Below are 67719 nucleotides of genomic sequence, written 5' to 3' on the forward strand. Positions count from 1 at the left end.
CAATCACAAAAATAAATATCTATACTCACAATAGTTAATCAGTTTTTGTAAGAGAGCTTGAAGAAGAAAACTGCAGAATAAATCCCGATTAGGGTTTTAGAGACGGAAGGTTCTCGAGATAGATATAAGCATATTTTTAGAGCGAGAATAAAAAATGAGACTTATATAATAATTTATTTATAAATTGTATATTTAATAAATTATAATAATTTTACTTTTTAGAAAAAAAATTATAAATTACTTAATAACCTGTTCAAATATAAACAATAAAAAATGTATTTTATAGTTTATTATTAATATAATATAAATAGTCGATATCAATTTTAAATATATATATTAAGGTATACTATAAGATTTCAATTTGATTAAAAGCATTCTTCTAATTGATTTTTAGAATTATAAAAAATATTTATTTTATTATGTAAAATAATTTTTAATTGAGTTAACAAAATGATTTTATTTGTGATTTTAAATAAAAATATTTGAATAGTCAGACATATTAAGTGTATCTCTCCTTCAGTACGTGTTACATGGACTATTTCCTGAACTGTCCTTATCCCTTCTCTCTTCATAAATATCTTTATGCTATTAGAAATAGTAAAGTCGGAATCTTATCGTGCGCACCCTTCTTCATTTTCATCAATCAATTTTGAGCTGTCATTTATTTTTAAATTAAAGCTATTTAATGTCACTTTATTATTATTATTTAATTTGTTAATATATATATATTTATTTATTTATTTAAAATTATACATCTCTTTCTCCTCAGTCCTTTTTTATCTTCGATTCTATCGCCCTCTCCCCAACCCCAATCGACCTCCTTCCTAAGTCCTAACCCTACTCCCAGACTTATAAATCCGACCCGACCCGACTTCACTTTCATTTGAACAGGGCCAGCCGTGGACAGTTTTAGGGTCATCCTCTTCAGTCTTCTCTCACATCTTACATTAAATATTTGCCTTTCAAACTTTAAACATAAGAACATATAATATACAATATTAACTTAATAATTTAAATTAAATTATTTTTATTAAATTATAATACATAATTATTATATTTTTCAATAATTTTTTTTTATCTATATTAATTTATGATATCCTTATAAGACCAATCATTAACTAAAAATAAATACAAATAAAATTCTTTATAATAGTTAAAAATCAATTTCATAAAATGTTAAAATAATAAAAATTATAATGTAACATAATTTGTTAATGTTAAATGTTTTAAACATTATTAATGAAAATATTTGGGTTATACTCGCACCAAAATAAACTAAACTTAAAAATATACATTTAATACTAGTGGTAAAATATTTAATAAAACATTTTTTTACTAATACTATAAAATATTTGTTAAGGATTCGTAAACAATGAATATTCTTGCTCGCATTTGCTCGAGTTATGCCACAAGTCCACATCGAATCTCCCTTGTATGTCTCCATGTGCAGCATACAGAATACTTCACAATCCTTATAGTTCCATACGTCTTGTCAGGTCATTTTCTTTATTTCTTTAACATTCACCAGGGATTTTAAAATCTTGAACCTACAACATAGTTTAAGAGACATAATAGTATTACACGGGACAATATAGTGTAACACTACTAACAACACAATGAAATACACGAGACATATAGTGTAATACACGGAAACACATAGTGTAGTACATAAGATAATATAGTATAATACACGGGACAACATAGTGTAAGACTAAGATTTACCTACAAGATTATTCTGATTGGAGGAAAGAAAACTCGATACCACGTAGATGACAAAATCATGCTTGAAATTGTCATATGTGGATAGGTTTTGTTTAATAATATTTGGCATGCATGTTGTTGAAGGAGCTCCTCTATTCGGTTGGCCCACCCATCTTGACCTCAATGCCCTCAGTATTTTGATATATTTTGGTGATTTGGAGTCTTCATATTTCCTTATTGACTCCTCGATTGCAATGTCAACTCGGGGGAGATTTAGAACGTTATAAACATCCTCTTCGTCTATTATTAGTCTCTCCCCGTTGCTTAATGGCAACCAACTCTTGTTAGGTTTTAAAGTCTTCAGGAGGTGAAGTGACAATTTCATGGGACATTTAGAGATGCTCAATGAGAGCATTGAGCCAAATTCTATATCCCTAACAACTTATTTCTATAGGTCTGTGAGATCTCTAATAAGATGGTATATTTCTTTTGGGTAGGTCCTTAACGAAAAAGCTATTAGGCTTCTTTTACCCTAAATCAAATTTCTTCTCGCAAGTTGTATTGTTTTTGATGGAGTTGTGATCTTGGATTTAGAAGCAGCCTTCACAAGCACTAGTAGGGGGTCAGAGCGAACAACATTCTTGTTGGTAATCTTCCTGTTATATACCACCCCACTAAATCTTCTGCAAAATAAAAAAGAAGACATAGTATTGTAATCAAAATATGACAATATAACTAAAAACACATGAAAACATAGTCTAACACACTAGACAACATAATATTAACAATTTAAGCTTAATATTTATCAATAAGGGACAACACAGTATATGACATAAATGCAATATCGACACATGACAACACATTAATGAAAACAGTACAACAACAATAAGTTCATGTTACCCTTCATCTATAAAACTTTCCTTTTACCTAAAGTTTTACTGTTCTTCTCTGTCATTATTGACATATTTACTATGACAATAACCAGATGCAAATTAGTAATAAAACACTTAGGATTTGTAGAAGGAAACGTTTTATAGATATAAGAAGAAGAAGTTGAATATTGTTTAAAGAAGAAGAAGTTGAATAACGTTTGAAGAAGAAGTTGAATAGAAGAAGCAGAGGAGCGGATACCATTTAAAGAGTAGTAAATGTTGAATAGAATAAGTAAATGTTTTAATTCTACTAACATAAAACCATTACATTAATATTTCGGATAATTTGGTTTCGTACAACATTTTGGTCTTGTATTTTAAGTTCATCTGATAAATGTTAAAATCAGATTGTAGAATCTTTGATAGGTATTGGATTCGTAGACAATGAATATTCATGCTCGCATTTGCTCGGGTTATGCCACAAGTCCACTTCGAATCTCCCTTGTATGTCTCCATGTGCATCATACAGAATACTCTACCATCCTTATAGTTCCATACGTCTTGCTAGGTCATTTTCTTTATTTCATCAATATTCACCGGGGATTTCAAAATCTTGAACTTGCAACATAGTTTACGAGACAAAATAATATTACACAGGACAATATAGTGTAACACTATTGACAACACAATGAAATCAACACATTGTAATACACAGGAACACATTTTGTAGTACACGGGACAATATAGTATAATACACGGGATAACATAGTGTAAGACTAATGTTTACTTGCAAGATTTATTCTAATTAGAGGAAAGAAAACTCGATACCACGTAGATGACAGAATCACGCTTGAAATTGTCTTATGCGGATAGGTTTTGTTTAATGATATTTGGCATGCATTTTGTTGAAGGAGATCCTCTATTCGGTTGCCCCACCCATCTTTACCTCCATGCCCTCAGTACTTTGATATATTCTGGTGATTCAGAGTTTTCATATTTCCCTATTGACTCCTCGATTGCAATGTCACATCGGGGGGGATTCAGAACGTTATACACATCCTCTTTGTCTATTCTTAGTCTCTCCCCGTTGCTTAATGACAACCAACTCTTGTTAGGTTTGAAAGTCTTTAGGAGGTGAAGTGACAATTTTGTGGGACATTTAGAGATGCTTAATGAGAGCATTGAGCCGAATTCTATATCCCTCACAACTTGTTTCTGTAGGTCCGTCAGTTCTCGACTAAGATGGTATAGTCCTTTTGGGTAGGTCCTTAACGAAAAAGCTATTAGGCTCCTTTTACCATGAATCAAATTTTTCTCGCAAGTTGTAGTGTTTTTGATGGAGTTGTGGTCTTGGATTTAGAAGTAGCCTTCGCAAGCACTAGTAGGGGGTCAGAGCGAGCAACATTTTTGTTGGTAATCTTCCTGTTATATACCACCCCACTAAATCTTATGCAAAATTAAAAAGAAGACACTAGTATTGTAATCGATATATGACAACATAACTAAAAACACATGACAACACAATCTAACACACAAGACAACATAATATTAACAGATTAAGTTTAATATTTATCAACAAGGGACAACACAATATATGACACAGATGCAACATCGTATACGACACATGACAACACATTAATGAAAACAGTACAACAACAATAAGTTTTTGTTACCTTTCATCTATATCTGAAGCTTTCCTTTTACCTAAAGTGTTACAGTTCTTCTCTGTCATTGTTGACATACTTACTGTGACAATAACAGATGCAAATTAGTAACAAAACACTTAGGGTTTGTAGAAGGAAACATTTTATAGATAGGAGAAGAAGAAGTTGAATATCGTTTAAAGAAGAAGAAGTTGAATAACGTTTGAAGAATAAAAGTTGAATAGAAGAAGCAGAGGAGCGGATACCGTTTGAAGTGTAACAAATACTTAGGATTAGGGTTTGAACGGATTCTGTTTGAAGAGTAGTAGATATTTAGAATTAGGGTTTGAGCGAATTTCGTTTGAATAGCAGAAGATACTTAGGGTTAGAGTTTGAGTAGAAATGAGAGGGAGTTTGAGCGGAGATAAATTGAAGAGGGGGAGGGTTTTAGCGGAAATGAGAGGGAGTTTGAAATGAGGGGGAATTATCTTACGTAGAAAAAGAAAGCAAAAATAATTATTTTTTTACCTATATGTCATGTCACGGGGATTCGTTGATGGATTCGTTCCCCATTTTGTATCAGGGTTTGTAGAAGGAAACGTTTTATAGATAGGAGAAGAAGAAGTTGAATATCGTTTAAAGAAAAAGAAGTTGAATAGCGTTTAAAGAATAAAAGTTGAATAGAAGAAGCAGAGGAGCAGATACCGTTTGAAGTGTAACAAATACTTAGGATTATGGTTTGAACGGATTCTGTTTGAAGAGTAGTAGATATTTAGAATTAGGGTTTGAGTGAATTTCGTTTGAATAGCAGAAGATACTTAGGGTTAGAGTTTGAGTAGAAATGAGAGGGAGTTTGAGCGGAGATAAATTGAAGAGGGGGAGGGTTTTAGCGGAAATGAGAGGGAGTTTGAAATGAGGGGGAATTATCTTACGTAGAAAAAGAAAGCAAAAATAATTATTTTTTTACCTATATGTCATGTCACGGGGATTCGTTGATGGATTCGTTCCCCATTTTGTATCAGGGTTTGTAGAAGGAAACGTTTTATAGATAGGAGAAGAAGAAGTTGAATATCGTTTAAAGAAAAAGAAGTTGAATAGCGTTTGAAGAATAAAAGTTGAATAGAAGAAGCAGAGGAGCAGATACCGTTTGAAGTGTAACAAATACTTAGGATTATGGTTTGAACGGATTCTGTTTGAAGAGTAGTAGATATTTAGAATTAGGGTTTGAGCGAATTTCGTTTGAATAGCAGAAGATACTTAGGGTTAGAGTTTGAGTAGAAATGAGAGGGAGTTTGAGCGGAGATAAATTGAAGAGGGGGAGGGTTTTAGCGGAAATGAGAGGGAGTTTGAAATGAGGGGGAATTATCTTACGTAGAAAAAGAAAGCAAAAAATAATTATTTTTTTACCTATATGTCATGTCACGGGGATTCGTTGATGGATTCGTTCCCCATTTTGTATCACCTAATAGTTTTATTAATAGATGTCTTTAATCAGACTGATATTATTTTAATATTATATGTTTAACTATAGATTATTATTAACGTAAATTGAGTATTATAAATGATTAGGGATGAATAGAATCAATTTAAATCTGAAATACTAATTTAAATTAGATATTTCGGTTTTTTGATTGAAATTCGATTGATTGGATTGAGTTAAGAGTAAGTTTTGGGCTCAAAAAAAAGAATTGTATTTTTTTTTGTTGACTTATGTCTATTTTAAAATTTTGTTAAAAAAAATGTTTATTTTTTTTTTGTGAGATATAAACCCAAACCAAATAAAAAGTCTTAAACCACTATATTACAAATTTTTATATTTAAAAATACAATATATATATATATATATATATATATATATATATATATATATATATATATATATATATATAATGGTTCATTTCTTTTGAATGTCTAAACTCCAAACTAAAAAAATCCAATAAACTGCCTAACATAAGTTTCACAACAAATTAATATTGAAATTGATTATTACAAGATCCAAACGATATATGATAGTATTTCTCAAGTTTATCAATACAACACATGAAATTATTTGTAACTAAAATCAAATACTAATATATATGACATTTACTTATCAACAAATAAGTTGATTCAATGTTAGCATTTCTTTTTCTTATAACACATGATTCAAGAAAATAATAGACTTATTTAAAAAAATGTGATTTCCAACAAACGAATAACTTGGACAAAGTTGAAGTTATTATAGATAGTTTTTATTAATAAAAAAATATCTTCAAGAAAAAAAAAAGTTAACGGAAAATATAATAATTATGTATTATAATTTAATTAAGATTATTAAGTCAATATTGTATATTATGTTCTGGAAGATGAGTAGCAAAGTTTTGCTACGGGTACAAATGAGAAAAAGTCAAAAAAAAGTGGTTCCACCCCACTTTTTTATGCAAAAAATAAATATTTAAAAATTTTAAAAAATAAACATTTAAACATTTAAAAATAAATATGACTATTTTTTCTAAAAAGTTAACATGTGCTTTTTTTTTTAATTTTTTTTTTAAAAAAATTACCGTTTTTTAAAATATGACCTTTTTTTTAAAATATGATCGTTATATTATTTTTTTTATACATATGATTATTTTTTTATTATTTAAATAAAATCTATAAATAAGGGTTAATACACTATCTAATTTATTTCATATTCCCTTTAAGAAATCTCGAAAAAATGGAAAATAATTAGTAACAAAATATGATTTTGTAGTCTATTTTTTCAAGTATTATTGTGATGATAATTTCCTAAATTATTTTTAAAAATTATTGATTTTTTTAATTTTTTAATATAATTTATAAATATTAGTTTTATTAATTTAAATAAATTAATATAATTAAATATAAAACAAGATTACTTGAATTAAAAAATATTGTATGAATTAGATGATGTGAATGGTGAGACCACAATTGTACTTGAGATGGTTGGGAAATAGAGGTATAAATTGAGAGTTATAATTTATTTGTGATGTGACACATATTTGTACCTATGTATGATTACAAGGATGGGATGCTCTTATGTTTAAAGTTTGTAAGACAAATATTTAATGTAAGATGTGAGGGAAGACTGAAGAGGATGGCCCTAAAGCTGCCCACAGCCGGCCCTGGTCAAATGAAAGTCAAGTCGGGTCGGGTCAGATTTAGGGTTTAGGACAAATGAATCGAAAATAAAAGTGAATGAGGAAAGAGAGCTGTATAATTTTAAATAAATAAATATATATATATATATATATATATAAATAAATAAATAAATGATGATGCGTAAAAAGAGGTGACATTAAATTGTTTAAATTTTAAAATAAATGACAGCTAAAAAAACTGATTGATGAAGGTGTGCCCAATAAGAGTCCGAATACCCACCCATCAAATGACTCTTTATGAGCTGGATTCCGAAGACCAAATATTTATTATATTTATTATATTGTGAAGTGATAAGGACAGGAGATAGAGGGGAGAAAAGATCAACGAATCTTTATAGCAATAAAAAACAAAAAAATATATAAATGAAGAGAGAGAATAAGGTTTAGGGACAGAGGAGAGAGAATACAAATGCATGCAAATTAATTATATATAACACATGTCACCATTTTATGACACATGTCACAACATGCAAGTCTACGTGTAACAAGTCATGACTATTCAAATATTTTTATTTAAAATCACAAATAAAATCATGTTGCTGACTCAATTAATTTTTTTTTATATAATAATTTTTTTGTTTATAATTCTTAATAATCAATAAGAAAAATAAAATAGACAATTAGGATCGGTAGTTACGGTATAGTTTAATTTTGTATTCATACATTATATTTTTAGAAAAATTTTAGTATTGAAAAATTCATACATTTAATTTTAGAAAAAAAAATATTACTTAAAAAAATAAGTTGAATTTCCTTAACAAAATAGAACTGATAAATGACAATTGTGATATTATCTAACTTCCTTCGATAATTATAACAATCTTTATTATATATATAAACAATTGTGATTAATAATATATTCATGATTAAATATGGACTTTACTTTTAATAATTAAATATAATCAATAATATATTCCTATATAATTGTTATAAAGTGATTTATAAGTTGTAATAATTAAACTTATTAATAGGAATGGTTTATTTTTAATTGTTTATTTGGACTATTAAGTAATTTATAATTTACTTTTCAAAATAAAAAAATAAAAATTAATTAAATAAAAATTATATAAACCCCATTTGCGCTTACATCTCTCGGTAAAAAGAAAACCCTAATCGATTATTATTTTCTTCATTCTTCCGCAATCTTCTTCCGCAGTCTTCTTCTTTGATCTCTATCCATTCTTTTTATTTTATTTTCTATTATCTTCTGAGTTAATCGGTTAATCGGTTGGGTTGTTGCGAGTATCACTATGGTGAGTATGATTATTGATTTTTTTTATTGTTATCAGACAATTTTTGCCTCTGGTTGATCTAGTTTACTTAGAGCGTTCAAATCTTCACTATTTTGATTTGATATATTTGCAGATAAGTGTATTTGAGTGCAAATCTCCTCTCAATAAGCTAAGCTTGTAAACTCTCTCAATAAGCTAAGCTTGGTCGGTTTTTCTGAATGCACGTGAAGTATCAGGTTTTCCATCCTTACCCTCATTTTACAGATCTTAAATTTTGTTTATTATTTTGATTTACTAAACTTTTGTTTGTGGTTGGTTTTACTTATTATTTATTTGACTAATTAATAAAGATTTTTTCAAAATAGTGTAATCACTTCATTTGATCATTTGAGAGATTATATATATTTTCAGATTCTATATACTTCTTTATCTGTCCCTTCCTTTAAACATATATGAAAAAACCCTAAATGAAAATCTATCTCTATATTCCATAGGCATAAGATTATTTAAAAAAATATTAGGTGAGAAATAAAATTATATATATATATATATATATATATATATGCTTATTTGAAGGCATTTAAAGGGATAAATAAATGGTTTTTTAAAATAAATTAAAATTAATATATATATATATATATATATATATTAATACAAATTTAATAATTAATATTATTTTTAAAATTAATATTATCATCTCACTAGTATTGTATTAAGTTTTTTTTAATTATTAGAAATTTTAATAGATACAATTTATTTTATGAACTAAGTAATTAGTAATATATATTTATTATTGGTATTATTTTTATGAATTTTACCTTTTCTAATTGAATATGCAACTAGTGATCTTGGATTTTCAGATTTTTTTTAAAAATATTGTTTGATATAAAATAGGTTATTTGAGATTTTTGTAGGACATAATTGAAGTGTTAGAATGATAATAAGATGATAGGAAAATTATTTTTGTAAGAACACAAAATATAATATAAGAAATCCAAAATTACTCATGATTAAACTATAGCCTATTATGCTGATTGTTCAAAGTCTAGTACATTTTATTTTATAAAGTGTACTCTTTTATTTGAAGGTAGGAAACAATCATAATACATCGTTTTACTTAATTTGGAGGTTATATTTTCAAATTTTTATCTCTCACACTCATTAACTTTAAGTTAATGAAAAAAGTAATCTGAAATTGACGTTAGAATTAGAAAGTCCAATATCAATTCTTAAGTTAAATAAAAATATTATAAGTTAGAATTTTTGTATGTTAGTGTAATTTTATAATTTTCAATTCCATTTTTTTAATTAGATATTTCTAAATTTTATTTTTTAATTTTTTCAAATAAAATAATTTATTATTTTATTATTTAAAACACAATTAAAGTTTTAAATCGATAATTTTTTAAAAAAAATTTAAGATGTTAAAATATGATGATCTAATTTTCTTTTTTGGGTTAGTAATTTAACATTTTGAATATATATATATATTTATATTTATATTGTTTTTGAATTTATAAAGTTAAAATATGGAACTAATATTTTTATTTTTAATATATAAAATTAACATGTTAAACCTATTTTAAAAAAATTGAAATCTTAAAAAATTGCTTGACCATTGCTATATTAATTAATTTTGTCAAACCAATATTTTAATAAAAATATATAATGTATTGTGTCAAACGAATATTTTAATAAAATAAATAATATATTTTAAAATAATATTATTATGTTTTTTTAAGACATATAATTTTTCCAAACATAATAATTGAATTGTATTTTAATGCAAATTTTAATTTTACCAATTCAAACATGAAAAACTAAAGACATCTCCAATTTTCTAGGCACAAGTTTATTTATTTTATTTTATTTTTGTTATTACCACTTGTTTATTTGCATTTAAAGTGGGAAGTAGATAATAATTAAAATTACTCGGATAATAAATATACCTTTTAAATTACCTTTAAAGTATATGATAGCTAGCAGATAAAATAATTAATATAATATATATTTATTTAAAGATATTAAATAAGTAATAGTTAAAATAAATTAAGATTAATATATATATTAATAAAAACAAATAATTAATATTAGAAAGTTTAAGAGGTAAAATTTATAATTAACAAAATCTCTCTAGTATTCTATTATAAGTTTCTAATTATGTAAAAGTTTAAGAGATAAAGTTTAGTTTTATCAATTTTGCATGAATCATGTTAGATCTTTGAAAAATATTATTGAATGAGAAAATAGGTAAAATGATAGAAAAATGTCTTTCAAAAAAAAAAAAAAAATTCAAAATAACTCTTGATCAAACAAGCTTCTTTGGAGTGTCCAAAGTTTTACAGTTTTACATAGAGTGTGTAACCATATAGTTGATCCGCGTGCTCATCAATCCTCTGTCTTTTATACAAACCCTATTCAAAACTTCGCCTTCCTCATTCATTCATTCATTCATTCTCTCACTCTCTCACAACACACACACACAAACACACACTTGCTGTTGCATGTCCATGGAAGGAAACTGTTCAACAAATATGTCTTCTTTGGAGAAGATATCATCCATTTCTAAACTCATAGCTTTGAAGAGAACCTTTATTAGCAAAGAACTTGATTCCTGCAATAATGCATGTAGGGAAGTTGAAGAGCATCTAGATTCATCGGTGAAGGCCATTAATGAAATGATCCTTGAGCTCAAGACAAAAGAAGATGCTTTGAATTTGAGAGCTATGTCGGTTATTGAAATTCAAGATGCGGTTGAGATGTTAAAGATCTCTTTGGTGACTCGATGCGCAGAACTTGACCGTAGGGAGGCAGAATTCTCTCGGTTTCAACAGGAGAAGATTGAGTATTATGACCGTAGCAAAAGAGAAATGGATCAGAAGGTGGCTGCTTATGATTCCTACTATAGGGAAGTGACAGCTTTCAATGTAAATCTTCATAAACAATTGGAGGATCTTCATGTAAAGCAAGGAAAACTTGAAGGAGATCAGAAACAACTTGAAGGAAGTCAGAATACATTGCTGCACCGGGAGAACCTATTCCAAGCTCGATGGAACGAGTTAGTGCAGAAGGAGAAACTGTTTGACGAACGCTGGATTGATATGGTACAGAAGGAGAAGGTGGTTGAAGGTTTGATGAGACAACATGGAAGGCTCGTCCAAGATTTGAATCTTCAGGAGAAAATACTTATCGATCGCTCCAAAAGCCTAGATTTAATCGAGAAACGTAACGAGGAGACGAGAAAGATAATGGAATTGAAAGGTCAAGCACTCGTTTCTAAAAAAAATAATATTGATCAAGAAGTGGTCACCTTTCAACAGGCTGTTCAAAATTTCAATTCCAGAAGGAAGGACTTTAAATTTGCTGTTGAAAAGTTTAACCGGCATGTCAAAGAGGTTAAATCTAAAAACGATGGTTTTGAGGAGAAGTTTAATGAGTTTGAGAAGATTCAACAATCATTGCAACTTAAAGAAGTGGAACTTGATGGGAAGGAAAAAGAAATTGAGCAGAAAAAAATGGGACTCGAGGTGAAGCTGAAAAAATTTGAGAAGACTCAACAATCGTTAGAAGTTAAACAAGTGGAAGTTGATCGGAAGGCAAAAGAGATTGAGCAGAAAGAAGTGGTACTTGAGGAGAAGTATAAAAAATTATGGGAACTAAAACAAGTGGAACTTGATGGGAAGGCAAAGGAAATTGAGCAGAATAGGGGATTATTAGAACAACGATTTAAGGAAATTGAAGTGGAAATGAATCATCTTCATAAACAAAAGAAGGATCTTGAGTTAAAAGAAGAACAGTTGATTAATGGTCCAGCTGCAGACAATATTCTAAGTTTACTGGAAACTGTTGCTGAGGATGATCGAGTCTTTGAACTGTGTGAGGTGCCATCTTTTGCAGTTATGATTCCTGGTATGCATTTGTACTATTTGATAATTGACAATATATGCATACTGGTTCTTTTTATTCTTGAACTTAACTATTCTCTTTTTTCTTTTCTTTTTTTGTGTATGGCAGGTTTCGTAGACAGATTGATCAAGAAAAACAAATATCTGGTAGCTGTCAAATTTATCTGCAAGCTAAATCTTGTTGTCAAGTTTCCACCCGTGCCACTTTTGAAAGAACATATCAACTTTTGGAAAAAGATTGCAGATGCATCTTGTGAATTTGGAAACAATACCGTTGAAGCGCAAAACAAAGCTTTAAACGGTAGAATAGCTTCTATTGAGAAAGTTATTAAATTTGTCGTGGAGTTCAATCTTCAGAATGAATTCCCCCTCAGTGAGCTTGAAAATGATCTGAAAGAGCTTTCGAATCAGAGAAGACCGGAGAATAATGATATCGTGACTCATTTCCTGGCAAATATGGATGGAAGGCGTTTATTCCAATTTCTAAGCAAACATTCTACGTTTCTTGGACTAATGGAAGATAACGTTTCCAAGCTTCTTCATATGTCATCTGAATCTTGGAGAATTGTGATCTTTACAATAATGAAGGAGTGTCTTGGTCATGATGTCTTAAGATGTACAATGAAGAGTTATCTATTTGTTTTGGAGATGTTATTAGCTGGGCAAAACATCCCAATTGAGATCATCAAGTCTCCTGATGTTCTAGATGCAGCTATGAAAGTTGCATCAGAATGGAAAGCAAACTTACCTTTGAAGATGGAGGATCCACTTTACATATTGGCTTTTCTGCAACTGGTTTGCACTTATAAGCTGGCAGCTGATTTTGATCCAGCCGAGCTTTACAATCTTTGCTGCTCTGTTTCAGATGATTGTGGTGGAGCTGTGCTGCAGTTATCTGAAATCCTTTCCTCATCAGAAATGGTTCCTGTCAGGAAGATCCTTAACATTGATCAAAACAAGATTGATCAACCCGGGAAAGCTCTTATGGATCCACTTCGACATAGGTCTGTTCCTGATCTGTTCCATTCATCATCTGATCCCATTCGTCTTCTGTTTGACGCAATGCGAGGTTGCTTTGATTCAAATTTGAAGGATGTCAAAGGTGCCAAGAGCAATATGGAAGTTTTTCTTCCTCTGCTCAAAGAATTGACAAACAAAGATGTTAAGATTGACATTCATAATAGTATCCAAGCTGAAGCTTTTAATCTGGTTGTTGATTGGCAACCGAAGTTGCTGTTTACTAATACAACAGAAGTTGTCTGCTTTTTGATGTTTCTATCGCTCTTCAAATTGGCATCTTGGTTCGATCATGAAGAGCTTCTACGTCTTCTCCATCGTTGTAAGACCAGTTGTCCTGAATTCACACTTCGCGACTTTGGCCTGGAGCAAAGAACTCTGGAGTTCGTTCAGAAAGTCATTGTCCAAGGAAAGCTTCTTCAAGCTTTTAATTCCATTTACGAGTTTGATTTAGTTGAAAAGATTCCACCTCTTCCTGTACTGAAGCGTTATCTGGAATGTGCAATAGAAGATGCTAATAATATGTGTGATCCAGCCAAAGCTATAGAGAAGGAACTGCTTGCTACACAAGCAGTTGTGAAATGTATAGTGGCTCGAGGACTTCAATCCTTGTTCCCACTCAATCCCCTTATGGAACGTGTTGCCGAGCTGCTACTGGAAAAGGCTAGTGGAAATAATGAAGCTCAGAATTAGGCTGCTGGTGAGAAAAAACGCCCTGCACCTCAAATGGATTCAAATCTGGAAACTCGGAGAGTTAAGAAGGCTTTCAACGAAGCTTCATCTTCAAGAAACAGCATAATTCGTCGCAATATGGAGTAGGTATGACTCTACATAACTAATATCTTAATAACATGAATATTATTTATTTAAATTGTTTTGATTTTAATGTTTTCAATTAGTTATAATTCTATAATTTTTTCAAACATAAGAATTGAATTGAATTAGAATTATAGTGTAAATTATAACACCTTAAATAATTTGTACACTGTTATTCATAACGCAAAATCTAAAAATCAAACAACTCTTTTAGTATCAACAATATTTTTTTAGGATACCAAATGAGACTGTATAAGATTTAACATCAAAATTGTTTTTTTTTCATGATAGTGCTAGAAAGGTTTGAAATTGATATTATATTATTGTGAGTTGTTGAGGTTGATAGTTTTGAATAAGTGAAAATAATAGAATCTATTGTGTACACTATTATATACTTATACATATTGTACATTTTGAACTTGTTGTACATATATACAAATATACTATTTGTTGAAGATGTCAAAACAATTTTATAAAGTGTCTATTTTAATATATTTAATGCTGTCAACTTGTACTATAGTTTTTCTAGTGTTAGCACAATATTACTTGATTGATTAGAAAGTTCTAATTATTTATTAAACTGGTTAAACTCATTGTTCATAATTATTTATTTTTCAAAGGTAGAAGTTTTCAGAAGAGTACTTAGCTGGTTTTGGTAAGGATCGAGATTTATGTTTTTTAAGTTTGGAAACAATGAACGACAGCGTTGAAGTGTTCGCCGTATCTGAAAATGGAGCCCATAAAAGCGCCGACAACAGCGGAATCGCCAGTGGAATCGGATGTTAGATTATTAGAAGGGAATTGGTTTTGAATCACTTATTTTGTTAAATTTCAATAAATTGCTTGTTTCCTATGAACTTGGGCCTTGTACTAAACTTGTTTCTTTATTAACTATCTTATTTCAATTAATTTTTTAGTTATGAAAAGGTGATGATTTATTGCTATTGATTATATAAAAAAAAGACATTAAGAAAATAAATAGGAAAAACAACCAAATTTGATTACTAACAGGAATGATGTAATTAATGGGTATTTTTAATCATTTTGATTAAGAATATAATTAATGAGTGAACATAGATAGAATCAATATGAAGACTTGCATTAAATGATTTTTATTATGAATTGGTTACTTTTTTTTAAAAAATTAATAAACATGTCTCTCAAAATTATTACTTTCTCTTTGGTACAATATAATGTTCTTATTGAACCTTAGATAAAATATGTTTGAAGTTGAGTTATAATTTTTTTTTTATGAAAAACTTAATATAGTTAAAAATTCAATTCTACAATATATTATATTTCAACATGTTACAAAATTAATCAAACAAACAAAATTGAGGATACAATTATTTAATATATGCACATTTTTTATATTCACAAAATATTAGATAGCTTTAAGTGAAAAAAAGAGTATATAAAAATTAAAGGTTATAAATTTGATTCTTAGATCAATATGTATTCGCATCCGTTAGATAACTTTACTTGTTCCTTAATTTAATCACATGGTTCTATAAGTTTTTATAAGTTTAAATTAAAATATTAAACTTATTTTTAAAAAATATAAAAAAGTTTGAACAGCTACTATATTTTTTTTAACAAAGACTATTTATCCTTTTCAATTTAATAAAATTACTTCTAAATATAAATATAAAATTGTATTTAGATTTTTTTTCTTATAACAAATATAACCGTTTTATTTTGCTTTCTCTTTATTTATAATTAATCAAAATTTTAATGATACATAATTAATTTCAAACATTATAAAATAAAAAAATCTTATTTAAATTAATTATAATATAAAAAAGAGAGAAAAATATTATATATATATATATATATATATATATATATATATATATATATATATATATATATATTATATCTTATTATCTCTCACACTTAAGATTAAATATTTTTATTTAATTCAATTTCCTCTATCTAAATATTTAAGTTATTAAATGTTTAGAATTCAGTTTTTAATTTTTAATATTTAAATATTAATTTTAATTATATTAAATACTATCTAAGTCTTAAATTTGATAAATGTGTAACATTATATTTATAATTTCTTTTTATTAATATATATATATATATATATATATATATATATATATATATATATATATATATATATATATATATATATAAATACAGGTTTTTCAAATCACTCCGCACCTCATTGTACGATCCGTTTTGTTAGATTAAACGAGTTGAATTGTCGAGTTGAATTGTCAATTTTTGAATTAATTCGCCCATAAATTTTAAAACGGTTAAATTTTAAAAATAAAATTAAAAATAACATATATAAATCTTAAACTTTTAATCAACTAAGTTATTAGATTTTATATTTTAAAATCGACATAAAATTTGATAAATCATTTTCTTAAATCATTGAGTTATCGCACTACAACCACGACTCATTTGTTAGAGTAAACAAGTCTTGTGGTTAATTTGCAGGTTGACCCGCTCATAAATATTTGAAGTGGTTAAATTTATAAATAAGATTTAATATAGCATATAAGTCTCATATTTGCAACTAAAAATACAATACAACACTTTCACCAAGTAAAATAATAGAGTTTTATATTTTAAAATCAACAAAAGTTTGATATACATGTGATATTGCATTTATATAATTTAAATTTGTTTGTATTAATCTCTATCTATAAACATAGTTTTCTCAAATCACTAGATTCTTGCACCATAACGCATAACCTATTTTGTTAGAGTAAACGCGTTTGTTTGTTAATTTGCGAGTTGGCATACTTATAAATTCTGAAATGGTTAAATTAAAAAATAAGATTAAAATAACATGTATAAGTTTTAAACTTGCAACATAATAATATAAATACAATATTTTAACTAAATAAACTGATAAGACTTTATATTTTAAAATCAAAATAAAGTTGGTTAAACATGTGAGTGTGACATTACATTTATATAATTTATTTTTTTTATATTAATTTATATATTTATAAAAACACAATTTTCTTAAATCATTGGGTCTTCGCACCATAATGCACGATCCGTTTTTGTTAGAATAAACAAGCCGGGTTGTTAATTTGCGAGTTGACCCAGATATAAAACTTAAAACGGTTAAATTTTAAAAATAAGATAAAAAATGACATATAAGTCTTAAACTTAAAACATAACAATATAAGTTTAATAATTTAACTAACTAATTTAAAAACGTTTTATATTTTAAAATTAATAATTTTTTTGATAAACATGTAATATTACATTTATATAATTTTAATTATTTGATATATATAAACACAGTTTTCTCATATTACTTGGTCTTCACACTACAATGTTAAAGTAACCGGTCGGGTTCATTAAAAAATGTATGATTTGACCTATATTTATATTTATTTATATTGATGTTTTATCTCTTACTGTTTTATTTCACAAGTTTTTATTGAATATATTTTTAACTTTTTCTAAGTTTCATTTTGTTTCTAAGTTATAAATAATATTTGAATTAACAAATGCATTTTTATTATTTTGATGTAATAAAACTTATAACTCACAAGTATTTGATAAAAGCTACAAGATTTGTGGACTACAAGAGATTGTTTAACTTCCAAAAGTTCCGAAAGATCATGATTTGTTATTGAAATTAATTTACTGAAAATTTATAATCTGGTGGTGCTCTTTCAATACTTCTTAAATTATGCAAAATGATATCCAAACCTCGAAGAAAGGAGGAGAGAGACAATTCAATGAATTGATGTATATTTTCAAGAAGATCCTCCAATCTAATGATATTGCTCGTCTTTATGTTGAATTCAACGTCTATTTGTTGATATCATAGATTTGAAAGTTTAGATGTTAATATTTATTTGGATGTTTAATTTATAAATTGTGTTTTAATCGTCTTGGTTATAAATAATTGTTTATGACATTTTTTTTATAGAAAAATCATCAATTTTATACCCTCTTAAATAATATACGACAAATAAATATTTTTTTAATTAGTTATACATGATTTGTTAGATTTTTTTTTATGTATATGTCACCACGAACGGCGGGTAATTTATAGCCTATTTATTTCTCTATTTTTATTTTCCTTTTACTTTGAGACTTTATTTGATTTTTTAAAAATTAAAAAAAATATAAACAACTTAGAATATTTTTCTTAATTAGAATAAAATTTTAAATCATAACGGTCTATTTGGATCAAATCCACAATTATTTCAAATTTCACATTTATTTTAAAATTTCAATTATTTTAAATTTGGTGTGTGTTTAACTTAAGTTTCACCATTTCAAAAAAATATACCAATAATTTTTTTAAATAATTTTATACCAAACCTCATCATTTAATATTCTAACTTCAGTTATTTTAGAATTATTTGGATTTGTTATTTTTTCCTTCATTCAATCAAGACTTCAATTCTTTTAGCCTTTTCTTATCCTTAACTATGACACACCTAAACAAATGCTTGATATATATATAAAAGACTAAAACATAATCTCTAAGATGTGTCAATCATAAAATATTTTCTTTTCCAGTTTCTCATGGAGTAAAACTCGGTGGTGATTTTTAAGAAAAAAAAACTAGTTTAAATCGACCACCTAAATCGAGCTTTAGTTTGGCCTACTATTTTGGTTATTTATCCCCACTTCTAAAATTCGAGAGGAAGGTAAGTTATGGGGCTTCAAATGACTCGAGTCAATTTCCGAGGGTTAATATTTGACATTATAATACCTTTTGATTATTCATGTCTTTTTTTTAGAACACTGGGTTCCGCTTCTCTTATGGACTGCGACTAATTCCCGCGAGTTAAGCACATAGTCCGCAAACATACATAACCATTTAACTAGACGCTGAATTTGTCGCCTAACGGGCTCGGACCCAAGACCTCATGAAGACTGGGGATATCTACCTCTTGTTGTCGTTAAGCTAGAAGAGGGAATTTGATATTCATGTCTAATCAACTATCATGATATTTACTTTTTTCCTAAACATGTATACAAGTCTAGAAATTGTTAGGTGATCTACCTTTCAATGTATATATTATCGGGGATTGAAAATGCAAACAAATGCTTTCTTAAATAGCCAAAAATTTATTTTTCAAGTTAAACAATTTAATTCCCAGTAGAGTCGTCAAGAAAATTGTAATGCCTAAAAAAATGGTCACTAATTATTTATTTAATATTTCTTTTTTCAAAAAATCGTCTTCTTAGAAATTTTATTTTTTTAAAAATCACAATAGTTATAATTTAATAACTTACTCTTTTCTCAAAACCCGTAAAAGAAAATAAGAACTATGATAGATTTGGCTATAGAAAATATTTTAAAAAAAAGATAAATCGACATATGTAATAGACTGAGTTTTTAATTTATTAGAGTCACTACTTGGTTTTTTAATTTAGAAACCAAGAAAGAAATATTTTGCGTACAAAAACGCATTTTCAGAAAATTCTGATTTGTTTGATATTTTTGACACTCATAAAATGGCATTAACGCTATGTCATCTATGCTCGTTCAAAGGACGATCTCTATTTTTAATTTTTTTGTCTATTTTAGAAAATTTAATTTTGCATTTTAATAATTTCCCCAAATTCCGAACATGTGTCAAGGCTTTCATATTATTGAAATTTTAATTTAAAATGATAAAAGTGAGTCGATATTTATAGTTGACGTCGAAGAGATTTCAAAAATAAATTTAAACCAGTCTTTTATAAAATATTTTTTAGATTTTTGTTTCAAAAATTATTTTAAAGTCTTTTTTATTTGATTGAGATTTTTAAAACACTTAAATATAGGAAAAAATGAAAGGGGCAAGCAAACTTACCCTAGGGTAATTGGGTCGGCCGACTTGTTTACGAATTAGCGGATCTACACATGGGCGAATGTGGAGGTTAGATCAACGGGAGGAAGGCTTTAGTCAACAGGCATAGGTAGGTGGTGAGCGGGCATACAAGAGCGAATGAGTAGGAGCGTAGGCGTAGATGAGTGGGCGCGAGGGTGGGGATTAGCTTCTCAGTTGAACACCAAACACATGAGTTTCATCCTCGATCAATTTAGGGGTCGAGCGTTGATGTCTCTCGGTCAAGATGGATGCTAGGCATGGGTCTTCTCGACAACAAACTAGGTGAAGATCTTTGTTCGAAAGGATGGTTATAGATTGTTTGTCTTCAACCTCTAACACACATGAAATGGTCATATTAGTCTTTTTTTTCGATTTCATTTTCAAGACACCAAATATAAAATCAAATAGATAAAACATTTCATTTAAAAATTTTTTTGACCTACCCAAAGTTGTCATTCAACATGCAAAAGCTTATGGATGGTAATGAGTACCAGTTGGATAAATCAAGATTATTCTAATATTGTATCCTTGTTTCCTGAAGCGCCATCACGCATAATCCTCCAGGAGTCAATCTTAGTGGTCATTATCTCATCATCCGGAAATATAATTTCTTTGTCGTCTTTGACTTCAACGGGCTAATCCTCTAAAAATTCTACGACTACACTCCTCTTGATAGACTTTTAGACAGTGTAAGTGTTGTTGTACTCTGTGATCATCACCATCTATTTTGCAATCCTTGGAGATAGCAACGTTCTTTGAAAAAGGAACTAATGGGGTCTAATCTCGAGACCATTTTGATTTGTTGAGCTTGCATGTAATAATATCTTAGTCTTTTGGTGACCAATGCTAGTGTCTAACACAATTTTTTGATCAACGAGTAACTCAGCTCATACCCATACATTCTTTTGCTAATATAATACACAATTATTTTTACTTTGTTCTCATCTTTTTGGGCGAGCATACTCCCTAGAGTGGTTTCATTTATCGTGAAATACATGATTAGAACATTTGGCATAGGAGGTATGATAATCGGTGGCGATTGTATGTAGTCTTTGACTCGGCCAAAAGCATGCTAATAGACATCATCCTACACAAATTTATGATTCTTTTTTAACAGCTTGAATAATGAGGTAGTATATGGACGTTAGTTTCTTGATGAACCAACTAATGTATTAAATTCAGCCTAGAAAATATATGACCTCTTTTACATTTCGTGGAACTTGCATGGTCGTGATCGCTTTGATCTTACTTGGGTAAACCTCAATCATGCGTTGAGTGATTAAAAAGCCCAACATCATACTAGCTGTTACACTGAAAGTACATTTCTTTGGATTTAATCGGAGTAGAAACTTTTGGATTCATTACAAGAAATTCTCGAGGTTCTGTAGGTGACCTTCTCTGTCCTTGGACTTTAAATTCATGTCGTCAATGTATACTTCTACCTCTTTGTAGATCATGTCATGCAAGATTATGGTGGCAACTCATTGATACGTTGCAAATATATTTTTGAGGCCAAAGTGCATGACCCTTTAACAAAAAGTGCATACTTCGATGATAAACATGATTTTCTCTTTGTCTTTAGAAGCCATCATGGTCAGCGGCATGATCCACCAAGACCTCAATATAAGACAGTGTAAAATTGTTCTCAGGACTCACTTTGTTTAGATCTTTATTATCAATGCACACCCTAGCTTTTTCATATTTCTTCGCAATATGAACCACATTTGAAACACAACTTGGATATTCAACCACCTCAAGAAACCCTATCTCTAGTTGCTTTTTAATCTCTTCTTTTACCTTATCCACAATGTTGACTCACATTAGGCAAAGTTTTTGTTAAACCGGTTTTGAATCGAGATATAATGAGATATTATGTTGAACGATCTTAGGATCAATTCCCAACATATCTTTATAGGAGCACGCAAAGACGTCTTTGATTAATTTTAAAAGTTCAATTAAATCGTGACGTTTGTTTTCATTTAAACTTTGTCCTATTATAATTATTTGAGGATCATCCGTCGTGTTCAACTTAATTTAAATCGTTTTTTCTACTAACGACACTTTGTTTTCCTTTTTAAAAAAAGTTTCATTTCAAAAGACAATTCAGAATAGTATGATGCATCATTTGAACATGCAATGTAATATGAAACTGTTTCTTTATTGAGAATGTCGTCAAAATTTACAATGCTTTCAACGCATGCATAAAAGTTTTGACTCATAACAAGTGGGAGGGAATAACGTTTTTGTGAAAATTTTCTTAAGACAACATCTTCTAAGATTTATTATTGTCTTCAAAAGTTCTCGAGTTCGTAATACCGTGAAGTTTTCTTGGATAAGAAAGGATCATCGTCGTCGTCATTTCTACTATCAGAATCAATGGATATCAATTGCCTTAGGATGGTTCTATCTTAGGACACTTCTCACTTACTTTTGGTCTGACTAGTTGCATCTACTTTCCCTCCTCTACTTTTCTGGCCTGGAATGTCTCTCGAGCTCGTCGAGGGTTCCTTGACAGTCCTCGATTCTCCTCCTAGTCATGCGATAAAAAACATTAGTTTATAAGGACAATCTGAAAAGATTTCGAAGCTCATAACAAATTTTTGGGTTTAGGGTGAAAGAATGACTATATGAAATTAAAGCACAATATGTCTCTTTCCTTTCTCACAAAGCTCTTGTTCAAGTATCAGGATTATGAATTATAACTCAAATACACTACTTCATGTACTTTGTTCTCCTTCTACCGGTTTAATTCACAAGCCAAACGTATCGGGGGATCTTGTGACAGTTAGCGGAGCTACTATACCTGTACCACTCTTACCCAAACTCATACCAAGAATATATCTGTTAGGATCGGGATCGCCGATAGTGGACCGGGGTTCGGGTAGCGGTTAATCACTTACAACACACACCAATTGGCACTAATCCAGTTAAAGATTAGAACTGTTCTTAACACCACACAAGTTGTCACAAACTCTTGAACCGAGTTCAAGGGCGGAAGTGTCTGTTTCAACCTAAAGCAACTGCACACGATTCAGTTAATAGAAGGAAGTATGAGAAGATCGGTTTAAGTGAAGTGAATTCGGTTCGGTTGAGATGAAGAATAGTCGGTTCAGTTAGCTTAGTAACAGAAAGTAAATGAAGAGCACAGAACACAAATTTTTATGGATGTTAGGAGCAAAAACCCTCCTACGTCACCCCTTCTTCTCAAACAATGAGAAGGATATTCACTAATAGAATATTACACACCACATTACGATCAAGTCTTATTTACTGCTCGATATACACTTTACAATACTCACACAGTATTGTAATACACTTTTTTCATAGAATGTTAAACGTTTACAACTATTTCACTTTAATTAAAGAAACTGTATGAATTCAGATGTTTTTCAGGTTTGATTAGGTGAAAACTGAGTTGATAACTCGCGCGTTCGATCTATATATGAATTAATGCCATTGGCTTCCTCTTATATAGGAAATATGACAACAGTCATATTTCTTTCTCTTGAGCTGATTGGTCATAGGTAGTCGAGCCGGTCAGAGTAGCTAGCCTTGCTTTTTGTACACATGACAACCATGCATAAAGGCGGTCGCCTGCACCGTGAAGGTTGCTTGTAAGCTTGGTAAGATCTGCAATCATTAGATTTGTCGCATGCCTTATATCAGAACCTTCTTTTACATATTCCCAAGATATTTTCATTACGATCATCTTCAGATTATTAATCACTTTGAATAATCTTCCCATTGGCCTTATGATCTTCAAATCATTGAGCCAGCCGAATATCATCAGTTAGCACTTCTAGCCGGGTCTGAGTTTGAGCCGATCCGGCTTGTCTTCGAATATGTTTGAGCTGATTTTGTTTAACCGAGAGGATATATTAGGTTGAGCATTTCGGTTTGGCCGATCTTGTTGATGGATTCAGCCGATTCGGTTGAGGCCGTTCCTGCACATATGGTTAAAGGTTGATTAAATTCTTTAGATAGTTAATTTTCTTTACTAAATTTAACTAACTTAATTTTTCAAACAATATCACATCTGATACATGAGGTTCCAAATTGAAATTAATAAACAACGATAATCGACTTGAGTAAAATAGTATTTACCATATTTTTACCTTTCTGTAATTCAAAATCCTCTGGCTGCTCCATGAAGATGTTTCCTCTAGATTTCTATAGAGGAATGCTCTTTTGACGTCCATTTGTTCCAGTTCTAAATCAAAATGTGTTACTAGTGATAGCATAATCCGAATAGTCTAGTACTTGACAACATGTGAGAAAATCTCATTGTAATCAATCCCTTCTTTTCTGAGAGAAGCCCTTGGCCACCGACCGAGCTTTGTACTTGACCCCTTTTTCAAAGTATTTCCTTCCTTGATCTTATAGATCCATTTGGATTTAATCACTGACTATTTTGACGGTCTTAGAACAAGTATTCATGTCTGGTTAATATGTAGTGAATTCATTTCTTCTTGCATAGCATCAATCCACTCCAACTTATCCCTTGAGTTTAGTGCTTGTATATAGTCTTCTGGCTCCACCTTACCTAGTTCAACTGCAGAAACAAACGCATAAGCTAATAAATCAATATAAGCAGAAAAACCATACCTTTGTGTGGGCTTAATTTCTCTCCTTTCCCGATCCTTTGTGAGTTGATAGTCGGTATCAGATTGCCTTGCTTCATCACTTTGTTCATCTGCTAACTCTGTTTCAGTGGTAGCTGTTGTTGAATCGTGAACTAAGACTGGTGACTCCACCTGATCCATGTTTCCATAATTCTCCTCCACCGAATTAGTAACTACCTGTTGTTGAGCCATCATAGGAACATAGTCAACACTTGTTCCTTGCTTGCTTGTACTTGAACCCTTGGGTGGTGCTAGACGTTTCTTGAGTAAGGTACACAAATTCTTCCTCATTAAAGATTACATCTCGGCTTATTATAGTTTTAAAACCACCTGACTACTTTAACCAAATTCTGTAGCCTTTCACCCCTTGAGGATAACCAAGAAACACATCCTTTAGACTTCTGGGATCCAGTTTTCCTTCCTTTTTATGTGCATATGCAGTACATCCAAAAGGTGTTGGGTCAAATTATTTTGACTAACGTTATTTTTAATGATGTATTAGTAAAACTTTGATTAAAAATGAAGCTAAGTCGTCTAATTGTTTTTGTGCAAGTGCATTAAAAATATGCTAAGTTAGACTTGGCTTGAAACAGGCAAATTAGACGTGTTGTTAGTTAGATAGTTAGACGTGCAGTCTAACAGATACGTAGTTAGATGTGTAGTCTAACAGATACGTATTTAGACGTGCAGTCTAACATATACGTAGTTAGACGTGCAGTCTAACAGATACGTAGTTAGACGTGCAGTCTAACAGATACGTAGTTAGACGTGCAGTCTAACAGATACGTAGTTAGACGTACAGTCTAACATATACATAGTTAGACGTGTAGTCTAACAGATACGTAGTTAGACATGCAGTCTAACAGATACGTAGTTAGACGTGTAGTCTAACAGATACGTATTTAGACGTGCCGTCTAACTCCATTAGACTTGGTAGTCTAATAGATCTCGCTATTAGACGTCGGCGTCTAAATTCCTTAGACTTGGTAGTCTAATGGAGCACGTTTAATGCCTCGCTTCAGCAGCTGCTTGAAGTTAGTATCCGTCTACCCACGATCAACTAGTTGTATGCTACTCCTGCTCCACTCATCCGTGCAGTCTAGTATGCCAACTATTTATAACCAATGAATGAACGCTACGTACGCGAATATTCTCCCACTACTTGTTTAGTAAAGGATAGTTCTAGAAGAATATTCGGCGCACTACTAGTTCGGTATGGCCACAATCCTTGTGCACATAGCCTTCTATACTCTTGTACTATAGGGGCTTTTCAATTGGGCGCTTGCCACGTGTCCATCTAGAAGATTCGACCGTTGGTATCTATCTTCTATTTATAGATCCTCAAGGACCACAGTCGATACACACAAATACCGAAACTAGAGAGAGTAACAAGTTTTTACAAGCGTATCAGACTTACTGATTTCATAAGTCTTACTTGCTATCAATCTCATACTCTTGCACTTTCTGATTTGTACATCTTCAAGTTCAAGAGAGAATCAAAATCTGTCTAGCTGAGTGAAATTCTTAAACATATTGTAAGTTGAATAGAGCTTGTTCTGTTCAACAGTTAGCTAGCCAGTAAACTGTATTTGATTCAAATAAGCATAGTGAATCCTTCCGGTGGTTGGAAGAAGGGGTGACGTAGGAGAGTTTGGTTCGAACATCCATAAACAAACTGCTGTGTCATTTACATTTTGTCTTCTCTTCTCTCATCGGTTCATAGCTTCAAACCTGAGCAAATGTTTCCGTACTTGAATCGCTTCAAGAGTTCCAAGTGATATTAATCCCTAACATTATTTCTATCAAACCGTTTTCCAGAAGTTGTCATCAATAGTTAGACCCTCGTCTCTATTGATTACACCGATCCTATCAAAAGGTCTGAGATGGGATAAGTCTGGTGGATTTCAAGACCACATTTATTCAGGAGTTTTGATGTCAATTGCTGTAGAGGGGCACCTATTCACCAGATAGGTTGTTGTCATTACAGCTTCTCCCCAGAATATCTTAGGCAATCCTAACCCAAACAACATTGAACGTGACTTGTCCATCAAGGTCCGATTCATGCGCTCAGTAACACCATTCTGTTAGGTTGTGTGTCGAACTGTCCGATGTCTCTGAATTTCTTGCTCACGCAGTAGCTATCAAATATTTCATTGCAAAATTCTAACCCGTCGTCAGTTCTCAATGTCTTCATCTTTTTATTTGTAAGATTTTCAACTTGAGCATGCCAAACTTTGAATTTCTCAAATGCATCACTTTTATGTTTTAAAAGCTATACCCATACCTTGCGAGAATAGTAATCCACAATTGAAAGGAAGTATGAGTTACCTCCTTGTGTGGGTGTTCTCTCTGGCCCCCATAAATCTGAATGAACATATTCCAACACTCCCTTGGATATGTGAATTCGATGTAGTCTTGTCTTCATTTGTGACAACAAATGCATATTATCTTGACACTGTCTCACCAATCAAATGATAATATCCCCTTTTTTGATGCCCTATATCACAACCTTATTCTCTTTCATAATTCTCATCTTCCCTAAACCAGATTGATAATTGTATACCAAATCATTAAGCATCCCGAGAGAAATCAGATTCGGTGTATGTTGAGACACAAACCTTACTTGTCTCAATGTCCTCACAACACCATCATACATCTTGATTCTGATATCTCCAATGCCCTCTACTCGACATGTATTACTATTTCCTATCAGAACTTTGCCCCCATTTTTATCCTGAATGTTTGATATCCAATCCTTGTTGTGAGTCATGTGGAAGGTGCATCTAGAATCAAGAATCCATTTGCAATTTGTAGATTCCATTGAGGCCATTAGAACCTTTCCACAATCATATCCATCACCATAGTTCGTTGATTCTTTGCCATGTCCTAGTATTGAATTACCCCCTTGTTTCTTCTTTGATTCACTTTGCCACAAATAGCAATTGATCTTTAGATGACCTAATTTTCCACAATGAAAACATTTTCTGGATTCTATTGATTCAAACTGGAGTGTCTTGTTATTGGGCTCCTTTGAATTGTTGCAGCTAGGACGAGGTTGAGACTTCTTGGAATTCTTCCCTTTAGCCATATAGTTTTCCCCGTTTCAGCTGATATTCTTCTCAGTTTTCAACTCCAACTCTCTCGACTTTAGGACAAATATTACCTCTTCAAGGGTAATACTAGTTCAACCATATTTGATTGCATCCTTGACCTTCTTATATGATTCTGGAAGTGAATTGAGAATGATTATGGTCTAATTCTCATTGCTCATTCCTTCATTTTCTCCAGAATTGGACAACTCAATATTGATCTTCAAGAATACATCAAGATTCTGTGTAAGAGTCTTATTCGGCATCATCTTATAGCTGAATAGTCTCTCATTCAAGTAAATCTTGTTGGTCATAGACTTGGATTGAAACAACTCATCCAGACGTTTCCACATTGAAGCAGGATTTTTTTCATTATCTATCATCCTAATAGCAAAATCTAATAAATGCAAAATGATTGTACCTATTGCCGATTTGATCATTTCATCCTTTTGATCCTCACTGATTTCAGGTGGCCAGGCAATTGGTTATTCTAGGGTATGCACAAGTCTCTACTGTGCGAGAAGTGCCCTAATCTTCCGCTGCCAAATTCGAAATTGCCATTTCCATCGAACTTGTCGATATCTATCTTCATCGTCGTAGTTGGTTGCCAAAGAAATACCTTGTTTGTGGAATCCTTCGTTGAGTTCTTACTTGACTCTTGTTGAACCCTATCAACACGATCTTCACTTTCGCTGGAGCTGGAATCACCATGTTCCCAATCTCTCGACAACGTTGAAGATCATCACGAAATTCCTCAATTTATCTGTTTCTTTCCCTAACTCAGGCTCTGATACCACTGTTGAGTAAATACTCTCTAAGATCAACACAATATTACAAAGTAAACCAAAAATCCAATCATAAAAACAAGATGCATAAAAAGAAGACACAAGATTTGATATCGGAGTTCATCCTAAATTGGACCTACGTCTCCGTCAAACTCAGCTTGGATCTTGATTCCCCTATAGAGAAAAATGTATCAGATTACAATCACGCACACACTATCTTTCCTTTTCTTACACATCTTTCTCTACAAGAATTCTTCACCAAAAATCTCCCAAGAAAAGTAACCCTCACTCAAGAAAAGAAAAATAGAATGCTCAAAAACTTAACTACCTATCCTATAGTTGTCATCAATATATAATAACGGAAAATGAATGACCTAGTTTTATTATTAATTAAATCAGACCAAAAACGGCTCAAACACTGGTTCAGAAAATAGCTTTTAACAATCAACCCAAAATCAACAGTTTCTATTACTAATAGGGCAGAGAGAGCAAAAGTGGTTGGCCGAATTGTATAGAACAACGGGTGTGTGGGTGGAAGAAAAAGAAAAGGAATGGAAGTATTTGGTTTATCTATTTAACGCATATTCACAAGGTATCATATTTGAGCTTCTAACTTTTTTTTTCATATTATACAATACATAAATACATGCCTTAGAAACAGAATGATACAAAACTAGACACATGTTTATGTTTATATTATCTTTTAAATGATAAAAACAAATAAGGTCATGCAATAGGCACGTGAAATATAGCGCGATAACCCTTTCTCGGGTGTAACCAAACACCGAACTAAAAACAGAATTTTAGACTCTAAAATGTCTTTGAACACGCAAAATATTTTTTCTTTCATAATTTCTCGAAAAATAAATTAGGTGGCGAATCTAAAAAATAAAACCTAGTCCAAATCGACGTTTTTAAATAATCAAGCCTATTATTTTGTTCATCATCTTACTCGAGACTCGAGAAAAGGTAAGTTATGGGGAGCTAATCCCTTCTCTTATATATATATATATATATATATATATATATATATATATATATATATATATATATATATTGATATATAAATTTATTATTATATATATAGTTTGTTATTTAAATATGTTTATAATTATAAAAATATATGTATTTTTTAAAATTAATATATATATATATATTTATATATATATATATATATATATATATATAAAGAAAGTAAAAAAATATAATTTTCTTAATTATTTATTTTGTATTGGGATCAATATTTTATTCTCTTGCATTTATTACAAACTTAAAAAAAATTAATAATAAAGTAATTTAAATTAGATTAAATAATAGTTAATTATACACTTATTAAAAATATTCACTTATTAATATACTACCATCTTAAGTTAATAAAATGAAAAAATTAATTAAATAGTACAAATGAAATACATGTACAAAAAAATATAATTCAAAAGTGTATTATATATCTACTTTTACAAAAATCAAATAATATATTATAAAAATTCTGTGTAGTTTTTCGTTAGTCTTCCATAATCAATATTTTTTTAAAAATAAATTAGAAACAAACTATTATTTAATATAAAAATAATATAATTTAATATTAAAAATAACTGTCTAAAACATAATGAGTCATTACAAAATATAATCTTTATTAATGCAAATATCAAAGTTATTCATTATTATTTTACTATCAAGGAATTGCAAAACATCAACCTTTCTTCATTCATTTTAAAACTATTTAAAGTTAGTGTACATACTTTGAAATTATTTCTAATATGTAACCAATTATTATTAGCATAATGAAATTTAAAGATATGAAATTATTATTTTTTTTAAATCTTTCTCTTCAAAACATTATTATACTTAACCAATTATTTCAATAATGTTTTATTTCATTCACTCTAAAATATATAATATATATTTTTTTATTTAATTTATTTAATCTCCCTGTTATTATTCTAAATAAATAAATTAATAAATATATATATATTTATAAATTATTAGGTAAATAAATAATAGAGAGGAGATTGAAAAATATTAATGAAAATAAATTGAAATGTGATTTTATTTGAGTTATTTCGAAGCTTAAAATGTGATTTTCATATTTAATTGTGAAAATAAATAAATCACATTTAATTGTGAAAATAAATAATAGTTAAACATGGAAGGACCGATCATAAACCTTACGGTAGGCTTGTTTAAGGATTTTTGTATTAGGCCATCTCTAATGAGCACGCATAATGAGTTTTGCGTGCCCTGTTTTGCAAAATGAGTTTTTGTCATCTCTCTTCTTGTTTGGACGGTAGATACTGCATTTTGACATTTTTAAAAAATGGCCATGTTGTTTTTTTTAATAATTTTTAATTTTTTACATTTAAATTAATCCTTCAACTTATATTTTATTTTGTACGTTATTTAAAAAAAATATATATATAATTAAATAATTAAATTTATTATACTTGAAATTTAATCTAATTTATTTTATAATTTATTTTATAATTTATTTTATATTTTTAACTTATATTTTATAAATTATCTTATAATATGTTAATAATGTTTGCTTCAATATAATATGTTTGTTTATTTAAATGTATTAGAATTATTTGGTTGTTTATGAATTATTGATATATAATTAATTTTATCTTAATTTTATTAAATGAAAAAGAAAAGATTGGGGTTAAATATGTAAAGTTGATAAATATATAGATAATATTAATAAGGTTAAAAAGTTAGTGTAAGAAAAGAATATAATAAGAATATTATTTTGGGTTTGAGAATGAATTTTTGGGTTGGAGATGAATTACTGTTTGATGTGATGTTTACTGCATTTTGGGTTTAAGAATGAGTTTATAGGTTAGAGATAGTATATAATTAATGAATAGTAAAATCATTTATTTATTCCAAGGATTCGGTCAATCCTCTCTCATTTGGGGTTATCCAATTTTTACTCTTTTATTCCTTTGCATTTCATCTTCAGCCTTCTTCTCTCTTCGTCTTCTTCTCTACTCGTTTTCTTCTTTTCATCAATCACTTTCTCCAACTTCCTCTCTAGATTTACGATCTTCTTCTTCAGTTGATCAGTTCTCCTAGTATTTCTACCATTGGCGTGAGCATAACACAAACCATAAACCTATCTGGTAAGTTTTTCTTACTTTTATTGTGAAGTTAGTTGTTCTCCAAAATTTGTATATATTACTGATGATATCTTCGACCAAGACTAGATATTCCAAAGATTGAACTTTTTATTTACATTTGTATTTGTTGGGATTAGGGTTTTTTGGACTGTTGAAAGCAGATGAAGGAGATTTCCGATCGGCGATAATCTTCTTACTAATCGATAAACGAAAAATATTCATCAGGTAGTTGAACTTCATCCTTAAAAAATCAGGTTCAAATCATTTGCCTGTTTATACTCAAATTGGTTCCTAGTTACGGGCTTCATTTGTAATTCATTTTCTTTCATTCAATCTCTTTTCCCTGTTTTCTATGATGGAATGTGTATTCTTTGTGAACCAGATTTAAATGAATCATTTCTTTTTGAATTTTAGATGATGAAGTGAAAACAAAACTGCAAATTATTGCAGCTTTTGGCTGTGATGCTCATTTAGTTTGTCATTATAATTAGTTGTAGATGAATTTCATGTCAAGGCTAAAGTAGAGGACTGAAGCTGAGAATTCGAGATGGTAGAAGAATGATAGTGAGACGGAACTGAGAGTGATAAAAGAAGGAGAACGAAAGAATTGGTATAATAGAGATGGAGAATGAAAAAAATCCATTATAGCACCATTTTGTTGCATACATTTGCCATGATAATGAACCCTCAATGTTTGTGATTGTGAGTTCTTCATCAGATGGTGAAGATGAAGTTGTTGTCACTTCTCACTCACAAGGTTTACATGCAACAAACAACAAATCATTCAAAAAAAGAAAGAAAATTTCACCAATAAGGGAAATTTTGCACAAGAAGAAAAGATCAAAAACTTTTCAACAAAGGATTGACTCAAAATTTGACAACTTTAGTTCCAAATTTGAGTCCATTTGTGACAAAATGGCATCACAATATACTGTTGTGACAAATGCTTTGAATGCGGAACCAAAATCTGATGAATCTTTAAGTGCTTTAAAGATGCAGGAGGTTATTGATGAATTAATTAGCATTGGCATACCTCAAATGGATGTTGGTAAAGCTCTTGAAATTTACTGCAAGGACCATGTGAAAGTAGAAGTTATATTTGCATTTCCAAGTCATTTGAGACGATCTTTTGTGTTTGGATTTGTTCATCCATCTTCTCATTCGTGAATTAGGTATGAAATCAACAGTTTATGTTAGCTTTTTGTTTGTTGGCTTTTGTGCACATTCGAACATAATGTAATTACTAGTAATTTTGAAAAAAAGTTAGCATCTAGATCCAATGTTGGATTTTGTTGTATCTAGATATTTCACTACTTTTTTTTTATATTTTGAAAAACAGTGGTGAATGTAATGATGAAATGGTTAATGTGCTTTTGTATATTCTTGACATGGATGATTAAGACCGATTCTAATTTTATAATCAAGTTTCTGTTTTTCTTTTCTATTCCATCTTGTCTTGAATTCTAAATCATTGAGAGGGGTAAGAGAAATAATACTCTTCAATGCATCCAAAACATAAATCTTTGATTCAGGTAAGTCACTGGTCAATAATACACTCATTTTACTAATAGTTGATGTATATTTGTGGATTAAATGATTCAACTTAGCAGTAATTTCTTTCTTAGCTTCCATTCTTCCAATAGCCACAACAAAGCAAGTACTAAATTAAAAATAAATATATAATATTATTAATAAATAAATATAAAATATAATATAAAATAAGCCTAATTAAAATTAATTAACACTATAATTTAAATAATGAAAAAATTATATATCATAAATAAATATAAAATAATATTAATATTTATTTTTTAACCAAACACTATCCATGGTAAATAGTAATAATTATCTAGTTCCAACCAAACAGCACACTTCATTCAATCATATACATTCCTATTTCTTATCTTTATCAATCATATTCATATTCCTATTTCCTATCTTTATCAATCATATTCATATTCTGATTCCCTTGTTTGAACCAAACGCATCCTAATTAATTATTTAAAACTTATATAAGTCTTATAAAAATAATTAATCATTTTTCAACTTTCATTGTAAAAATTATATATATATATATATGGAAGAAAATTGGAGATAAAATGATGTGTCATCATTCATTGGCGGGAAAAAATGAGAGAAGAGAGAAATAATTTTTATTTTTCAGTCAATCAGATTGTAACAAATTATTCCTCCACCCTTCCCTATTTTAAATTATCTCTTCTATATATATATATATATATATATATATATATATATATATATATATATATATATATATATATATATATATATATATATATATATATATATATATATATATATATATATATATATATTAAATCTTAGTTTTCTTATAATATGATATATTCGTTTCTTATCTATATATATATAATGATGCTTAATTTTGAAAGTGTTCGGATTGCCGAGTCGAGAATTGTGGTTAATTTGGATATTTTTTGGGGGGGAAAAAGATTTAGCGTCATTTCATTAAAAATTCCCAAAAATGGGAAAAATACCACGAGTTTAAGAGATCATTCTAGACAGACCTAGATGATTTTGAAGTCGTAACATTCTGAATAAAAGCTAAAAATTAAAAACGTAAATTATAGAGACCTCTTCTATACTAATTATAGATCTCGGTCTCAACATTATTAATTTGTAGAAGTTTTAATATAACTGATTTGGATGATAATTAAATGCAATTAAAAACATGTGATGTTTTATTATGTTTTTTTAGTAGTCAATGAAAGACAGCCCTAGAATGTTTTTTTGTAAGGTAAAAAATTATAGAGATCACATTTATACTAATTCTAATTTTTAACATTGGAACAGGCCCATTTAATAGGCCCGTACAACTGAATCTTATAACAATATAAAACAAAACAAAATATATATTATATTGTGATGAGAGAGAATATGGGATAGATCAGAGCTATAAATGAGTCAAACTGTTCGCGAGTTGCTCGATCAAAATATATATTATATAATAATGCTTAATTTTGAAAGTGTCTGAATTGTCGGATCGATAGTTGTGGTTAATTTGAATATATATGTGAGAATAAATTGATATTTCGGTCGGATTCTGGGTTGACCCGTCCATAAACTTAAAACGGTAAAAAATAAAATTAAAAATGTTATAGGTATGTTTCGAACTCGTAATCTAACAAAACAATCTAACAAAAACAAGTACAAATTTTTAACTAACTAGGTTAATAACATTTTATATTTTAAATTTAACACCAAATTTAATGAACGTGGGACGTTATAATAATATATTTTTATCCGTACATTGTGCGGGGATCTTCCTACTTTGACTAATTTAACCTGATATAAGTGGATGATATATTGTATACATTTAAAAAAACATGTTTAAAAAAAATGTTAAGAAATCATATTTTTTATTGGAATTTGTCGTTAATTCAAGGTGAAAGTTTACTCACATCTCATTAAGGTTTGTTTCAAACACTTCTATTATTAGATCACTCAAAAGTAATCCTAACAATTTTTTTTAATTGAAAAATCTATTAATAATTAAAAGCACAATTTTTATTAGTAAATATTATTTTTAAAATATATAATAAAATAAGAGAACTATTTAATTAATTTTATAAATATACAGTGCTACCAGCTATGATTACTCAGATTATTTATGGATTCCCTAACAATGACCCAATTCAAATAAAAATTTTGTGACCCATCAAATGAAAAAAAAAAAAATTATACAATTTTTTTTGGTAAGGTAAGAAATTATGAGACCGCATTTATACTAATTAAAAATTTTAACATTGGAATAGGCCCAGGCCATGCAACCAAATCTTATAACAATATAAAACAAAACAAAATATATATTATATTGTGAAGAGAGAGGATAGGGGATAGATTAGGACTACAAATGAGTCAAGTTGCTCGTGAGTTGCTCGCGAGTTGTTCGGTCAAAATATATATTATATAATGATGCTTAATTTTGATAGTGTCCGAATTTCCGAGTCGAGAGTGATTAATTTGGATATATATATAAGAGTAAATGAATATTTGGGTCGGATTCTGTGTTGACCCATAAACTTAAGACGGTAAAAAATAAAATAAAAAATGATATAGTTATATTTCGAACTCGCAACCTAACAAAAAAAAAAGTACAACTTTTTAACCAGCTAAGCTAATAACATTTTATATTTTAAATTTAATACCAATTTTGATAAACATGGTATGTTGTAACAATATATTTTTATGTGTATGCATTGCACGATCCCCTAATTTGACTAATTTAACATGGTATAGGTGGATGATATATTGTATACATTTAAAAAAAAATGTTAAAAAAATCATAATTTTTATTAGAATTTTGTTGTTAATTAAGGTGAAAGTTTACTCACATCTAATTAAGGTCTATTATTAGATCACTCCTAACAATTTGTTTGTAATTTAAAAATCTATTAATAATTAACAGCAGATTTTTTATAAAATTAGTAAATATTATTTTTAAAATATAATAATAAAATAAGAGAACTATTTAACTAATTATATAATACCAGCTAGAGCTAGGGTTACTCAGATTATTTATGGATTCCCTAACAATGACCCAATTCAAATAGAAATTTTGTGACCCATCAAATGAAAAAAAATTATACAATTTTTTTTTGGTAAGGTAAGAAATTATAGAGAGCACATCTATACTAATTATAATTTTTAACATTGGAACAGGCCAATGCAACGGAATCTTATAACAATATAAATCAAAACAAAATATATATTATATTGTGAAGAGAGAGAGGATAGGGGATAGATGAGGGTTGGAAATGAGTTAAACTTTTCCGAGCCGCTCGGTCAAAGCTTGGCTTGACTTTGATCGAGTTCGAGCCGAGCTCGAGCTGACTCTTTTAATATTCAAGCCGAACTCAAACTCATATAATGCTTGCTCGATGACTTGTCGAGCCTTTTCGAGCCTGATAATATATAATTTATTTATTTAATATAAAAAAAACTTAAAATTTAAAACATTTTTTTCTTTTCTCTCTTTTCAAAACTCATATAGAAGGCCCACAATACACATTATTATATTCTATTGTAAACCCTATTTTTTAATATATCAAAATCTTAAGTGACTCTTCGTCTCTTTTTCCTCTTCTTTCTTACGTCTTCATCGTTTCTTCTTCTTTTTCCATTTTTTCTTCTTCTTCATCGTTTCTTCTTCTTTTTCCATTTCTTCTTCATCGTTTCTTCTTCTTTTTCCATTTCTTCTTCTTCTTTTCCATTTCTTCTTCTTCATCGTTTCTTCTTCTTTTTTCATTTCTTCTTCTTTATCGTTTCTTCTTTACTTTCACTTATTCATAATAAAAAAACACTATTATATATATATTGATCAATTAGTCACTAACTTAAGCAAAGTTTTAAATTTGTATTTGGAACCACTATGCTTCAATATTATATCTTTAAAGATTATATATTTATCTATATATCTTATATATTTATTTATATATAAATTATATATTTTATTATATGGGCTGCCCTAGCCCGAGGGCTTGTCGAGCTTACCTTAGGGTTGACCCTGATCTTAACCAATCTCGGCGATGCTTTACTTGTCCCCACACCTTATTATCCTAGGTAAATTTCATTTGTAGCGCAAAAGTTATATAAGTGTATAAATTATTATAACTATTTCATAGTAGTGTGCTTTTTAAATGGTATATGTTCAAACCTTAATAAATGAAACAATCTATTTTTTGTGGGTGGCTATATGCTTATGCATAGATGGGAGCAATATTCTAAATACATAAAAATGAAATACTCACAAAATTTTACTAACTTGTTTTAATTTTGTTAATTTTGTTTTAGATTCGATAGAGATTTGCGATGGAGAACAGGTGCGAAAATCATACCAATACGTACATTGTGAAAGTTCGAACGGTTACCAAGTAACACCCAAAGTCATGGAATTAGTTGCATACCAAAATGCACAATCCATGAAAGTGAGAGGGGTGCTCATAATAAATCGCTCATACCCTTTAGGGGTAACTATCCCTCGCTCCACTCTCGAGGAAATCTTCAATTTTGTTGTCCAAAAGAACATCCATCTCGTCTCGGACGAAATCTACTCAGGATCTGTGTTCTCATCGCCTGATTTTGTTAGCATAGCCGAGATCTTGGTATACAAAAATTACAAAGAAGCTGAGAGAGTTCACATAGTCTATAGTCTCTCAAAAGACCTCGGACTCCCAGGGTTTAGGGCCAGGACTATATACTCGTACAACGACAAAGTTGTGACAATCGCTAGAAGAATGTCTAGTTTCACTCTTATCTCCTCTCAAACACAACATTTGCTCGCATGCATGTTGTCGGACAATTTTTTTACAAAGAAGTATATAAAAGTGAACCGCGAAAGATTGTTAAAGAGGCAACAACTTATGGTAAACAGATTGAAGGAGTACAGAATAGAGTGTTTGGAAGGGAATACATGTTTGTTTTCTTGGATGAACTTGAGCCCGTTTCCTTCGTTTCTTGAGGAAACGGCTATGGAAAGCGAAATGGTTCTTTGGAATTCAATAGTAAATGAGGTCAAGTTGAATATTTCTCCGGACTCGTCTTGCCATTGCATGGAGCCCGGATGGTTTAGATTTTGTTTTGTCAATATTTTTAACCGTTTTAAGTTTATGAGCGGGTCAACCCACAATCCGACCCAAATATTCATTTACTCTCACATATATCCAAATTAACCACAGCTCTCGACCCGGCAATTCGGACACATTAAAAATTAAGCATCATTATATATATATATATTAGTTAGTTAAAAAGTTGAACTTATATTGTTAAAATATCACGTGTTCATCAAATTTGGTGTTAAATTTAAAATATAAAGTGTTATTAGCCTAGTTGGTAAAGGGTTGTACTTGTTTTGTAAGGTTGCAAGTTCAAACCATACTTATAGTTTTTTAATTATATTTTTAACCGTTTTAAGTTTATGAGCGGGTCAACCCACAATCCGACCCAAGTATTCATTTACTCTCACATATATATCCAAATTAACCATAACTCTCGACCCGGTAATTCGGACACATTAAAAATTAAGCATCATTATATATGAAGAGAGAGATTAGTTAGTTAAAAAGTTGAACTTATATTGTTAAAACGTTTCATGTTCATCAAATTTGGTGTTGAATTTAAAATATAAATTCTTATTAGCCTAGTTGGTTTAAGGGTTGTACTTGTTTTATTAGGTTGTGAGTTCAAAACATACATATAGCATTTTTAATTTTATTTTTAACCGTTTTAAGTTTATGTGCGGGTCAACCCACAATACGACTCAAGTATCAATTTACTCTCACATATATATCCAAATTAATCACAGCTCTCGACCCAGCAATCCAGACACTTTAAAATATAAAATCTTATTAGCCTAGTTGGTTAAAGGGTTGTACTTGTTTTATTATGTTGCGAGTTCGAAACATACCTATAGCATTTTTAATTTTATTTTTAACCATTTTAAATTTATGGGCGGGTCAACCCACAATCCGACCCAAATATTCATTTAATCTCACATATATATCCAAATTAATTACAGCTCTTGACCCGGTAATCTGGACACTTTAAAAATTAAGCATCATTATATGTATAGATTAGTTAGTTAAAAATTTAAATTTATATTGTTAAAACGTTCCGCGTTCATCATATTTTATGTTGAATTTAAAGTATAAAGATTTATTAGTCTAGTTGGTTAAAGAGTTGTATTTGTTTAAATATGTTGCGCATTGCGAGTTCGAAACATACATATAGTGTTTTTTTATTTTATTTTAAACGGTTTAAGTTTATGGGAGGGTCAACCCACAATCCTACCCAAGTATTCGTTCACTCTCACATATATATCCAAATTAATCACATTTCTCGACCCGTCAATCCGGCCCACAATTCTACCCAAGTATTCATTCACTCTCACATATATATCCAAATTAACCACAGTTCTCGACCCGTAAATCCGGATACTTTGAAAATTAAGCATCATTATCTATATATATATATATAATAACGTTTAATTTAATATGTTGGAGGTGTACAACACGCTCTTTCCACAATCATCCACAAAATAAAGTAATTTCTCTCTCCTAATAATTATTTATCTTAATTATTTTCTCTCTATTAATATATATATATATATATATATAAATTTCTTTCCAAATATATATATATATATATATATATATATTTCCATCACTTAATTTAATTATTAAATATTTTTTACCCTCTCATCCCATATAAATATTTTTTTGGCACGAATAATATAAAATATTTTTTTATCAATAATTTTATATTAAAATATATAATATTACATAACATAATTGTTTTTATACTCAACAAACACCACATTAATTTACTCATTAGATATATAATCTACGTCATCAAATATTTTCTCTCTCCTCTCTCTTCCTCTTTATTTTTTAATTATTTTCATTATTATATAATATATATATATATATATATATATATATATATATATATATATATATATATATATATATGGGTGCTTGGTTCAAATAAAGGAATGAGAATATGATTGGGATTGATAGAGGTGTGGAATGAGAATGGATATGATGGGTATGATTGATAGAAGTGTAGTGTTTGGTTAAGAGTTTTAATCATTCTCATTACCATTGATAACGTTTGGATTTATAAAAAAGAAAGTTATAAATATAATTTTGTTATTAAAATTATAATTAATTTTAATTTTATTTTATTAAATTAAAAATATAAAATATTTTTATTTTTATTTTTATAACATACTTGTTTAAGATATATAAAATATTTAAGTGACATAATTTAATAAAATATAAACCTCTAATATTTTTTCAAAATAAAAATACTTATAACAAAAAAATGTTAAATGTTTCAATTTTTTACTAATTATAAATAAATAATTATCTATTAAATATAAATAATATAAGACAAAGTCCTTTCAAATATTATATACTTTAAATTAAATATAATATTTTATTTAATAATGTATTATAACATGGTATAATTTTATTAATAATATTTTTTATTAAAATATTTCATATTTAATTTTTTAATATTTTTTTTATATAAAATTGTTATTTTATTTTTAGTTTTATATTTTTATATTTTAATTTATTTATTTTAATTTTATTATTAATATATAATATTTAAAATTAATTATATAAAATTAGTTATATTATTATTAATTATTGTAATTATTACTAAAATTTTATTTTAAATGATTCCTTAATATTATTTAAATAATTGAAATTATTTATTTATATATTATGTTAATTATAAAATAATGTATAATATAATTATAAAATATATATGATATTATAATTATAATTATAATTATAATTATAAGAGACAAAATAAGAATGTGGAGATAATGGGAGAGAAAGTGTCCGTAATGGGATTCATTCCTCCTAATTTAGGAATCAAATCAATATCCTGAAATCAAAACCACCAATCAAGCATCTCATTTCTTTATCATATATTATCTAAAAAGTTATCTATATTAATATTAATTCAATATATAAAAAATGGTTATAAATGAACCTAACTTCATAATTTTTATATTTATTTTATTTATATATAAATATAAACAATTTTATTTATTTTTATAAATGCATATACCTTTATAATTTTATATTTATTTGTTACATTATATATATATATATTATATTAGTTTTCATCATTAATTTTATATATATATATATATATATATATATAATACTTTTTATGAGTATATATAATTTTTATGTTAATATAAAAATTAACTAATTGGTAATAAATATTAAATACAAAATATATATGCATACACAAAATAATAAAATTATTTCAACAATCATAAATGATCTAGCAGTTTAAGTGTTCACATTTAATGCGAAAGACTAGGGTTCGAATCCCAAAACATGCATAGGCATCTAAAAGTGTGAGGTCGGAATTAGTAGTTGGTTTGACGAACATTTAAATGTCTGAGGTCACGAGCGGGTGGTCGGTGGTTTGTCAAGTATGATATTGAAATTAGTGGTTTGTATGACGAGCATTTGAAATTGTGAGGTCACAAGATGGAGGTCGGGTGGTCGGTGGTTTGTCGAGTATGGTATCGGAATTAGTGGTTGGTATGTAGAGCATTTGAAATTGTGAGTTCACGAGATGGAGGTCGGGTGGTGGGTGGTTTGTCGAGTGTGAGGTCGAAATTAGTGGTTGGTTTGGCAAGCATTTGAAAGTGTGAGGTCACGAGATGTTGGTCGGGTGGAGAGTGATTTGTCGAGTGTGAGGTTAGAATTAATGGTTGATTTGAAGAGAATTTGAAAGTGTGAGGTCACGAGATGAAGGTCGTGTGGTTTGTCAAGTTTGACAACGGAATTAGTGGTTGGTTTGGCGAGAATTTGAAATTGTGAGGTCACGAGGTGGTGGGTGGTTTATCTAGTGTGAAGTTGGAATTAATGATTGGTTTGAAGAACATTTAAAAGTGTGAGGTCACGAGATGGAGATCGGGTGGTGGGTGGTTTGTCGAGTGTGACGTCGGAATTAGAGGTTGGTTTGAAGAGTATTTGAAAGTGTGAGGTCAGGAGATGTAGGTAAGGTGGTGGTTAACTAATTTGTCGAGTGTGAGGTTGAAATTAATGGTTGGTTTGAGGAGCATTTGAAAGTATGAGGTCCCGAGATAAATGTCGGGTGGTGGTTAACTAATTGGTAATAAATATTAAATACAAAATATATATGCATACACAAAATAATAAAATTATTTCAACAATCATAAGTGGTCTAACAGTTTAAGTGTTCACATTTCATGCGGAAGACCAGGTTTCGAATCCCAAAATATGCAAATTTATATTTTCAAGGATGTATTATTGACTACATTATATGGTGACGTAACTTTTAAACAAATGATAAGCATCTGAAAGTGTGAGGTCGGAATTAGTGGTTGGTTTGGAAAACATTTGAAAGTTAGAGGTCACGAGATAGAGGTAGGGTGGTGGGTGGTTTGTCGAGTGTGCTATCGGAATTAGTGGTTGGTATGACGAGCATTTAAAAGTGTGAGGTCGCGAGATTGAGGTCGTTTGGTGGGTGGTTTTTCGAGTGTGAGGTTGAAATTAGTGGTTGGTGTGGCAATCATTTAAATGTGTGAGGTCACGAGATGGAGGTCCGGTGGTGGGTGGTTTGTCGAGTGTGAGGTTGGAATTAATGGTTGGTTTGACGATCATTTGAAAGTGTGAGGTCACGATATGAATGTTGGATGGTGGTTAATGGTTGGTTTGACGTTGGATAAGAGGTTTGTGATCAATTGGGAGATTGGTTGTTGATTTGTTGAAGTGGGAGTAAAAGAGAGGTTGACTAAGATTGATGAGTGGTTTGTCGAGGTATAGAGGCATATGAAAAATTGTGAGTCACAAGATTAGGTTCAGTGGGTGGTTTACCGAAGGGATAGAAAGACATATGAAAAAGTGTGAGTCACAAGATGAGGGTCAATTGGAGGGTTAGTGGATGGAGGTCGGATGGAGGTCGGGTGTCGAGTGTGAGATTGAAATTAATAGTGGTTTGACGAGCATTTGAAAGTGTGAGGTCACGAGGTGAATGTCAGGTGGTGATTAGTGGTTGGTTTTGCGTTGGATAAGAGGTGTGTGATCAATTGGGGGATTTGTTGTTGATTTGTTGAAGTGGAAGTAAAAGAAAGGTTAACTAAGATTGGTGAGTGGTTTGTCGAGGGATGAAGTCATATTAAAAGTGTGAGTCACAAGATTAGGGTCAATGGGTGGTTTGCCGAGGGAATAAAGAGTCATATGAAAAAGTGTGAGTCACAAGATGATGGTCAATTGGAGGGTTAGTGGTTGAGTTTGACGAGATATAAGAGGTGTGTCATCAATTGAGGTCGACTAAGATTGGTGGGTGGTTTGACGAAGGGATAAAAAATGCATATAAAAAAGTGCGAGTCACAAGATGAGGGTCAATTGAGGGGTTAAATGAGTGTCGTATATATATAGAGAGATGAGTGTGAAATTTAATTTTAAATATAAATTAAGATGAAATTTAATCAAATAAAAATGAATTTGTTAATGATACAATTAGCATTAATGTCTTAAATAAGATAATTAACAAAAATGTTATTAATTGCTAATGTAACTACAAAATATTTATATTTATTATTCTCAACCAATTAACATTTACAATTAATTATATTTTGATAAAATATAGTTTCAATTAATTTCTTTTATAATAATAAACTTTTTTAATTTTAATATAGTATCACTTTCTTATTTCTAATAATTTTGGTAAAGTTAAATCTAACAAAAAATAATTAGAAATTTTTTTAATAAAATTTTATATTTTTAATAATTAATAAAATATATATATATATATATATATATAATAAAAGTCTATAATATATATATATATATAATATAGAGAAATGATTAAGTGAGGGAATTTGGTAAGGGAATTTGGTGAGGGAATGATGTGGCATAATCTTATTCGCTGAAAAAATCAAATAATTTCTCTCGTTTCTCTCTTTACTCCCATTTTTACATTTTCCAACCAACGAAGGTGATGCCACGTTATTCCCTCACCAAATTCCCTCACTAAATTCCCTCCCTCTATTCCTCATATATATATATATATATATATATATATATATATATATATATATATGAAATTTGGAAAGGTGAACTCAAAATTTATTTATTATTTGATTTATTATATATATATATATATATATATATATATATATATATATATATATATATATATATATATATATATATAATAGGTCTTAGCGTTTATTTATTTTATTTTAATAGCAAATGGAACCCATTCTAGAAACTCAAAAATTATTTATTTCATTTTAATAAATTTCTTCCTCCTTAGATATGATAATTAACTTATACTTTTTTTATCTCTATAATCATAAAATATTATTTAACATGCATTATTAATCATAAACATAATCATAACTCTTAATGTTCATAAATTTGAAACTATTGACTAAATAAAGCAAAAAAATTACATGAATTCATTGACAAAGATTTTGAAGATTTTGAGTTACCAAGTTTAGATCTTTCAATTCTATCGTCTCACTTGCTTCTCTCCCTCTCCAAATTGGGAACCACAACATTATTTATATTTCATATTTATTTATTATTTAATTCATTATAAATAATCAATTTTTACACATAATAAAATATACTAATAATCAAACATCACTTTAATCTAACAACTTTATAAATAAATTAATACTCATTTTATTAATTCAAATCTAAATAAACAATAGTCATGACATATTAATAAATCTAACATTTTAAGTTTATGATTTTTATTATTATTATTTATTTATTTTTCTAATATAGATTCCCTTAGAAGGGGTTGATATTTACTCAAACAAAGACATGTTTATAGAACAGTTTTCTCTTATAGACATGCAACTAGAGCCTTTTAGGCTGCCCAGTCTTAGTTTTAGGTAAAAAAAGATTGATATTTTTTTTTTTTTGTTGTTGTCCTAGATTTAATTTTAAAAAATTTAATAAAAATAAATAATTTTTGATGAGAATTGAATTTATAACCAAATAAAAATTTATTTTTATATCTTCAATCACTAAATTATATTTAAAATTATAACAAATTTAATAAAATATTGTGTGAGGGAGAGTAAGATTCAAGAACAGTAATCAATTGTATTAAATCGGAAGAAAGGAGCTTGTTTGATTGAGAGTTATTTTGAATTTATTTTATGTTTTTTATTTGTAGTTTTTTAAAAATATTTTTCTAGTATCAAATTATTTAATTTATCATTAAAAATATTAAAATATTACAATAATAAATTATATTAAACAAATATCAAATAACATATTTTCCTTTTCAACAATATTTTTGAAATATAAAAAATGATGCATGCAGAATTCTAGAAGTAATATTAATTATTTATTTTGTATTATAATATATATATACATTTATTAATCTTAATTTATTTTAAGTATCACTTATTTAACATTTAAAATTCTCAAGTATATATATTATTTTAAGTATCTTATATATCTGCTAATTAATTAGTATCGACAATTAAATAAGTATATATTTATTGTTTTACTTTTTCACAAAAATAAATTATTATCTTATTTATTTTAACTATCACCTATTTCCCACTTTAAATGCAATTAAATAAGTGATAACAATAAAAAAAAATTATGCCTGTGAATAAGGAGAAATAGTTTTTATTACCTGTTTTAATTTTTATTATTTAAGTTGTATTTTTAATTATTATGAAAATATATTTTTTGTTTTATCTCTATTTTTTTTTTCAATTTCATAGTTCGGAATATATTATTGTTTTTTATTTTTCCTAACTTTGTGTTTTTATTATTTTTTAATTTTTTTTATTAATATTATTCATTACTATAAATTTATGATAGGTAAAAAAATATATAATACAAATATAAAATTATATATATATATATTTATAATACATATTAATAATTTTTTTATACATTATAGACTTAATATCTAAAAATAAATACAAACTAAAAGAAGGATAAAAATGATTAACATATCAATATTTAAAAGACTCATTTATAATTTTAAAATAAAGTGAATTCATGAATAGTAAAACTTATGAATATTTATGAGGGTGAAAATGTTTTTTTAGTTTGAATTTGTGTGGGATTGTGATGGGACCAAGAATGTATTTATAATTTTTATTTTGGAAATTTTTTAATATCATAGTATTATTTATAAAATATTTTTTTAAATTAAAATATTATATAATAAAATTATATAAACATATTTTTTTTGTAATATAATATATATAGTAATATATTAAAATTTCATATTATAATAAAAAAAATAAACTTAGAACTCTTATAAAATATAATAAATAAATAAATATAATATTAGTGATTTTATATATTTAATTATATTTTTATTTTTCTTTGAATCGGAATTTTAAATTGTCACCCGAATTGAAACCATTGGGTTTGAAAATATTATTTATTTATTTTGTATTATAATATATTAATCTTAATTTATTTTAAGTAATCACTTATTTATTATTTTAAATGCTTTAAATAAGTATATATATATATTATTTTATATATCACTTAATATATATTTTTTTTAAATAATTTTATGCATGCCTACATAGGGAGAAATAATTTTTCATCTAGAGTTTTGAAAAAGAATATTAAAGAAGTAATAGAATCTAAAAATAAAACATCCAACTAAAATTTGATATATATGTAATTGAATAATGATTACACCATTTTGAATTAATTAGTCAAATAAGGAAGTGAATAAACTAAAAAAAAATAACTCAATTAGTTAGTATGATTACAAATGGAATAAAAAATAATATATAATTTCAGATCTAATATTGTTAAGTGATTACCTACCAACAACAACTAGTAAATTAGAAAAATAAACAATTTGACCTCAGATTTTCAGATTTATAATATTAGAGTAATAAAAACTTATGAAATTTGCATTCAAATAGAGAGAAAAAAAATCAATTAACAATCACAAAAATAAATATCTATATTCACAATAGTTAATCAGTTTTTGTAAGAGAGCTTGAAGAAGAAAACTGCAGAATGAATCCCGATTAGGGTTTTAGAGACGGAAGTTTCTCGAGAGAGATATAAACATATTTTTAGAGCGAGAATAAAAGATGAGACTTATATAATAATTTATTTATAAATTGTATATTTAATAAATTATAATAATTTTACTTTTTAGAAAAAAAATTATAAATTACTTAATAACCTGTTCAAATATAAACAATAAAAAATGTATTTTATAGTTTATTATTAATATAATATAAATAGACAAATTTAGTCGATATCAATTTTAAATATATATATTAAGGTATACTATAAGATTTCAATTTGATTAAAAGCATTCTTCTAATTGATTTTTAGAATTATAAAAAATATTTATTTTATTATGTAAAATAATTTTTAATTGAGTTAGCAAAATGATTTTATTTGTGATTTTAAATAAAAATATTTGAATAGTCAGACATATTAAGTGTATCTCTCCTTCAGTACGTGTTACATGGACTATTTCCTGAACTGTCCTTATCCCTTCTCTCTTCATAAATATCTTTATGCTATTAGAAATAGTAAAGTCGGAATCTTATCGTGCGCACCCTTCTTCATTTTCATCAATCAATTTTTGAGCTGTCATTTATTTTTAAATTAAAGCTATTTAATGTCACTTTTTTATTATTATTTAATTTGTTAATATATATTTATTTATTTATTTATTTAAAATTATACATCTCTTTCTCCTCAGTCCTTTTTTATCTTCGATTCTATCGCCCTCTCCCCAACCCCAATCGACCTCCTTCCTAAGTCCTAACCCTACTCCCAGACTTATAAATCCGACCCGACCCGACTTCACTTTCATTTGAACAGGGCCAGCCGTGGACAGTTTTAGGGTCATCCTCTTCAGTCTTCTCTCACATCTTACATTAAATATTTGCCTTTCAAACTTTAAACATAAGAACATATAATATACAATATTAACTTAATAATTTAAATTAAATTATTTTTATTAAATTATAATACATAATTATTATATTTTTCAATAACTTTTTTTTTATCTATATTAATTTATGATATCCTTATAAGAACAATCATTAACTAAAAATAAATACAAATAAAATTCTTTATAATAGTATAAAATCAATTTCATAAAATGTTAAAATAATAAAAATTATAATGGAACATAATTTGTTAATGTTAAATGTTTTAAACATTATTAATGAAAATATTTAAGTTATACTCACACCAAAATAAACTAAACTTAAAAATATACATTTAATACTAGTGGTAAAATATTTAATAAAACATTTTTTTACTAATACTATAACAATAAAAATTTAATTGAGAGAGATTTGCTTTCAAATAAAGTTATTTGCAAATAGATAAAACAAAATATATTAAAGATGTAAAAAGAAAATTGAGATCAATTAAATAACAATAATACAAGCAAAAACTATACCCACAACAATAGACTCTAAAACAATAACCCCATTAAAATCAAAATTGTGATTCTATATACTTTTTGTTTTAAAAAGTGCTGGATCCTTCTTCAAGACTTAAAAGAACTTGTTGGCTAAACATTTCTTAAGCTTTCTATAATAATTTTTTTTTTCTGAAATTCAAAATTGTGATTTCATTTTTATTTTTTAAACTCATATTTAGAGTGATTGCATCAAGTTAGAAATTACTTAGATCGATCATAGAACATCATTAGAGCATTAGAGTGTTCTTGAATCATCACCCTCGTACAAGAGAAAAAAATAATGATTCTAATTTTTAGAATTCAAATTCAAATTGGGTAAATTTGTATTAAATTGAATTGCTCAATTCTAACTTGACTAAAACGTGTCTACTTCTATTCGAACTTATCTATGCAATTACATTGATAATATAGACGAAGAACAAGTAAACGTAGACAAAACTTGAATATGTAAACAAAAAATAACAAAGATTAATGCAATCACATTGATAATATAGACGAAGAACAAGTAAGCGTAGGCAAAACTTAAATATATAAAACAATTAACAAAGATTAATGCAATCAAATTGATAGTATAGACGAAGAACAAGTTAGCGTAGGCAAAACTTGAATATGTAAAAAAAAATAAACAAAGATTAATTTAGAACTGCGAATGAGGACTTACAAGTGACTAAAAATGCTAATTTAAGACCTTAAGCAACTATCTAGTGAGCTAGAATCTAAGTATAAGTCTTCCTAAGAAAAATATGTTACAAGTTTTAATTTGTCTCATAAATCTCTAGACTTTGAATTTTCCAACCCCTAACAAATAAATCCTATGTTCTAATTTATAGTTAGGAGCCCCACTTTTAAATTTTGAATGAAATTACTATTTCCCACTTTTTTTGAATTCTCGAATTGTTCGGTTGTTAATAAGTCGATCCTCTGAAAGAATACATGACGCTCCTTGTTAACTCGAGCAAGAGACACTTTTCAGGAGCGATTTGATGCATCATACCGAAAGTTAACATTTTCAAATGTCACATCTCTTCTTCGGGTTGTTCTTTGTGTGCATCGTGGCACAAGAAATGTGTAAAATCCCAGCAACACGTGCCTTGACCATTAGTTTGGTCGTTAGCCTCCGTCCGCTTTGCTGGTGAGCGTTTATCCCTCGAATCAGATCACTAACCAAGCGACCCTTGGATCTTCAAGGGTAAAGAAATATGTCATATTGAAAGCCGACCCGGATTATTGTGTTGCCCTAATTAAATAATTTTGTTTTCTTTACTAAATAAGAGGAGATGAGAGAAGTAAAGGGAGAGGGAAAGAGTAAGTAAAAAATATATTTTTTAAATAGGATCCATTCCATTGGGCTGTCCGGTTATATGTAGCCAATGGGCTTTCTGGACTAGAGGTCAAGTTCTCTAATAATTTTATTATATTTAAATAAAGGAAATGAAATAAGGAACGAAACAAAAGAGCGAATTAGAGAACGAATCCACCTGCATGCCAAGGAGGGAAGGAAAAACAATTACATCTTCTCTCTAACAAACCCTCATCTCATTTCCTGCTCATTATTAAACAAAACTCTCATTCTTCTTCTTCTTCTTCCGTTTTCTTCACCCTCGTAAGGCCGTTTAACATCTTCTCCTTTCGTTTTTTAGATTCGTCTTCATTCTTGTCATTTAGTTTCTTACTGTTATTTTTATTTGTTTGAAGAGATCACTACTTCTACTTCTAGAGATCTACGTTTTGTTTAAATTCGTCTTCGTCACTGTCTGTTTAGTTTTTCTTCTAATGGTATATTTTCTCTGTCATCCTAGTTTACTTTTTTCTTTGTTTGTTTCATTGTTCTTCTGTTTGTTTCAAGAGATTCACGTTTTTCTACTGTCTTGTGATTGTTATGTGTAGGAACCAACAACTAGGAACATAAAATAGGTATATCTTTTTGTTTTTTATGTAGCTAGACTGTTAATATTCTATTATTTTCAAGAACCTGTGTAAAATTGTTAATATTTTTGTTGACTTGTGTTGTCCTCTGTTTTGATCTATGTTGTCTCGTGTCTTAAACTATGATGTCCCGTGTCTTAAACTATATTGTCCAGTATTTTTATACGTTGTTGTCATTTGTTGTAAATATTTAAGTTGCTCGAAATGTTAATATTCTGTTGTCATTTGTATTATTGTAATATGTTGTTCCGTATTTTAAACTATATTTTCATTCATTTTCATGTGTTTTATCCAATGTGTTTGCATGCGTTTTATCTAATATGCTGTCATGTATTACTGTAATATGTTGTTTATGTGTTGTTATGTATTCTTTGTAATGATTTCTCTTTTTTTGTATTCTTATGTAGCCCTATGGATGAACCATCATCACCATGTACCGAAGACAAAATTCCTTAGGTTGGGATGACGTTTGTTTCTGAAAATGACCTTCGGAATTTTATAGATTATAACATTGTCTATAATTCGATAACAAATGAAGAGTGTGAAGAGAATTGGAAGAAAATGATACATGAGTTTCATTTGGAAAACAACGATTGACTAAACTCTCTACACATCGAAAGACATAAGTGGATTCCAGTGTACATGAAATGTCATTTCTAGGAAGGCATGTCAACATCATAGAGAAGTGAAAGCATCAATGCGTTTTTCGATGATTATGTTACTTCGACAACATTTCTGAAGTAGTTTGTTGAGAAATTTGATAGAGCACTGAAGAAGAACATAAAAAATGAAAACAAACTGGATTTTAAGTCTTTTAATTCCATGAATCCAATTATAAGTGGCTATTATTTAGAAATGCAGTTTCAAAGCGTTTACACAAATGACATTTTCAAGTTGTGTCAGAACGAATTCAAGGGTTAATGTTTTGTGACACGTCTATAATTGAATACAATGACACAACATATTTATTTAGAGTTTTTGAGGGCATTCTTGGAATTAATGGACAACATTTGAGAGATTTTTCCTACAAGGTACAGTACAATCCGGGATTGATTACTTTGAAATGTCAATGTCAAATGTTTGAGTTTAGAGGGATGCTTTGTAGGCATATATTGGCTGTTTTGAATAGAATGAAAGTGAACCAGGTGCCTGCATATTATATGTTGAACCGTTGGCATAAAGACTTGAAAAGAGGTTACCAAATATTCACCGACATTTATGATTCAGATGTGTGTGAAAGTGAAAGAAATTGGTACAACTATCTAACTCCCATCATGCTAGAGGTTAAACAAATTGTATCCAAATCCCAAGTTAATTGTTCTGCTTTGACTGAAGTGATGAATAAAATGAAGGAAAAGTTCAAGATATCTCCAAATTGTACGACAGATTCTAAACCAACCGAAAAAGTTATTCACTCGCCCGTCAAGGTAAGAGCTCGAGGGCGACCACCCACAAAACGGAAACAGACTACCATTGAAAAAGAAATGAAGAAACCAGGTCCTAGAAATAATGTTAGTGTAAAAAATTATGTCGTCCTATGTCCAATACCATGTTGTCCCGTGTATTACACCATGTTGTCTCTTATATTACACTATGTTGTCACATGTATTACACAATGTTGTTCCGCATATTACACTATGTTTTAATACTCCATTGTCATTTTGTTTTAGTATACTACCACAACAAGTAATCTTTCTCCAATATCAACGCAAAAGCAATGAAATCAACACTTCATCACCCATCTAGTCTCGACTCAACTATCATTTACATCATTGTTGTCGAGTCAATTACAGCATGTATCTGATAATATATTTTCCAAAGATAACTCATGTGGGAACAACATCAGAAGATAACTTTGTTTAACAATATGTTTCCCAAAGATAACTTTGTTTTGGATAATATATTTCCCGTTTTAATTGTTTTTTTAACTTCAATTTAATTGAAAAATAAAACGATTACATAAATGTTATATTCATTACTTTATGAGTGAAATTTAATAAATAATTACTTTACATTTAGAAAGCAAAGAAGAAACCAGGTTCTAGAAATATTGTCAGTGTCAAAAATTATGTCGTCTTGTGTCCAATACTATGTTGTCCTGTATTTATAACGGTGATGTCCCGTGTCTTATACCATGTTGTCCTGTATTTTGTACTATGTTGTCATGTGTATATTATTATGTTGTCTTGAGTACATAAATGTTATATTTATACAAGTAAATGTTAAGTACAACTTGTTGCTTCACATTAAAGCGTTAAGTACAACTTGTTGCTTTACAACAAGTAAATATTTTAATTCTATTAACATAAAACCATTACATTGATATTTCGGATAATTTAATTTCGTACAACATTTTGGTCTTGTATTTTAAGTTCATTCGATAAATGTTAGAATCGGATTGTAGAATCCTCGATAGATATTGGATTCGTAAACAATGAATATTCTTGCTCGCATTTGCTCGAGTAATGCCACAAGTCCACATCGGATCTCCCTTGTATGTCTCCATGTGCAGCATACAGAATACTTCACAATCCTTATAGTTCCATACGTCTTGCCAGGTCATTTTCTTTATTTCTTTAACATTCACCAGGGATTTTAAAATCTTGAACCTGCAACATAGTTTAAGAGACATAATAGTATTACACGGGACAATATAGTGTAACACTACTAACAACACAATGAAATACACGAGACAATATAGTGTAATACACGGAAACACATAGTGTAGTACATAAGACAATATAGTATAATACACGGGACAACATAGTGTAAGACTAAGGTTTACCTACAAGATTTATTCTGATTGGAGGAAAGAAAACTCGATACCACGTAGATGACAAAATCATGCTTGAAATTGTCATATGTGGATAGGTTTTGTTTAATAATATTTGGTATGCATGTTGTTGAAGGAGATCCTCTATTCGGTTGCCCCACCCATCTTGACCTCCATGCCCTCAGTATTTTGATATATTTTGGTGATTTGGAGTCTTCATATTTTCTTATCGACTCCTCGATTGCAATGTCAACTCGGGGGAGATTTAGAACGTTATAAACATTCTCTTCGTCTATTCTTAGTCTCTCCCCGTTGCTTAATGGCAACCAACTCTTGTTAGGTTTTAAAGTATTCAGGAGGTGAAGTGACAATTTCATGGGACATTTAGAGACGCTCAATGAGAGCATTGAGCCAAATTCTATATCCATCACAACTTATTTCTGTAAGTCTGTCAGATCTCTAATAAGATGGTATATTTCTTTTGGGTAGGTCCTTAACGAAAAAGCTATTAGGCTTCTTTTACCCTGAATCAAATTTCTTCTCGCAAGTTGTATTGTTTTTGATGGAGTTGTGATCTTGGATTTAGAAGCAGCCTTCACAAGAACTAGTAGGGGGTCAGAGCGAACAACATTCTTGTTGGTAATCTTCCTGTTATATACCACCCCACTAAATCTTCTGCAAAATAAAAAAGAAGACATAGTATTGTAATCGAAATATGACAACATAACTAAAAACACACTAGACAACTAATATTAACAATTTAAGCTTAATATTTATCAATAAGGGACAACACAGTATATGACACAAATGCAATATCGACACATGACAACACATTAATGAAAACAGTACAACAACAATAAGTTCATGTTACCTTTCATCTATAAAACTTTCCTTTTACCTAAAGTTTTACTGTTCTTCTCTGTCATTATTGACATATTTACTATGACAATAACCAGATGCAAATTAGTAATAAAACACTTATGATTTGTAGAAGGAAACGTTTTATAGATATAAAAAGAAGAAGTTGAATATTGTTTAAAGAAGAAGAAGTTGAATAACGTTTGAAGAAGAAGTTGAATAGAAGAAGCAGAGGAGCGGATACCATTTAAAGAGTAGTAAATGTTGAATAGAATAAGTAATGTTTTAATTCTACTAACATAAAACCATTACATTAATATTTCGGATAATTTGGTTTCGTACAACATTTTGGTCTTGTATTTTAAGTTCATCTGATAAATGTTAGAATTGGATTGTAGAATCTTCGATAGGTATTGGATTCGTAGACAATGAATATTCATGCTCGCATTTTCTCGGGTTATGCCACAAGTCCACTTCGAATCTCCCTTGTATGTCTCCATGTGCATCATACAGAATACTCTACAATCCTTATAGTTCCATACGTCTTGCTAGGTCATTTTCTTTATTTCATCAATATTCACCGGAGATTTCAAAATCTTGAACTTGCAACATAGTTTACGAGACAAAATAATATTACACAGGACAATATAGTGTAACACTACTGACAACACAATGAAATCAACACATTGTAATACACAGGAACACATTTTGTAGTACACGGGACAATATAGTATAATACACGGGATAACATAGTGTAAGACTAATGTTTACTTGCAAGATTTATTCTGATTAGAGGAAAGAAAACTCGATACCACGTAGATGACAGAATCACGCTTGAAATTGTCATATGCGGATAGGTTTTGTTTAATGATATTTGGCATGCATTTTGTTGAAGGAGATCCTCTATTCGGTTGCCCCACCCATCTTGACCACCATGCCCTCAATACTTTGATATATTCTGGTGATTCAGAGTTTTTTTATTTCCCTATTGACTCCTCGATTGCAATGTCACATCGGGGAGGATTCAGAACGTTATACACATCCTCTTTGTCTATTCTTAGTCTCTCCCCGTTGCTTAATGACAACCAACTCTTGTTAGGTTTGAAAGTCTTTAGGAGGTGAAGTGACAATTTTGTGGGACATTTAGAGACGCTTAATGAGAGCATTGAGCCGAATTCTATATCCCTCACAGCTTGTTTCTGTAGGTCCGTCAGTTCTCGACTAAGATGGTATAGTCCTTTTGGGTAGGTCCTTAACGAAAAAGCTATTAGGCTCCTTTTACCTTGAATCAAATTTTTCTCGCAAGTTGTATTGTTTTTGATGGAGTTGTGGTCTTGGATTTAGAAGAGCCTTCGCAAGCACTAGTAGGGGGTCAGAGTGAGCAACATTTTTGTTGGTAATCTTCCTATTATATACCACCCCACTAAATCTTATGCAAAATTAAAAAGAAGACACTAGTATTGTAATTGATATATGACAACATAACTAAAAACACATGACAACACAGTCTAACACACAAGACAACATAATATTAACAGTTTAAGTTTAATATTTATCAACAAGGGACAACATAATATATGACACAGATGCAACATCGTATACGACACATGACAACACATTAATGAAAACAGTACAACAACAAAAAGTTTTTGTTACCTTTCATCTATATCTGAAGCTTTCCTTTTACCTAAAGTGTTACAGTTCTTCTCTGTCATTGTTGACATACTTACTGTGACAATAACAGATGCAAATTAGTAACAAAATACTTAGGGTTTGTAGAAGGAAACGTTTTATAGATAGGAGAAGAAGAAGTTGAATATCGTTTAAAGAAGAAGAAGTTGAATAACGTTTGAAGAATAAAAGTTGAATAGAATAAGCAGAGGAGCGGATACCGTTTGAAGTGTAACAAATACTTAGGATTAGGGTTTGAATAGATTCTGTTTGAAGAGTAGTGAATATTTAGAATTAGGGTTTGAGCGAATTTCGTTTGAATAGCAGTAGATACTTAGGGTTAGAGTTTGAGTAGAAATGAGAGGGAGTTTGAGCGGAGATAAATTGAAGAGGGGGAGGGTTTTAGCGGAAATGAGAGGGAGTTTGAAATGAGGGGGAATTATCTTACGTAGAAAAAGAAAGCAAAAATAATTATTTTTTTACCTATATGTCATGTCACGGGGATTCGTTGATGGATTCGTTCCCCATTTTGTATCACCTAATAGTTTTATTAATAGATGTCTTTAATCAGCCTGATATTATTTTAATATTATATGTTTAACTATATTAGATTATTATTAACGTAATTATTATTAAATTGAGTATTATAAATGATTAAGGATGAATAGAATCAATTTAAATCTGAAATACTAATTTAAATTAGATATTTCGGTTTTGATTGAAATTCGATTGATTGGATTGAGCTAAGAGTAAGTTTTGGGCTAAAAAAAAAGAATTGTATTTTTTTTGTTGACTTATGTCTATTTTAAAATTTTGTTAAAAAAAATGTTTATATTTTTTTGTGAGATATAAACCCAAACCAAATAAAAAGTCTTAAACCACTGTATTACAAATTTTTATATTTAAAAATACAATATATATATATATATATATATATATATATATATATATATATATATATATATATAATGGTTCATTTCTTTTGAATGTTTAAACTCCAAACTAAAAAAAATCCAATAAACTGCCTAACATAAGTTTCACAACAAATTAATATTGAAATTGATTATTACAAGATCCAAACGATATATGATAGTATTTCTCAAGTTTATCAAAACAACACATGAAATTATTTGTAACTAAAATCAAATACTAATATATATGACATTTACTTCTCAACAAATAAGTTGATTCAATGTTAGCATTTCTTTTTCTTATAACACATGATTCAAGAAAATAATAGCAGACTTATTTAAAAAAATGTGATTTCCAACAAACGAATAACTTGAACAAAGTTGAAGTTATTATAGATAGTTTTTATTAATAAAAAAATATCTTCAAGAACAAAAAAAAGTTAGACTGAAAATATAATAATTATGTATTATAATTTAATTAAGATTATTAAGTCAATATTGTATATTATGTTCTTAGAGCATCCCCACATCGTAGGTACAAATCTGATGTGGACAGAATTTGTACTTGACAGAATTTGTACATAGGTACACTAATGGGAAGATGGGTACAAATCTGGAGAGAAAGATGAGTAGCAAAGTTTTGCGTACAAATGAAAAAAAGTCAAAAAAAGTGGTTCCACCCCACTTTTTTATGCAAAAAAAATAGATATTTAAAATTTTTAAAAAATAAACATTTAAACATTTAAAAATAAATATGACTGTTTTTTCTAAAAAGTTAACATGTGCTTTTTTTTAATTTTTTATTTAAAAAAATGACCGTTTTTTAAAATATGACCGTTTTTTCAAAATATGATCGTTATAATATTTTTTTTATACATATGATTATTTTTTTATTATTTAAATAAAATCTATAAATAGAGGTTAATACACTATCTAATTTATCTCATATTCCCTTCAAGAAATCTTGAAAAAATGGAAAATAATTAGTAACAAAATATGATTTTGTAGTCTATTTTTTCAAGTATTATTGTGATGATAATTTCCTAAATTATTTTTAAAAATTATTGATTTTTTTTAATTTTTTAATATAATTTATAAATATTAGTTTTATTAATTTAAATAAATTAATATAATTAAAAATAAAACAAGATTACTTGAATTAAAAAATATTATATGAATTAGATGATGTGGATGGTGGGACCACAATTGTATTTGAGATGGTTGGGAAATAGAGATATAAATTGATAGTTATAATTTATTTGTGATGTGGCACATATTTGTATTTATGTATGAGTACAAGGATGGGATGGGATGCTCTTATATTTAAAGTTTGTAAGACAAATATTTAATGTAAGATGCGAGGGAAGACTGAAGAGGATGGCCCTAAAGCTGCCCACACAGCCGGCCCTGGTCAAATGAAAGTCAAGTCGGGTCGGGTCAGATTTAGGGTTTAGGACAAATGAATTGAAAATAAAAGTGAATGAGGAAAGAGAGCTGTATAATTTTAAATAAATAAATATATATATATATATAAATAAATAAATGATGATGCGTAAAAAAGGTGACATTAAATTGTTTAAATTTTAAAATAAATGACAGCTAAAAAAACTGATTGATGAAGGTGTGCCCAATAAGAGTCCGAATACCCACCCATCAAACGACTCTTTATGAGCTGGATTCCGAAGACCAAATATTTATTATATTAATTTTATATTGTGAAGTGATAAGGACAGGAGATAGAGGGGAGAGAAGATCAACGAATCTTTATAGCAATATAAAACAAACAAAAGAAATATAAATGAAGAGAGAGAATAGGGACAGAGGAGGAGAGAGAATAAAAATGCATGCAAATTAATTATAACACATGTCACCATTTTATGACACATGTCACAACATGCAAGTCTAAGTGTAACAAGTCATGACTATTCAAATATTTTTATTTAAAATCACAAATAAAATCATGTTGCTGACTCAATTAATTTTTTTTTTTTATAATTCTTAATAATCAATAAGAAAAATAAAATAGACAATTAGGATCGGTAGTTACGGTATAGTTTAATTTTGTATTCATATATTATATTTTTAGAAAAAATTTAGTATTGAAAAACTCATACGTTTAATTTTAGAAAAAAAAATATTACTTAAAAAAATAAGTTGAATTTCCTTAACAAAATAGAACTGATAAATGACAATTGTGATATTATCTAACTTCCTCCGATAATTATAACAAATATTTCTTTATTATATATATAAACAATTGTGATTAATAATATATTCATGATTAAATATGGACTTTACTTTTAATAATTAAATATAATCAATAATATATTCCTATATAATTGTTATAAAGTGATTTATAAGTTGTAATAATTAAACTTATTAATAGGAATGGTTTATTTTTAATTGTTTATTTGGACTATTAAGTAATTTATAATTTACTTTTTAAAATAAAAAAATAAAAATTAATTAAATAAAAATTATATAAACCCCATTTGCGCTTACATCTCTCGGCAAAAAGAAAACCCTAATCGATTATTATTTTCTTCATTCTTCCGCAATCTTCTTCCGCAGTCTTCTTCTTTGATCTCTATTCATTCTTTTTATTTTCTCTTCTATTATCTTCTGAGTTAATCGGTTAATCGGTTGGGTTGTTGTGAGTATCACTATGGTGAGTATGATTATTGTTGATCTAGTTTACTTAGCACCGTTCAAATCTTCACTATTTTGATTTGATATATTTGCAGATAAGTGTATTTGAGTGCAAATCTCCTCTCAATAAGCTAAGCTTGCAAACTCTCTCAATAAGCTAAGCTTGGTCGGTTTTTCTGAATGCAGTGAAGTATCAGGTTTTCCATCCTTACCCTCATTTGACAGATCTTAAATTTTGTTTATTATTTTGATTTATTAAACTTTTGTTTGTTGTTGGTTTTACTTATTATTTATTTGACTAATTAATAAAGATTTTTTCAAAATAGTGTAATCACTTCATTTGATCATTTGAGAGGTTATATATATTTTCAGATTCTATATACTTCTTTATCTATCCCTTCCTTTAAACATATATGAAAAAAACCCTAAATGAAAATCTATCTCTATATTCCATAGGAATAAGATTATTTAAAAAAATATTAGGTGAGAAATAAAATTATATATATATATGCTTATTTAAAGGCATTTAAAGGGATAAATAAATGGTTTTTTAAAATAAATTAAAATTAATATATATATATATATATTAATACAAATTTAATAATTAATATTATTTTTAAAATTAATATTATCATCTCACTAGTATTGTATTAAGTTTTTTTTAATTATTAGAAATTTTAATAGATACAATTTATTTTATGAACTAAGTAATTAGTAATATATATTTATTATTGGTATTATTTTTATGAATTTTATCTTTTCTAATTGAATATGCAACTAGTGATCTTGGATTTTCAGATTTTTTTAAAAATATTGTTTGAAAAAAAATAGGTTATTTGAGATTTTTGTAGGACATAATTGAAGTATTAGAATGATAATAAGATGATAGGAAAATTATTTTTGTAAAAACACAAAATATAATATAAGAAATCCAAAATTACTCATGATTAAACTATAGCCTATTATGCTGATTGTTCAAAGTCTAGTACATTTTATTTTATAAAGTGTACTCTTTTATTTGAAGGTAGGAAACAATCATAATACATAGTTTTACTTAATTTGGAGGTTATATTTTCAAATTTTTATCTCTCACACTCATTAACTTTAAGTTAATGAAAAAAGTAATCTGAAATTGACGTTAGAATTGGAAAGTCCAATATCAATTCTTAAGTTAAGAATTGAAATAAAAATATTATAAGTTATAATTTTTGTATGTTAGTGTAATTTTATAATTTTCAATTCCATTTTTTTAATTAGATATTTCTAAATTTTATTTTTTAATTTTTTAAAATAAAATAACTTATTATTTTATTATTTAAAATGCAATTAAAGTTTTAAATCGATAATTTTTTTTAAAAAATTTAAGATGTTAAAATATGATGATCTAGTTTTCTTTTTTGGTTAGTAATTTGACATTTTGAATATATATATATATATATATATTTATATTGTTTTTAATTTATAAAGTTAAAATATGGAACTAATATTTTTATTTTTAATATATAAAATTAACATGTTAAACCCATTTTAAAAAAATTGAAATCTTAAAAAATTGCTTGACCATTGCTATATTAATTGATTTTGTCAAACTAATATTTTAATAAAAATATATAATGTATTGGTTGTGTCAAAAGAATATTTTAATAAAATAAATAATGTATTTTAAAATAATATTATTATGTTTTTTTAAGACATATAATTTTTCCAAACATAATAATTGAATTGTATTTTAATGCAAATTCTAATTTTACCAATTCAAACATGAAAAACTAAAGACATCTCCAATTTCCTAGGCACAAGTTTATTTATTTTATTTTATTTTATTTTTTGTTGTTACCACTTGTTTATTTGCATTTAAAGTGAGAAGTAGATAATAGTTAAAATTACTCGGATAATAAATATACCTTTTAAATTACCTTTAAAGTATATGATAGCTAGCAGATAAAATAATTAATATAATATATATTTATTTAAAGACATTAAATAAGTAATAGTTAAAATAAATTAAGATTAATATATATATTAATACAAAACAAATAATTAATATTAGAAAGTTTAAGAGGTAAAATTTATAATTAACAAAATCTCTCTAGTATTCTATTATAAGTTTCTAATTATTTAAAAGTTTAAGAGAGAAAGTTTATTTTTATCAATTTTGCATGAATCATGTTAGATCTTTGAAAAATATTATTGAATGAGAAAATAGGTAAAATGATAGAAAAATGTCTTTCAAAAAAAAACAAATTCAAAATAACTCTTGATCAAACAAGCTTCTTCGGAGTGTCCAAAGTTGTACATAGAGTGTGTAACCATATAGTTGATCCGCGTGCTCATCAATCCTCTGTCTTTTATACAAACCCTATTCAAAACTTCGCCTCCTTCATTCATTCATTCATTCACTACACCGCTCAAGTGAACTTGTATTAGGGTTCTTGAAACACACTCTCTCTCTCTCTCACAACACACACACAAACAAACACACACTTGCCGTTGCATGTCCATGGAAGGAAACTGTTCAACAAATATGTCTTCTTTGGAGAAGATATCAGCCATTTCTAAACAAATAGCTTTGAAGAGAACCTGTATTAGCAAAGAACTTGATTCCTGCAATAATGCATGTAGGGAAGTTGAAGAGCATCTAGATTCATCGGTGAAGGCCATTAATGAAATGATCCTTGAGCTCAAGACAAAAGAAGATGCTTTGAATTTGAGAGCTATGTCGGTTATTGAAATTCAAGATGCGGTTGAGATGTTAAAGATCTCTTTGGTGACTCGATGTGCAGAACTTGACCGTAGGGAGGCGGAATTCTCTCGGTCTCAACAGGAGAAGATTGAGTATTTGAGGACAATTGAGGATCAGATGAAAAGTAGCAAAAGAGAAATGGATCAGAAGGTGGCTGCTTATGATTCCTACTATAGGGAAGTGACAGCTTTCAATGTAAATCTTCATAAACAATTGGAGGATCTTCATGTCAAGCAAGGAAAACTTGAAGGAGATCAGAATCAACTTGAAAGAAGTCAGAATACATTGCTGCACCGGGAGAACCTATTCCAAGCTCGATGGAACGAGTTAGTGCAGAAGGAGAAACTGTTCGACGAACGCTGGAATGATATGGTACAGAGGGAGAAGGTGGTTGAAGGTTTGATGACACAACATGGAAGGCTCGTCCAAGATTTGAATCTTCAGGAGAAAATACTTATCGATCGCTCCAAAAGCCTAGATTTAATCGAGAAACGTAACGAGGAGACGAGAAGGATAATGGAATTGAAAGGTCAAGCACTCGTTTCTAAAAAAAATAATATTGATCAAGAAGTGGTCACCTTTCAACAGGCTGTTCAAAATTTCAATTCCAGAAGGAAGGACTTTAAATTTGCTGTTGAAAAGTTTAACCGGCATGTCAAAGAGGTTAAATCTAAAAATGATGGTTTTGAGGAGAAGTTTAATGAGTTTGAGAAGATTCAACAATCATTGCAACTTAAAGAAGTGGAACTTGATGGGAAGGAAAAAGAAATTGAGCAGAAAAATATGGGACTCGAGGTGAAGCTGAAAAAATTTGAGAAGACTCAACAATCGTTAGAAGTTAAACAAGTGGAAGTTGATCGGAAGGCAAAAGAAATTGAGCAGAAAGAAGTGGGACTTGAGGAGAAGTATAAAAAATTATGGGAACTAAAACAAGTGGAACTTGATGGGAAGGCAAAGGAAATTGAGCAGAATAGGGGATCATTAGAACAACGATTTAAGGAAATTGAAGTGGAAATGAATCATCTTCATAAACAAAAGAAGGATCTTGAGTTAAAAGAAGAACAGTTGATTAATGGTCCAGCTGCAGACAATATTCTAAGTTTACTGGAAACTGTTGCTGAGGATGATCGAGTCTTTGAACTGTGTGAGGTGCCATCTTTTGCAGTTATGATTCCTGGTATGCATTTGTACTATTTGATAATTGACAATATATGCATACTGGTTCTTTTTATTCTTGAACTTAACTATTCTCTTTTTTCTTTTCTTTTTTTGTGTATGGCAGGTTTCGTAGACAGATTGATCAAGAAAAACAAATATCTGGTAGCTGTCAAATTTATCTGCAAGCTAAATCTTGTTGTCAAGTTTCCACCCGTGCCACTTTTGAAAGAACATATCAACTTTTGGAAAAAGATTGCAGATGCATCTTGTGAATTTGGAAACAATACCGTTGAAGCGCAAAACAAAGCTTTAAACGGTAGAATAGCTTCTATTGAGAAAGTTATTAAATTTGTCGTGGAGTTCAATCTTCAGAATGAATTCCCCCTCAGTGAGCTTGAAAATGATCTGAAAGAGCTTTCGAATCAGAGAAGACCGGAGAATAATGATATCGTGACTCATTTCCTGGCAAATATGGATGGAAGGCGTTTATTCCAATTTCTAAGCAAACATTCTACGTTTCTTGGACTAATGGAAGATAACGTTTCCAAGCTTCTTCATATGTCATCTGAATCTTGGAGAATTGTGATCTTTACAATAATGAAGGAGTGTCTTGGTCATGATGTCTTAAGATGTACAATGAAGAGTTATCTATTTGTTTTGGAGATGTTATTAGCTGGGCAAAACATCCCAATTGAGATCATCAAGTCTCCTGATGTTCTAGATGCAGCTATGAAAGTTGCATCAGAATGGAAAGCAAACTTACCTTTGAAGATGGAGGATCCACTTTACATATTGGCTTTTCTGCAACTGGTTTGCACTTATAAGCTGGCAGCTGATTTTGATCCAGCCGAGCTTTACAATCTTTGCTGCTCTGTTTCAGATGATTGTGGTGGAGCTGTGCTGCAGTTATCTGAAATCCTTTCCTCATCAGAAATGGTTCCTGTCAGGAAGATCCTTAACATTGATCAAAACAAGATTGATCAACCCGGGAAAGCTCTTATGGATCCACTTCGACATAGGTCTGTTCCTGATCTGTTCCATTCATCATCTGATCCCATTCGTCTTCTGTTTGACGCAATGCGAGGTTGCTTTGATTCAAATTTGAAGGATGTCAAAGGTGCCAAGAGCAATATGGAAGTTTTTCTTCCTCTGCTCAAAGAATTGACAAACAAAGATGTTAAGATTGACATTCATAATAGTATCCAAGCTGAAGCTTTTAATCTGGTTGTTGATTGGCAACCGAAGTTGCTGTTTACTAATACAACAGAAGTTGTCTGCTTTTTGATGTTTCTATCGCTCTTCAAATTGGCATCTTGGTTCGATCATGAGGAGCTTCTACGTCTTCTCCATCGTTGTAAGACCAGTTGTCCTGAATTCACACTTCGCGACTTTGGCCTGGAGCAAAGAACTCTGGAGTTCGTTCAGAAAGTCATTGTCCAAGGAAAGCTTCTTCAAGCTTTTAATTCCATTTACGAGTTTGATTTAGTTGAAAAGATTCCACCTCTTCCTGTACTGAAGCGTTATCTGGAATGTGCAATAGAAGATGCTAATAATATGTGTGATCCAGCCAAAGCTATAGAGAAGGAACTGCTTGCTACACAAGCAGTTGTGAAATGTATAGTGGCTCGAGGACTTCAATCCTTGTTCCCACTCAATCCCCTTATGGAACGTGTTGCCGAGCTGCTACTGGAAAAGGCTAGTGGAAATAATGAAGCTCAGAATCAGGCTGTTGGTGAGAAAAAACGCCCTGCACCTCAAATGGATTCAAATCTGGAAACTCGGAGAGTTAAGAAGGCTTTCAACGGAGCTTCATCTTCAAGAAACAGCATAATTCGTCGCGATATGGAGTAGGTATGACTCTACATAACCAATATCTTAATAACATGGATACTATTTATTTAAATTGTTTTGATTTTAATGTTTTCAATTAGTTATAATTCTATAATTTTTTCAAACATAAGAATTGAATTGAATTAGAATTATTGTGTAAGTTATAACACCTTAAATAATTTGTACACTGTTATTCATAACGCAAAATCTAAAAATCAAACAACTCTTTTAGTATCAACAATACTTTTTTAGGATACCAAATGAGACTGTATAAGATTTAACATCAAAATTGTTTTTTTTCATGATAGTGCTAGAAAGGTTTGAAATTGATATTATATTATTGTGAGTTGTTGAGGTTGATAGTTTTGAATAAGTGAAAATAATAGAATCTATTGTGTACACTATTATATACTTATACATATTGTACATTCTGAACTTGTTGTACATATATACAAATATACTATTTGTTGAAGATGTCAAAACAATTTTATAAAGTGTCTATTTCAATATATTTAATGCTGTCAACTTGTACTATAGTTTTTCTAGTGTTAGCACAATATTACTTGATTAGAAAGTTCTAATTATTTATTAAACTGGTTAAACTCATTGTTCATAATTATTTATTTTTCAGAGGTAGAAGTTTTCAGAAGAGTACTTAGCTGGTTTTGGTAAGGATCGAGATTTATGTTTTTTAAGTTTGGAAACAATGAACGACAGCGTTGAAGTGTTCGCCGTATCTGAAAACGGAGCCCATAAAAGCGCCGACAACAGCGGAATCGCCAGTGGAATCGGATGTTAGATTATTAGAAGGGAACTGGTTTTGAATCACTTGTTTTGTTAAATTTCAATAAATTGCTTGTTTCCTATGAACTTGGGCCTTGTACTAAACTTGTTTCTTTATTAACTATCTTATTTCAATTAATTTTTTAGTTATGAAAAGGTGATGATTTATTGCTATTGATTATATAAAAAAAAGACATTAAGAAAATAAATAGGAAAAACAACCAAATTTGATTACTAACAGGAATGATGTAATTAATGGGTGATTTTTAATCATTTTGATTAAGAATATAATTAATGAGTGAACATAGATATAATCAATATGAAGACTTGCATTAAATGATTTTTATTATGAATTGGTTACTTTTTTAAAAAAAATTAATAAACATGTCTCTCAAAATTATTACTTTCTCTTGGTACAATATAATGTTCTTATTGAACCTTAGATAAAATATGTTTGAAGTTGAGTTATAATTTTTTTTTTTTGAAAAACTTAATATAGTTAAAAATTCAATTCTACAATATATTATATTTCAACATGTTACAAAATTGATCAAACAAACAAAATTGAGGATACAATTATTTAATATATGCACATTTTTTATATTCACAAAATATTAGATAGCTTTAAGTGAAAAAAAGAGTATATAAAAATTAAAGGTTATAAATTTGATTCTTAAATCAATATGTATTCGCACCCGTTAGATAACTTTACTTGTTCCTTAATTTAATCACATGCTTCTATAAGTTTTTATAAGTTTAAATTAAAATATTAAACTTATTCTTAAAAAATAAAAAAAAGTTTGAACAGCTACTATATTTTTTTTAACAAAGACTATTTATCCTTTTCAATTTAATAAAATTACTTCTAAATATAAATATAAAATTGTATTTAGATTTTTTTTTCTTATAACAAATATAACCGTTTTATTTTGCTTTCTCTTTATTTATAATTAATCAAAATTTTAATGATACATAATTAATTTCAAACATTATAAAATAAAAAAATCTTATTTAAATTAATTATAAAATAAAAAAGAGAGAAAAATATTATATATATATATATATATATTATATCTTATTATCTCTCACACTTAAGATTAAATATTTTTATTTAATTCAATTTCCTCTATCTAAATATTTAAGTTATTAAATGTTTAGAATTCAGTTTTTAATTTTTAATATTTAAATATTAATTTTAATTATATTAAATAGCTGGAGCTGCTAACTATGATGAATGCGCTAACTATGGATATGGTGTCGGAAATAGACCTATTTTATATCACCCTTCAATTCGAATTACCATAATAGTCTTAAATTTGATAAATGTGTAACATTATATTTATAATTTCTTTTTATTAATATATATATATATATATATATATATATATAAATATATATATATATATAAATACAGGTTTTTCAAATCACTCCGCACCTCATTGTACGATCCGTTTTTGTTAGATTAAACGAGTTGAATTGTCGAGTTGAATTGTCAATTTTTGAATTAATTCGCCCATAAATTTTAAAACGGTTAAATTTTAAAAATAAAATTAAAAATGACATATATAAATCTTAAAATTGCAATTTAACAACATATTATAATACTTTAATCAACTAAGTTATTAGATTTTATAT

The 67719-nt window shown here is 28.7% G+C and overlaps 1 pseudogene; it reads left to right on the top strand.

The window, feature by feature from the left end:
• The first annotated feature begins 32693 nt into the window (after positions 1-32693).
• On the top strand, positions 32694-51164 carry LOC124934799 (annotated as a pseudogene).
• The last annotated feature ends 16555 nt before the right edge of the window (positions 51165-67719 follow it).

This window comes from Impatiens glandulifera, chromosome 4 (genome assembly GCF_907164915.1).
Source record: "Impatiens glandulifera chromosome 4, dImpGla2.1, whole genome shotgun sequence".
NCBI lineage: Eukaryota > Viridiplantae > Streptophyta > Magnoliopsida > Ericales > Balsaminaceae > Impatiens > Impatiens glandulifera.